This window comes from Dicentrarchus labrax, unplaced genomic scaffold, assembly GCF_905237075.1.
Source record: "Dicentrarchus labrax unplaced genomic scaffold, dlabrax2021, whole genome shotgun sequence".
NCBI classification, from domain to species: domain Eukaryota; kingdom Metazoa; phylum Chordata; class Actinopteri; family Moronidae; genus Dicentrarchus; species Dicentrarchus labrax.
In genome coordinates, this window is record NW_026136707.1 from 16,191,842 (window position 1) to 16,259,287 (window position 67,446).

The 67,446-nt window shown below is 39.6% G+C and overlaps 3 protein-coding genes across 5 annotated transcripts; 1 reads left to right on the forward strand and 2 right to left on the reverse strand.

The window, feature by feature from the left end:
• Positions 1–2,880: 2,880 nt before the first annotated feature.
• sntb1 (syntrophin, basic 1) lies at positions 2,881–41,952 on the reverse strand. Its single transcript, XM_051407857.1, has 8 exons — positions 41,121–41,952; positions 29,870–30,113; positions 20,168–20,285; positions 19,920–20,009; positions 17,223–17,359; positions 15,632–15,828; positions 7,427–7,656; positions 2,881–5,498 (listed from the first exon to the last, which is right to left on the reverse strand). Exons 1-8 carry the CDS (start codon positions 41,665–41,667, stop codon positions 5,406–5,408), a joined length of 1,656 nt encoding a protein of 551 aa, XP_051263817.1. The 5' UTR covers positions 41,668–41,952; the 3' UTR covers positions 2,881–5,405.
• Positions 41,953–45,779: 3,827 nt separating this feature from the next.
• LOC127367754 (E3 ubiquitin-protein ligase TRIM8-like) lies at positions 45,780–52,286 on the forward strand. Of its 3 annotated transcripts, none has more exons than XM_051407859.1 (3): positions 45,780–45,886; positions 46,163–46,971; positions 51,419–52,286. In XM_051407859.1, the coding sequence occupies exons 2-3, from the start codon at positions 46,165–46,167 to the stop codon at positions 51,806–51,808; spliced, it is 1,197 nt and encodes a 398-aa protein (XP_051263819.1). In that variant the 5' UTR covers positions 45,780–45,886; positions 46,163–46,164; the 3' UTR covers positions 51,809–52,286. The 3 variants fall into 3 exon arrangements, with proteins under 3 accessions (XP_051263819.1, XP_051263820.1, XP_051263818.1); XM_051407860.1 differs by having other exon boundaries at positions 46,163–46,938; positions 51,386–52,286; XM_051407858.1 differs by lacking the exon at positions 51,419–52,286 and having other exon boundaries at positions 46,163–48,646.
• A 3,049-nt stretch (positions 52,287–55,335) lies between these two features.
• On the reverse strand, positions 55,336–59,146 carry LOC127367756 (CCN family member 3-like). Its single transcript, XM_051407861.1, has 5 exons — positions 58,929–59,146; positions 58,176–58,404; positions 57,811–58,065; positions 57,198–57,424; positions 55,336–56,996 (listed from the first exon to the last, which is right to left on the reverse strand). Exons 1-5 carry the CDS (start codon positions 58,983–58,985, stop codon positions 56,703–56,705), a joined length of 1,062 nt encoding a protein of 353 aa, XP_051263821.1. The 5' UTR covers positions 58,986–59,146; the 3' UTR covers positions 55,336–56,702.
• Between the last annotated feature and the right edge of the window lie 8,300 nt (positions 59,147–67,446).

The window sequence follows — 67,446 nt, forward strand, 5'->3', positions numbered from 1 at the left end:
CAAACAGCATTTTGAATAAAAATCAGGGAATGTAAAGAATTAGATGGTTGAGTTCAAGCAAACCAAATAGAAATTATCAATGGCCTGAATTAGTCATTTTCTTTTTTAAAGCTTTTTATTTTGCCTTAAAGGTACGTTAATCAATATTTTTATGTTACAGTGCATTAAATGACAAAAGCTAAATGTGAAAAGTGTTGTTTAGAGTAACCTTACACTACCTGTCCAGCACCGAACGCTACACAGACAAAGTTAGCGACTAGCTGGTGAACATAGTGGAGACCAAAACAGAGCGAAAAGAGAGGGAATATTTAACGTGCATTTGTTGGGTGGTCAAAAACACGACTCCAAACTAATGTTGCTCTGTGTCTGCCTGATATGCATTAAAAATAGTTAGTAATAGTTTCAACTTTATATGATGACAATATGTCAGTTTGTGCTAGCTACTTGGTTAAAATGTGAAGCATAGTGACTTCAAGTCAGTGCATGAGAATTATGTATGTACACCTGCAGACAGCTGGATAGAGAGTGACAACTTTTTAGGCATGATTTGCAAGTTGATTCAGGAAATTGACTCACTGTGGTCGTCTGCAGCCCTGTGCCACAATAAAGGGGCACCTCAGACATTCTCGTGTTATTTCAACCACTAAAAACTGCATTATGAGCTTCATGAAGCATATCACATTGAAAGAAAGGTTTAGTGTACCTTGACTGAGAACTTGAGTAAGCCTATACGTATTTGGTTAGAATGAGGAAGATGAAGATATTTCAGACGAGACAGCACAGTTCTGAGGATTTGTGTGTGATGCTTGACTAGTAGAGTGAGGACCACCTGCACTGTGCATCAGGCTGTTGTGCTATCTGGACTATGACAGCATATAATGTTGGTCTGCTGCAGTAGCTGAGAGGTTTTTGTAAAAAGGAAATTATTAATTTCCCCCATGCTATGCGAGAACAATGCAGTAGTGACATGGGTTTGATGACTTGATCCTCATTTCAATCCAGGTCTGGAGTGTGTCCCCTCCTTATCAAACATGCTCTATATTCATGAGAAACCACAGACATCAGTGTTGTCGAGTGTTTTATCTGTATTTCTGTAATTTATAACTACTTTGGATTTAAGTTTTACTTTCTGTTTAGTTTGGTTGCTCTGTTCTTGCTTGTTTTCTAACTGAGAATCAAGACTCCTTTGTTTGTTGGAAGGATAAAGAGAGAGAGAGAGAGAGAGAGAGAGAGAGAGAGAGAGAGAGAGAGAGAGAGAGAGAGAGAGAGAGATTAGGTCTAAATGAAAACATGCATGATTTTTGAACAAGTATTTGAACCCAGAAAACAGAGTTCTTCTTGTAATGGGTGACCCCGCCTCCCTTCCAGTACCAGTACTGTTCTGGCATGAAGAGGACAATTTACAATCATGAAATGGACAATTGTTTCCAACAAATGATTGTGAAATATTAAATGCATTTTCATTTTAAGCCTCCTCCTTTTCATTTTGCCCACCCTGTTTCTCTCCCTCCTCCATTACAGACATAATTTTTATGTAAACTGAGTACAGGCCACACACTCACACTCACACTCACACTCACACGCACACACACACACACACACACACACACACACACACACACACACACACACACACACACAGTCCACAACCTGTGAGGACCTGCCACAGCTGAGGAATGCAACAAGAGACTGAGCCAAGAGAAAAAGCTATTCATTCAGAGCCCCTTTTGGACTCACACACACACAAACAAACAACTTTAACAGAATGTATTTGCATGTCATAGAGTGCCACTGTGTGCACATGAGCACAACTCTGGACATGTATTTGCACACGCACGCACACACGCACACGCGCACACGCACACACGCACACACACACACACACAGTTTATGGCTAATGGAAAGTTGACAATCTCTGTCAATATGGCCCTCTACTGTCTCTCACTCTCTCTTAATGAGAAGGCTGGCTAATAGTGAGCGTGCAGGTTCGTGTGATTGTATGTTTGTTCAAATGTCCACAAAAAAAATGTAATTTGTGTCTGCGTTTGTAGGTCTTAAGATTGGCACAAACAGAGCTTTCAGTCTGTCTCAGTGGGAAAGTTGACCTGGAGAGAGTTCTTTGTGTTTTTCTCTCAGATGATGCAACAATTGCAATATGCAGACGTTTAGTGTTCCACCGAGAGCCCGAATTGATTCAGCAACGACCTGAACAGAATGGAAACGGTGATGAACACAAAGAGGTGGGAAAATCTGCAGGTAAACAATGTCAACTACTAAACAATGTCAAGAGTTATGACTGGGTTTGAAGTCTTAACTCCTTACCCTCAATAACATGAATGTGTCCATCCATGTTTATGTGTGTGAGAGCGGGAGAGAGAAAGGATGCCAGCTCATTACCTAGCAGCCAAGTAAACAATGTCAAAGAGTTACGATTGTGTTAAGCGCTGCCTAAATCTCAATTACTCTCAATCTTTGGCTAAAGACACATGAATCCTTTCTGCTGAGCTGGGCAATAAAACACTTCTCAAAGTGTCCCTAATATGCAGTAAATTAGTGCACCACCTTTCATCCCAGCTGCCCCTGAAATTAAATACTGCCTGTTTTTGTTGCAATGCAGAGAAATGTGTATGTTTATAGCAGGGTTGAGTTAATTTTAATTCTGGAAGAAGGAAATGGCATATTATCCTACTAATAATATTATATCAAAAAATAATTAAGAACCAGCATCATTAGCAAACAAATTGTAGCTGTAATTTAAAAGTGAAATTGAAACTCTCCCAAGCCTAAGTTTCCCAAGCTGCTTCTGCTGATTTGTATTTTCTGGTAATGAGAAATGAATAAATGACAAGTGAAAACAATGAAAAGAACAAACTCATCGTGTCACTTTTGTTAAATACATGATTTATGTGCACCGTTTGAGTTAAAAACTAAGCTTTATCATTCTTAGTGACAGTACAGTAGCTGCCAAAGGCATCAGAGTATTCTACATATCAAAGCAGCCTTTACTCAAAAAGCTTCTCTCCACTTGAGGTTATCAGTAAGTGCTGGATTCTTGTCTGAACAAAAGTGTTACAATACTTCCAACTATCTTCTAGCATTAACAAAACAGATGATATTTCTTCTAGAGAGTGGTAGGATTACAATGTGTAAATCATTGTTCACAGTTTGTGTGTAAATGGTCATTGAAAACATGTGTCTGATTACCAAAAGTAAAGTAGCCATCGTAGAAGTAACATTGTCTCTATGATTAATATCTTTCAAAATTTCTAATGTTTTAGTCATCTGAAGGCACGAGGAAAGGACCTGGCAGCCAGTCACGTCAGTCAGAGACAGTACACAGATTTGATCTGCTGCATGATGTCCAAACAGATAATGACCTGCACTGATTACTGCAAGATTAAAGCAGGGTTGAAGACTCCTATGATGGCTACTTTGCTATAAAAAGAAAGAAAAATACAAGTAATGCTTGATGGGGTGATTGTGGTACTGTCAGGTTGATTTTCAGTTTTTAATATGAAAATTAGAAGTACTCATGGCAGATTTGCTTGATGGGGTAGAATATGACTGTAGTTTGTCATTTAAGCAGGCAAACATGCTCAGTTTGATGAACAGCTCACTGTCCGTTTTTGTAAATACACTTATTTGCTGACTTACCGAGAGTTAGATAAGAAGACCAATACCACTCTCATATTTGTCCATTAAATATAAGGCTATAGCTAGTAGCTGGTTAAATATTGGAAATGGGGAAGCTTACCTCTGTCCAAAGATGAAAAGAAAAATCCCCCTAACATCACCTCTGAAGCTCACTAATTAATACCTTACATCTCATCTGTACAAAAAATGTGTGTAAAACTATAAAAAGATAAAGATGTGGTTTTACGGAAGGTTGTGTTCTTGGACCAAGTCAGTGACAGTTTTTAATGCTAAAACAGTAAAACGAGCTGCTTGAAATCTCCGGAAAAGCTACTAAATGCACCTTGTGGTGAGATTATTTTCTTTAAGAGAAATTCAAAACATTATCGTATGTTCAGCTACAGATTTAAACTAAATCGGCCTATAGCACAATACAGATTTTTAAAAAAAGACATATAAAGTGATTTGTTGTCTTTGGACTAAAGTTTCCCTCTGTTGCCAGTCATTAAGCAATGCTAAGCTATAACCAGCTACTGCCTGTAGCTTCAGACAGTCACCTAACTCTCGGCAAAAAGTGCAAAGCTTATTTCTCTAAAAGAACTATTGCCATAAACTTTAATGTTAAAATGTGTTTTATGAATATTACCTTATTGTTTGGTTATGGTACATGTAGTGATAAATTCAAATCATATAAAATCATTAGCATCCGTATACTCATCATGAACGTCCATGATATGGATTACTGATATTTCTGTGGAAACTGAAGTTGCATTTGTCAGAAACACAACAGTAAATGCCATTTGGATCATCATGGACAAGATTGCAGTAACAAGCTATTGGACTTTTTGATATGTTGGATATGATTTTTCCCCCTGCTTTTGAGTGATAAACAGGAGCCTACGTGGAATTTAAATGCGATTGCAATAAATATGAATGCTTGACTATTTTATAATTCATGTTAGTTGATTGACAAATTATATTTGAAGTCATTAGAACTGTCAAATCGGTCAAACACTTAAATACTTTGACCACCAGATGGTCATTGTATGCAACCGGTTATACAAATACTGTGACATTTTGAATTTGAGTCAGCTGTCACATTGTGGGACACTGTACGGGCGATTGTGCCTCCCAGTTTCAATGATGAATGCTGACACGGCTAACAAGACATTTCAGGGAACGCTAACAAAGACAAATGCATAAAGTTTTTCCACAGCGTGTCAAGTGTTTGGTGAAGAAAAATGACCAAGTGAAATTCTGAATGTCCTTTCAGAGCTAATGGTGAATAAATTATATAATTGGTAAATGGAAGGCCGTTTTGCCATTACATTTTGATTGAATTAAAAGTGAATTCATCTCAACCTTGCTGCACATGTCCAGTCCTTCCAATCCTGGACGTGACAGTAATGCCCAATCTGCTCCTTTAAATGTGTCCCTCTGTAAATATCATCCCTTTGCTTCTAGTCCAGTCCATGTTTCCTTCTGTGGCTCTTCAGTCAACACTTCGGTCCATGCAGCCCTTAAAGGGAGGGTTTATCCCAAAGAAATCTGTCAATTTCGCTCAAAGCAAAACTAATCTGGTTTCTCCAGTGTTTCTTTAACTTGGAATTCGAGACCCAAAAAAGATCGGTTTCCAGATAGAGGCTACATTCACTCAGCTTGGGTCCCCGACTGAAGGTGTGACGTGGTGTACTGCATGCGGGCTGCAGAGAGGCGGCAAAACAAGGTGGATTTCTGTTTTTAAAAGGAGGTGAAATGTCCCTTTACAGAGGTCAGGCCACCAGACCCAGGCGGGAGATCTTAGCAGAGAGGAAGGAGTGGAGGATGAAGACGATTGGCTTCGGACACGAGTGAAGGTCCAGTTGCTGGAGGAGGAAGGGAAAACGACAGAATTAAAAAGTAAAACAAGACAGAATAATACAAAACACGACCAGGGTAAAGAGGAGGGAATAAAAGATTCAGAGAAGCAGATGGGATGACAGAGAGAGGAAGAGGCAGGGGACAGAAGAAAAAGAAAAAATGAGTTTGTAAGCACATAAAACCATAAAAATATATTCAAAACTAACTACACAGTCAACACAGTTCCCCATGAGGCAAGGATTAGACAGTCCTGGAGTGTGCACACACACAAACACCACATCGCTGTGAACAAAGCTCTGTTCATAGCCTGAATCAACAGTGGGTGATTTCACCGGTACTATGACTCACATCCTGTTCCTTAAGCCTATAGGGAAATTTAACCAAGCACACTTAAACTACTGTTTAGTTGGTCAAACTTAACACTGAGGAAGTCCAGCAAACCCAGTGCAATGAAATATGAGTAGACCTACACATCATTACCGGTCCAAAAAGTCCGATTTTCAGGAGTTAAGATAAATGCATTTATTTTTTTAACCATGCTACCCACTTTAGGAGTAGGATATCAGTCGGTCTGTCAGTCTGTCCAAAGCTTGGGTCCAATTCGACAACTGTTTTTTATTAGCATTGTCATTGTGAGCATATTAGCATGTTGACTAAAGCATTTAGTTAGCATTTAGCACATAGCCTTGTTCTTTTCTTTGCCTTGCTGATCACCCAGAGCAGAATTGTGTATTTCATTGATGCTTTCCAAGCCACAATCAACGGTTTGGCTTGGTCCAAGATCCACAATACATTTTCTGTATGGGAGAGATAAACTGTCAATTGCTGTGACAAAATTAGACATAGCCTACATAGTCCCTGCCAAGTAATGACAGTATAGTCACCACTTTGAAAAAAAGCCCAGCTGATTCCACTTTCAAATGTAGAACTAATGAGCCTTCAACCACATCCGCAAGTGCCTTGGGATTTTTATAAAGCCTTGACTATGGCTGTGCTGGGATTCAGAAATGTTACAGATACCCAAATGTGTTCTGCTAAGGTAGCCAACAGAGGGTTTGGAATCAAAGCTCTAAAGTCTTTGCTTATTTGCCTTCAGCATAATCTGAGTAGTCAAACATTAGTGTATCTGACAGAAAGTTTATACGGAGCTCTTTGTGGGCTGTTACACAGTCAGTTCAAGGTGTAGATATAAAACATCTAAGTTTTCAGAGAGTCTCATAAGCCTAGAGAGTAAATATTTTAGTTTTTACTGTCGCTTCATTTTTCAACATACAGTAAATCACTGTGCTATGGCTTCATGAATGATGAAACATCAATGTATACGTGCCAAGTAAAGGTAATAAAACACTGATATTCACATCAGTATTGTCAAATAAGATGAAGAAGAGGCTAAAAACTCAAACTTTTCAAACAGAAGTGATGAACATATTGGATAGTAAGAGTGTACTTGGTTGTTTTCAGGCATACACATCAAATGGTCCTGATTACTCCCTGAAACACGGGCCACCTGGACCTCCATACAGTGAGCCGCTGAGTGGTGAAAACAGATTAAAACTCTTACAGTGAGTGACAGGCTATTTTTTCTCAAACGCTCTTACCAAAACCTACGTATGTGTGAAGTTCGTTTTATTTCAGGACTTATTTTGTGATGAAGTGCTGTAATTTACTTTCCTGCACCACTTTCACTCTGCCTGTCTCTCGTATTCTTGTACTCCAGTTTGTGTTTTGCTTCATTTCCCAGAAGGCCCTCTGAAACCCCCTGAGATTTGGTATGAACTTGTTCTATTTACTGTGAGTTGTACATGACCACAAAAAAGTAAAGGCTCATAGAAGAATATTTTAACTCAGCTTAACTTAAAAATGGGAAAGGTAAGTCATTTTTGGGGGATTGTGTTAAATATTAGAAATATTTTGTTTCATAGCAAACACTCACAATCTCCCCCTCCTTCCCTCCAAAGTCAAGGATGAGCATGCGAACTCCGTCATCTGAGGACATCTTTAATTTTTCGTAGGGGTAAGAGAGCAGCACCCGGGGCCTGGTAGGTGTGTGAGCTCCTCTCTCCTCCCTGTTCTCCCCATCTCCCAGTGTGGGGTCAGCCAGCACAGAGAAGCCCTGTTCATAGTGGATCACCAGCCGACACTCCTGACTTCGGTACAGACAACCTGAAAGAATAATAGATTTGAATGTCAGCTAATAAGATGGTCATAAACAAATCCCCTTGTTTTTCATTTCCCCTGTATTCATAATCTGTCCCTGTACATGCATTATAGAATAAGTAATTACAATGAGGTAAAAGTTAGGCTGTAAATTACAGATGTTTATCTAAGCAGCAGTACACCTTTAAATGCACAATGTGGACTTCAAAATGTATTTCATCCCTCACCTTCTTACTTTTATGAAGGATTTTCTATTGTTCAATGACTTAAGTGCAAAGTGGTAGCTTGTATTGGAAGGACAGAGCCATTCAGTATGATTAATGTGTTACTAGGTTGGCTGTTTGTGCAAAGTACTTTAATTTTCTATGCTATAAATATAAAAAAGATGAATGACATTGGCACAGTCTCTTTTTGAACTAATTCAAGTAACACATAAAACTCAGATAGTTTTAATTCATTTCTGAATATACTGTTTCCACTGATTTTCCACTGAAACTCAATAATATTGACGCTTGAATAATATATTTTTGCCCAACCCTATTTTGAGGATACTGTAATATCTTTGTATTGTAATGACATTATTGGCTTTATTTTCCTGCTCATTTACATTCTCGTTACCAGGTCATTAGTTCCCAATCTGAGGGTCGGGACCCCCACTTGGGGTCGCCAGTGCCTCATGGGGGGGGGTCGCAAGGCCTTCTTGTTTTTAGGAGATGTATTAAAACTTTAAAAACATACACAGTAGACTTATATCTCAGAATTTCATTTGAACTTCAATAAGTTCTTATTTTAAAAGTTTTAATTATTATTTAAGAACTTGAAGACAACCTGAACACAAGCCATAGTTAATCACTGCTAAACAGCATCATCCAGCATTCGAACAAAGGCCAAGTATCAGGGAGAAGAAATCACTGAAAAAAAGAAGCAAGTAAGTAAGTATGATTGTTAAAAATCAATATAATAACCATAATACAGACAGAGGATTATATTAAAAAATCCTTAAAATATCAGAAAAACTCATCTCGGTTGCAGTATTCATAAGATCTAAATAACCTGCTCAAAAACTGCTTGTTTTACACAAAACTTCTGCAGTTATGGTGTTCTCTATTTGGGTTCATTGTACAGTCCATCAGTTGTTCTGCATGTGTATAATACAATATGAAATATCCATAAAATACATCACTTAGTCAGGGGTCATCAGTTTACTCAATGATAGAAAAGGGAAAAGGATGGGAATCGCTACATTAGTACATCAAGCTGAAACTAATGATACGCTAATTTTATATCAATTTATCTTTTTTTCTTGAAGATTATAAGGTTCTGTTTATGGTTTAACAGTTTAGAGAGGTTTGTGGTGCTGTAGAATTGAGGTATATTTTGTCAACCCCATTTATATCAGTGAGGTAGACTAAATATTAGACGCCCCTTATACAGTTTTAGCTATAGGTGAACCTTATAAACTGGCAACTCAGAACAGATTAATGCTCTCCATATTAAAATTTATTGTACAGTTGTTTCATGTTGTCAAATGTTTCTTGGTAATACATCAGTTATGTATCAAAGTGAGCCCGATTCTGCCCTAACACGTGTGTCCCATATCACACATTACAGTTTACCTCATTTCAGTGACAATCGCTTCACGTCGAGACCAACTCGCTCCGTGTAATTTATCTCTTCTACAACATCTCTCATCGCTTTCTTTCCCTCTCTCTTCACAGCATGTGTCTGGCTGAAAGCTGAGTGTACTATCTTTATCTATTCTCCCAATTTACGCATCACTTTCCTCTGCTGTAATGACAAACCTGTCTCGTCTCCACACAGTGTGATCTAGCTGCATTTAGTCTTATTTTTCAGTGCCGTGACAGCAGAGTTCCCCCGCTCTACCATACCCCCCCTCCGGTAGACATGAAGGCTGCGTGCTGAAAACTTCATTTACAGCATGAGCTCCTCTCTCTTGATGACATCTGATCTGCAGAGTGGCGTGTTTGTGTGACACAGTGAGCGAGAGGAGAGTTGTTATCTTTCCATTGTTTGCTGACAGCCTGAGCAGGATGTGTCCATGTGCAGTGTGTGTGTGAATATAGCAGGGAGAGTGTGTGTAATGCCCCTATGTTGATGAGGAAAAGGAGTACATTTGTGTGTATATATATGTGAAAGAGACATGGAGATGCATATATGAGTGTGTGTGTGTCTTCCTTTTGTGGGCTGCAGAATACCTATGCATGTGTGTGTACATATATGTGTGTGTGTGTTGTTGCTCACTGTGGCCTGCTTTCTTTTGTCCGACTGTCAACAGACCAATTCTCTGACTACTTTACCATGTCGTCAGTCAAACCACTAATCACACCAAAACCCATTCCTCGTTCAGCTCTTTATCTAAAGGCGATTATGAAACCAACAGAGGCAAATATGTACACCACACACACACACACACACACACACACACACACACACACACACACACACACACACACACACACACACACACACACACACACACACACACACACACACACACACACACACACACACACACACTCACTATGGTCAAATGCTATTCACAAATAATTCTTGTGAGTTTAATTTACCCTGTACAGAATAGCAGATGGAAGCCTTGTACTGCACAACAATATAATAAGTCACACAACCCCAAGCGAAATAGATTTTTATTTTGTTATTGTTTAGATCGTCTAGATTTTGCATCTCATTGTGTGTGCACATTTTAAACATTTATGAAAACCTTACATCATTATCTCACTTTGGTCTAGCAAAGACAAAATAATGAAACACTTTTACATTCCAAATACTGGTGCAGAGGTGGGTCATATTAGGTTGACCGCTAATTGGCAGAAGTTTTCAGCTGTAAAAGTCATTCGATAATTAGCCGTTTAATATGGGAGTTAACAAAGCAACATGAGTCAGAGCCAAAATTACAGGTGCACTGATAAAGTAAACTGAAAAAAACCCAACAAAAACAGCAGATTTATTCATGTCAAGGGCAATGCAAGTATAAATGGAGCGTAGCTTTAGTTCAGGCAGAGCAGGAAAGTTATCAGCTGCTTGACTATCAGCCATTATAACCTTTTCACCATTAACCTGTTGATACTTCGTGCAAGTTGCCAGATTTCTCTGCCACCTCATCTCACTGCTTATGTGCTTTATTTTTTACATTTAATGTTCATGTATCTGTTTGTTGAGGGCCTTTCCTACGAAATCTCACTGTGTAACTGTTTTCTATAAAAAGGTCAGTTTTTTCTGACTGAACTTTCTTTGTCAAACACAAGTTAGCTGCTTTGAAAGAGAACAGAATCTCTCTCAAGTTGAGCTCTTACAGGAATATCATCGACTGAAAAATATTAATAATTATCTTTCATTTACCCTGCCTAATATAGGCTAATCAGTTTGACCTGTAACAAAAGTACTGCATTGAATCGATCGTCTATTGTAATATACAACATTCTGCATATTTTTAGATAGCGATACCACAGAGGCAACATGGGCTTCAAACACCATTGATAAGGTGAGGTGTTGGTAAGCCACCAATATAGTAGGAAGTGGATTTTAGACTACTGCTTTGTGTCAGGAGCAGAGCAGTATATTACAGTAATTTCTCCTCTCCTTATCAACTGTGCAACACTAAAACAACAGAGGTGTGTTGATTACAACTTCAGGAAGTAATGATGATAAGAAGGACACTGTAAATCAAATAGAAGAATGAGGCGTGCACACACACAGTCAAATATACAGTGTAATATCCCGGGAACCCTGAAGACATCCCATTCATGATGAAAAATGAGTCTCATAATGTGTAATATCATTCTAATGATGTATAAACAATCTGGCTGGACAAACGTCTCCCTAATGGCATAACAGTTGTAAATGGGGCAAAGAGTGCCGGGTCTTTGTTGTGTTCAGAAGCGAAAATTAGACCCGAAACTCTACTCTTCTACCTGAGAGGCTTGATCTGTGGGGCAAGCAGGGTTTCCCACCAGAATACACACACACACACACACACACACACACACACACACACACACACACACACACACAAACACAAACAGGCACACACAGAGAAAGGGGCTTTTCAGGCTGCAACAAAAGCCCTTCTTTCTGCCTGATGGTGAGTGGAAAAGACAGAGGGAGGGAAGGAGGGGCAGAGAGTGATAACACTGAGAGACAGAGAGAGGAGCTGAATGAATGAGGGTCAGAGAGTTAGTGAGAGAGGAGGGAGACACTAACTCTGTTACCATCACAACAAGTGGAAACGCTAAAAGGTTATTACAGGACAGCAATTTGTCATTTGCTGTAAACTTGAAAATGACATTAGCAGCAGGTAAAGTACTTCATAGTTTGAAAATGTATCCCACTGTGCTAAACTTCCCAAGTGTCACAGCAGGTTACTAGGTTAATTTTGCACAACCACTGTGGTAGAATTGCTTTTTTAAAGTCATTAAGCTGTTTACCTGTTCATTAAGAAGACCCAGTCGACCTCTAAGACAATTTAACACGTTTTTACGGCTGTCACCTTTGACAATAACATTAACGAGGAGGCTGTGGGTGGGCAGGGAGAAGTGGGATTACTGACTTTAAACAGATAATCCTGAAGCTTGTCATAAAATACTGTTTTTTTTCTGTGGTTTATTCTTTATTTCTTTAAGTTTATTCTTGACCTCAGCCACAGCAGTTGAGAAAACAACACAAGGTTCATTTAGTAGCTGTTCTGGGGGTTTTGAGCAGTGGTTAATGTAGCTAATCATAAAGACTGTGGGCATACAAGACCCGTAAAACCATGACCGACTTGAGGTTTTTACACTTTGGTTTTTGTGCAGACTGAACAAGACAGAAATAAAATGTCAGTCACAGGTGCTGGAGGGCAGATTTTGTTCCCTTTGGACAGCAGTGACAGCAGCTAGCTGTTTCCCTGCCGTTTCCACTCTTTGTGGAAAGTTAAGGTAAGGTAACTCAGCTAAGGCAACCAGCTGTCTGTAGCTTCATATTTAGCACACAGACCATCCATCTTTTCATCTCACTCTGGGTAGGAAAGTGTATTTACCAAAGTGCTAAAAAGAAGAGAAACATTAATATCTGCAATACAATGATCAATAGGCAAAAGCTCACGGGCAAAGCTGGGCAGACCTTGTGGTGAGATTGTTTTCCCAACCAATGTTTTAAAAGAGAACAGATATGCCGTACGTATAAACAGGGATTAGCCCTTGGTGCTGTGACTACATATTATGCAGTGCCTTATTCTGCTAACAGCTCAAAATATCAATATAACCTCTGAAAGAAAAGTTTAAGTCACCTTGGACATCATAATAACAGAAATGACAGCAGGCCAAGTGCCTGTGAAATTTAATTTCAGAGCTGAACAAATTACGTTCCCCTTTAAAATCCCTCTAAGAATGGCCTGCTGCCCAGTGAGTGATTGCGAGTTGATCTATCTTCAAAGCAAATCTTTATCACGAGCCTTGACAGTGAATAAACCATCACAATGATTTATCAGAATGTTACACAGATGAAAAGCTGACAAGGTCAGCACAGCGACTCCTCAGGTGGCAACTGCTGAAAAATGAGTGAATGCACTTTGTATGCATTATCACACTCCTTCTCTGGGAAGTGTAAATTACTTTTCTACTTGCATAACGAGAAACTGAGGGCTTGGTGCTAACATCAATCTGTTTCAGAAAAGTTATGGGATCCATTTCAGGCAGAATATTGAGCAATAAATATTCAAAACCATTCTCATTTTTTCTCATTCTTTTGGCCTGTGTCACTGACCTGTATCTCAAATCAGTATCACAGTACAAAATTAAAGCTGCTGTAACAAATATTTTTATGTAGAGGCATGCCTCTACGGATGGTGATGTTGTTCTGTCTGTCCACCAATTTGCTCCAAACAGAAATCTCTCAAAAACGATTGGATTGATTGGCATGAAATTCTGTACCGTCATTCATGAACCCCGGAGGATGAATGATTTTGGTGATTCCTCACATCTAGCACATTAGGTGGATGTATTGCTGTTCAATTTGCTGTGGACAGCAATGTCTTCATCAGGATGAATTGTAATCACTTTGGTGAACCCCTGGTTTACTGTAGCTCCATCATCAGGTCAAAATTTCTATTTGTATGCTATAATACTTTGTTTTATGACTGATACATGAAAAACTAATGACATTATGAATATCAGTATTTTTGGGGAAAATGGTAAAAATGTGGTCTATACCTCCTAAACATTAGCATGTTAGCGCTGTCACATGAGAATGTTGCTCAAAGCACCGCTGTGCCTAAGTACAGCTTCACAGAGCAGCTAGCATGGCTATGGACTAGTACACTAGTTAATATTGTTATATCTGCAATGGATCAAATGACTATGTGTATATGAACAGTGTCACACTTGTAGTGACTTCACAAATCCTCGGAGCTCTGTGGATCATTTTAGTGTCTTTTAGCTTATTGTTTCGGTTTTAGGGCTGTTGGCCAGAAGCAAATAACAGACTGCAAAAGCTAGTGCAAGTTAGCGTAGCTCTTTAAGCAGGAGATATCACACAGATGTTGTATAGAGAAAAACAGAACTAAAAGTAGAATTAATATTGATTAATACTGGACTTATATTACATTCACTGTGTCCAGAAACACAACTCCACATGAATGCTAATGTTGCACCATATGTGCTGGATGTATAAATAAGAAACAGTTTGCTACCAAGTTCACAATATCAACCTTAAATGATTACTCCAATTAAATGTATTACTTATCCTTCCTCCCCTCAGTGGCCAAAGGAAAAAAAAGAACATTTAATGCAGGTTTCAAAGGGCCTGCACAGGTGTTTTCACTCATCCTGGCTGATGGGCTTCTGCTCAGGGAGAATGTGGGTAGGGCTGGTGCACCAATAAAGCAGCTGATTTCACTGCCACATTTAAACTGCAGCATGTCGATACTTTGCAGCTAGCTTCAGTCTAGACAGTGTTTTGTCATGGGATTAAGTAAGACGTCATTTTAACAGTCACATTTCCTTGCTAACTACCATGACATACAAAATCTGATTTTTATCAAACAACCTTGGAGTGTTAAATTTAAAATGAGTGCCGCAGACGTGAATGAAGGCTTGCTATGCTAATCACAGCGTATCATTTACACCTGGATCAATGAGTATAAACACCATTTAGGAGAGTTGTAACAAGAGTCTTAAGGCAATCAATGATGCAGAAACAGCCCCGACAACGAGGATGTAGTGTAGGGCTCATGTATCATTTGCTGCTGGACACACGCTGTTTTGTATGAGTGGAGTCTGAAGTGAAACTTAATTTGGCACAGTGTTCTCATAGAGGGAGAGAGGAGGGGGACCCAGGGGAGAAGTGCAGTTCCCAGGACATTTTAGGCCTGGAGAAAGAGGGAGGCAAAGAGGGAGCGAGAGAGAAGGAAAGGTGGTGGTGGTGCTGGGGGGTATTCTGTTGGAATTCCCTGGATGGCCAATCCCAATGTCAAACAGCGTGCGCACACACACACACACACACACACACACACACACACACACACACACACACACACACACACACACACACACACACACACACACACACACACACACACACACAGAATAGCATTCCTTTCTATAAATAGCAAGTGCTTTGTCCACATCTTCCATATGGTTGTCAAATTATATCACAAATCCTCCTCTATCTCAGTGTATGAGTGGACATGGGGGTTTGTATGCGTGTATGTATACATTTGGCTTCATGTGTTGGATTTAGACTTTATTTTAGGCTTGCAAGACCTCGGGCAGTACTTACCGTTGCAGTCTCTTAAATCTCGATGGATATGTTTTGCTGAAGCATGCCTGAACACATCTGAGGAAGCAACTCCAGCACACTGACCTGGGCTGCTAACTCCATACATGTTTTTGTGTGTATGTTCCTGTCTCTGTTCATGCAAGTGTTTGTGTATAGTTTCATGGTTAATGTTTTATGTATCAGTACTCACTCGTAGTGACTTCTTTGATCATCTCAGCTGAGGCGTGACATCCGTTCACTATATGTCTGGTCCACAGGGACAGATCCTTGGTGGTCTCAGCCCGGAACAGGTGAGTCTCGATGCCGAGTCTCGTGCCAGTCCGAGTGGCAAAGAACAGCTCCGTGCCGGAGTGAGGTGACCCCCGGTCGGGGCCAGAATGGACCAGACTGGATAAACACATACACACATAAACTGTCATATAGCATGGGGAAGGGAAAATACATTTTTGTCATTGTAACAAAGAAAGTATCATTGTCATGACAATTGCTACTGTATAAGAAAGGAAACTTCTTGTTAATGAAAAACCTTGTTAATTAATAACACATTCTTCTCATGACGATATACAATGAGAATTGTTTACCCCCTCTCACAGTGGAGTTTTCATACTAGATATCAAAAGTGACTTAAAAAGCAATAAGACTACCATTTTTTGAGAATTGTAAAATGTATGCACTGTGTAGTGCCCTAAGTAACTGCCCCAATGGAACGATTAAAATGCAATAACTTGATGCCTTAACTTTAACCTTTTAATCCCCCATGTGCCTCTACGGCCCTGAGGCCCTTAAATGCAGCTTTCCTTGGTTCCCAAAACGATATTAAGAAAAACAAAGGTGACAGAGCATTTGCCATCAGAGCCCCCAAACTGTGGAACAGCCTTCCAGAGGAGATCAGGATGGCAAATTCTATCACTGCATTTAAGCCTCTTCTTAAAGTGCACTTTTATAGTCTTGTCTTTCTGTAATCCTTTGTTCTAAACTTTTATTCACCTTTTATTGTTTTATCTTTTTACTTATCGCTATGTTTTACACTGTTGTTGTTTCATTCTATATATTGTTACTGCTGCTATGGTTCCTAGTGTTCTGTTGTTTGTGTTGTTTTTACCCCGTAAAAGCAAAACATTTTTAAAGATGTTATATTAATAAAGTTTACTATTATTATTATTATTAGTAGTAGTAGTAACTTATCATCTAGTGCCACCAATAGAGTTTCTTGCAATACTATGCATGTTAGCATGCTGACGTACAGCCTCAAAGAGCTGATAGTGTGACTGTAGACAATACGTCACATTCAAAATGTGCAAAAATCTAATTTCTGCCATGCTACAGCTGTCAGTGATGATGCAAAATGAAGCAAAAACCTCAATTTACTGCTTACTATAGAGTAAACTACAGCTGTAAAGCTTATTATATAGAGAACCATATTGGAAGATAGATAAAAGTTCATAGTTTCCTTTGGACCTTGTTGTGCTAAAGAAAATACAAAAATGGTAGGTTGTCATGCTAATGTGCTCACAATGATACAAAAATGCTGGTGTTCAGCAGGTAATGTTTACCATATTCAGCATTGTTGTTTAACATGTTAAGATGCTTTGCAACATTCAAATTAGCACTCAAAACAAATTAGCTAAAAGTGGCTAAAATGTGAGTGATATTTTAGCACAAGTTTAGGCTACTGTTTGCCACAGTATCTAAATCAAATTCCTGTGGTAACACATAAAATAAATATTTTGTGGTGCAAATATATAGCGTGTGTTTGTCTTTACATGTGGGGGTGGACCTACCGTGTTGCTAAAAGTGGATAAGTGTGTGCAGGGCTCTGCCATGCCTCCTTGCCTCGTGGTAAACTGTCAAAAAGCAGCAGGTCTTTCTCGGTCACAACGACCAGCACCGGCTTCCAGGACTGCTTCTCGCTCTCTGTCTGCAGGACACACATATAAACAGTGAGACAGGGAACGTTGCATCCGCCTATCCATTTTCTACACCCACTCATCCTGTGCAGGGCCATGGTTAGGGCTGCTGTTTGTAAACACTTGACAACTGATTGTCTGTGTCTGACCAGCAGCAGCCCCAAAAAGGTTCATAATAATATCAACAAATCTCTTTGTAGATGTAAAGGTTTGACTTGATAAACTAAACATTAAGATTCTAACCTATTTCAGTGAAACAAATGAATGAATCAGTTCTACAGGTTGCTCATGTTGAATTGGAATCAAGCACAACCTTGATTAATTTAATGCTGCAGGATTTGATGTACCTTTGCCCTCTTACATTTGTCACAAATACTGAAATCGTCCTCAGGTTTTTAGATGAAAGCAGGTATTTCATCAGTAAGATCAATGGTTGCGTGCCAGGGAGCTGCTTTATGGGACTAATGTTGTGTCAGAGAGAGGAATCGTGTGTGTGTGTGTTTAATATGTAAAAGACTCAGTGTGTACTCAGCAGTGGGTGTAGACCGGTCTTCACCTCTAGACTTAATCCAAGACTGGGTATGCAAATATTATTTTTCTCTCTCACTTCTGTATACCTAAACCCCATTCCACCTGTCTCTCTGTCATATTTCACCCCAAAAAGCTCCAAAAATGATCTAATTTGGGTTCTTACGAAGCTGTCCTGGTCCTTAACTGTAAACGTGTACGTTCACTATACTGTCTGCACAGTGGAGAATTAGCTAAAAATAAAGGTGGCCGGTGTGTAGGTACACTTTCCAAGCATTTGCTTTGTTGTGCCCCTCACCCACCCGTCTCCTCCTAACGAGCGAACGTCTCACTTTCCCTTCAGAACACACACTGTAAATCTCTTAACTTGGAGCACACGCAGCCTGGTATTTTATTTTACAATGCTCCATAACTATTCTCATTATTAGAGCTTATCTTCAGCCCAGCCGTGGAATCCTAAGCTGCTCTTTGAAGTTATGCCTCAGCCAATCATATCGTGGGATTTAGAGGGTCAAGGGTCAGCCTTTTAACATAATGAGAATATGTTGCTAAGTAACAGTATTGTACTGCATTCTAAGGATCAAATATTGGCAAATTCATGAGGACTAAATTAGACAGGTATGAATGTGTGTGTGCATGTGGATATATTTGCACAGGTGTGTGTCTGTGTGTGAAAGGGAGAGTGAAGCTTTATCTGTGTGTCTGTGTGTGCTTGTATGAATATGTGTGTGTACAGAAGATAAGAATAATACAAAAATATGTGCGCAAACACAAGTACCTTTCCACACACACACAAATTTGCAATTCTATACCCTGTGTGTCGTAACGCATCCCTGAGCTCACAGCATTAACCTTGACAATCACAACTAAATGCCAAACCCCAATTCTGTCCTGAACGTAAACTAAATCTAATTCTAACCATATGCTGATTATTATTATTAGATAACTGTGATTCACAGGGCGGAAACTAAGTTTAGTTGATTGATACGTTTTGTTCACGGCAGACAATATATGAAAGACATACTGCCACAGCAACAGTAAGACTAAAGGCGTCAGTATGCTCCCAACGCGCGCGCACACACACACACACACACACACACACACACACACACACACACACACACAATGTCGGAATTGGGGGGCTGGTCCGACCATTTATGTAACTTTCTGAAAGTAACAGTCCGATATTCACACTACGTAGTAAGTAAAGAGGGTTTGAATTGCTCTCTCAAGCTCTCTTTTTTCATTTGCTACACGATTACTTTGTAGTTTTTAAATTGACGGAAAGTGTGCACTGTTATTACCATAATTAAACAATATTACATCTCCCCCCTTTATTTCACCCCGCTTCCAAGTGTGGTTGTTATGATGATATGGATATTATGATTAGATGACACGTTGTATGAAGTAGCTCGTGTCAAGCACGCCATGGGCTTTACACGCAAACGAAAAAACACTTTAAGAGGAAATTAAGAGGAACCTACTTAGCCACTAAACAATGTACGATGTAAATACAGCTGATCAATTAATACGTAAAATGCTAATCATAAGCACCAGCAGCAAAAAATTTGATAATTCTAACAACAAGTATGAGACAAAGCCTTATAAATTATGTAAAAAACACAATTTATATCTCAGAAACTAGCAAATGCCATCCCATATCTTTCATATGTTTCACAGCTGTGGACATAAAAATAACCTAAAGCCAAGTTTTAACCCTTTGAAGACGAGAGAACCAACTAAAATGTCTTAACTTTCAAAAAAATGTCCACACTTTTAAGGTGTAAAACTCAAATTTGTCCTGACAAAGGTAAAACAAAAGCACACACATGCTTATACACACCTACACACCATAGCCACAAAATGGTAATTAGTAGAGAAGGTACCAGATCTAGAAGCATGGGTGTCACACATAAAAACACACACACACACACACACACACACACACACACATATAACTGTACAGTTGGATATTATAAAGCATTTTACACTTCCTGTCTCTGTCACATGCACACACAAACACACACACACAGCGACTCCTACCTTCCCTGCCAGCCATCCCAGGTGTCGTATCTCTTTGCTGCCAGCAACCCCCGTCCTGGCTGTGTGCTGGATGACCTCTGCCAGCGAACGCTGTGGGGGATGACAGTTTTTCGGGTATGATGATCATTTAGGATGCATTACGCTCAAAGCAGCTTTGAGGAGCTGAATCATCGCCACAGTAAAATGTCTTTTTCGAATGGTCACATTGATGAGAATTCTCTGTAAAATCAATGAAATCAAAGACAGACCTGTGCCAGTGTGGATGTAACAGAGTGCATGACAGAGAACCAGGACAGGGCAGATGGTTGGTCTGGGCACCGCAGCACCACGGTGTGCCGGGTGTCAGGGGAGTGCAGCTCCAGTTGTCTGGAGGAGGAGATAAGAAAAGTTAAAACAGCTTTAACCTCTCTGTTATCATTGGATGGGTTCTAAAACTTTTATAGTTCACATCCCTTGATGAGTAAATTCACTTTCAAATATTGAACATATATTGCTAGCCTTATCAGGCAGGCCCAATTTGACTCAATTTAATCCCAGCTCATGGTTTTAGAAACCAAATGTTATCCATTTAGGTTTCAGCTTCAACAGATGCTCGTTTGTCTCATCCACTTGAAAATGGGCACTCGGTCAGAACAATGTAATGAAGTGCATTGAAATTTCAGTTTATTCAAGTCAATTCAAAACACAAAACAGCATTGCTCATGCATCCTCTGTGGGCCATATGACACAATGCTGTCTCCCACTAAATTTCCATAACTAATCTCCTTATATCATATGGGAGTATATTAGACCTCGAGAGAAATGCATCTGTAAGATGCTTCTCCATCTCACTGAACGGCTCTTTGATTGTGTGCTGAGTGAATATGAATTTTAAAAAAGGTACACGTTGCAGCCTTTACAGTGCATAAAGCAGTGCAGTGTTGCTTCATATTGTAGCATCAATGCAGTTAGTGTTCATCTCTGTGGAGTAAACCAGCAGAAGAAATACTCTGGAAAGGTATGGGGTAAACCGTCTAGAATAAAGATGCAAAGTAATAGTGATCTTTACTTTGACACACAAACAATGGCTGACTCAGAGGTTTAGAGGACAAAACCTCCGTGAATGGTTCTTTATTGTGTGCTCATGCTGAGATTTGGCCATCTTTGAAGAATATGAACCTGTCCCTGGAGGTTTGAGCAGTGAGAAGGCACAAACTGAAGCTAAAGTGGAATCATTTCACAATTTATTTATGTTAAATCTGTTGTCTATGCTGCTCCAATCAGTATTTGTAGTAATAAAAACACTTTAAGGCAAAGCAGAAAGTAGAGATGTAAGATTTTAAACTGCATGTCAACACGGAACTGTTGTATAGTGAATGAAATGAGGAGAAACAGTACAGTCAGTAAAATTTGCTACAGGATGTACCCAGGGCAATTTTCTGGAAGTACATGTTCAGTTTCATCTCACAACATAAATTTAAATCCATTCTGGATCTTTTGAGTTTATACCAACTCTGAAACAATCTAGTGCCTCTGTTAACAGCACTCCACTGTCCAGGTGCTCCCAGTGGTTTAAAATAGAAACTACTCCAAAACCAGGGTGGTTTCAACTCTGCAAACATGCTTTCTTTGCAGCTTTCTTTATTCATACAGCACACACTGGGGACCTGGAAAAGCCCCGGTGAATGTGATGAATCTGCTCTTCCATCAAACCCTCGGAGGAGGGCGAGACCATCTGGATCTGCTCCAGGTGTTTCTCTGGGTTAAAAATACAACTGCTGCCTGTAAAAGGCAAGTTGATTAAGGACAGGCCAGGGGAGAGCAGAGGGGGAGGAAGCGTTGAAGACTCCAGGCCCGATGTGAGTTTGGTAGAGGAGATTCTTTAAGGATGGTGTGTGTTTTAGCAACTTGACTCCCATGAGTTATTGTAGACTTAAAGGAAGCGTTGTCTGCCTTTTTCTGTCGTAGATGTGCAGTGGCTTTGGGACTAAATTTCCCATCTCTTGCATGTGTGTGACAGTGGATTAACATGGGGACTCAGTGGGAGAACAGCACATGGACTGGATGACCCTTACATAGACTTGAGAGTATGGAATTATTTTAGTCTGGTCCTGCTTTAATGAAAATCAATCTCACACTTGATCAAAAGGTAGTTGTTCTCACAGGATCATCACTATATATATCAAACATGTATATATATAGTGTATAGTATGTTCCAGCATACAAATGTGATTCATGCAAGAATTTTGTTCTAATTATTAAACGGTGAACTTTGTATGGACACAACAGTTCCATAAAAAGAAATGTTTCAATAGCAAAATATCTATTTTAAAGCAAGGACACCCTTGGCAATGCTGTTTAAATACTGATATTCTTGACATAACAAAACAAAATATATGCCTTTTGGAATTAAGCTATTAAATGTGTTACCTCAGAGAACAAGAAAACAAATTCAATTGTTTGTTTTGGCCCATGCTGCTTCTGCCTAGATCCAAACAATGACTCAACATGGAATTGTTGCTGAACACATACGCTTCAGTCAGAGCTGTTTTCAAGTTTTTTGGGACAAGTCCAAGATCCAAGTCTTGAGCCTTGGCAAAGAATATCTCAAGTCATGTTTCAAGTCCTTAGGGCTAATCCTTCATATGCAAATTACAAATGAATTGCAGGTCTGACATCATTTAAACATTTTCCTTATAAAGCTTTGTAACAGCATGTTTTCACAGCTGTGTACTCCAATGCATGAGCCTAATCATTTTAATATTTACTGTAATGTGTGTGTTGCCATGCAAGGCTTGTCTGTTGCTGTATTATTTATTAATTTATTTATCTTTATCTGAACTACAGTTAAAGGTTTCCCCATGGTTTTAGAATTATTATTTTCTGGTAATTTGTTACTCATTTCCTGGGATGCGTATGACTATCTTTGAGGTTCATGTAACACAACAGCACCAATCATTCAGAAACCACTGATCCTCTCATTAGCAGCAACCTCTCACCAGTTTTGGCTCTGGTTTTTGAGTTTTTACAGGTCGTTACATGGAAATATTTGACCACTTTTACAGTTCTTTCCCAAGGTTATTAGGGTGGGAAGAATATCTATCACATGGTAGTCTTATTTTAGTGGTTTGAGGAATGGCAGCATTGTTCTTGAATATGTAATGGTATGTTTGATTCAGCCACTTGTTGTATATTCTGTTGCCCAGTCTGCATAGTTAGCTTTACAGATTTTGCATGTTCCTTCTTTCACTTAGTCTAAGAAATATTTTGCCACACAGCTATACTGTAAACTGCCATTTCAGCATGAAAAGTAATCAGAAGGTGTGGAGAAGGTGTCTGTGTTTCAATACATACACAGTATTCAGTACAGACATACACGCAAGCACATGCTATAAATCTGTGGGTGCCGCAGGTATTTTTCATAAGAAACAGGGCCAGATTTTGGAGGAAATTCCCAGGAAATACTGGCACATACTCAAGACCTGGTCTCATGCCCTAAATCATAATTTATAGACTTCAGTGTGTGTATATATGAGATCACTGTCACAGGGAATACAAACAGCGCTTGAAAATGAAATGGGTCAAGAGACATGCCTTTGTGTAAGTGCAGTACATGTACAAGTACAGTAAAAGATAAAAGTAAGAAATTATATCATTCCAGTTGTAAGGCCAATTTTGCAGCACTTGGATGTGTGTTTTTATATGATAGTACGCTGGCATACAACTGACCTAGGTGAGAGAAAGTTGGAGAGAGAGTGTGAGTGTAAGTCTTTACATGCTTTCAAAAACTTGTCAAGGTTAAACTGAGGTACTGTAGAAAACTGTCAAACTGTGAGGAACCATGCTGGTTCTGCCAGGAGTCATATCCTCCTTTTACACTGCCATACATGTTTTCTGAGGCTATCTAAGTCTCACACATTCACACTGCAGGTTTTTCAAGTTTGTTGCCTCCATAATGACAAAGATTAACAGTGAAAGAATTTTTTGAGCTAATTCATTTTCTTCTCCTTGCATCTACTCCTTTTTTCTTGTTGATAATCTCTGCCTTTCCCACACCCTTTCATAACATTTTCAAGCCACACTGTAAATGATAAGAATTTAATCCTCATTCTTTAATTTAATATGTCACCAATGTCACAGAAAGTTAGACTTGTGTGTATGTTAAAGTAAGGTGAGGCAAAAATGGCTTCAGAGTGTTACATAAAGTAAAGATAAATCAAGACCTCTCTTCTCCCTAACTTCTCTTTTCTTGTCTTTTATCATCTCTTCTGTACGTGCCACGCCTTTCCTCATATCCCCCTCTCCTGTGTCTCCTCTAAGGCTTCCACACAGTTTAAACAACATCTGCTGAAATGAAGAGAGAAGCCCTTAGAGGGATGCAACATTGCACTGAGTCTAGTAAAAAAAAGATAAGCCAGATTTCCCTGTCACTTAACATAAAGCCTCTTATACCATTTCAGCTCTGGACCCAAAATAAGAAAAACAGAGAGTAGGTTTAGTCTTTCCCTGCAATCTTTAACAGATGTATATTACTTAGGAACATCAGAAGTATTGAACTTTCCAGTATAAACGTTTCATGGTTTACGTCTAACAGACGTCCGTGTCCTCCCATTTAAACATTTACTAAATATTTACTGGTGAGTCATAGAGGAATTTGTCCTTGCTGTGAGGATAAGGAAAGAACTTCATAAAAAACACATACTCGTCAAGGTAAATTTGGCCATGGACTTTATCTGTGCTTGTGAATCTGCCCTCCAGCTCTATCAAACCACAAACCACTGTCTTATCTGTGTACAGCAAAAACTCAGCTTGTCACTAGATGAGATATTGACTCCAATTCCTTGTATAACTGGTTGACCAATAAAGTCAAAGTTATGGCCAATAAAGTGAATGTTCAACCATATTGCGCTCTTAAAAGCTTTAATACTAACCAAGATTTGTGAAAGTGCACTGAAACTTTCACCAAACTGTCTTTGGGCGTTTTGAAATGTATGATTAAATTCCATTTCATGTTTTTAAGGGAATATTTGTTTAGCACATTTTCCCATTTTCAGGAAAAACTCTTTAAGCTGTATGTTAAATTGATTCATATCTAAGAACCACTGGCCAACCACAGCATTACATCCAGCTATGTCCCTTTTTTTCTGTCCAAACTGACTCTTTAAGATCAGTTCCTACAAGCTGTTGCCACCGAGAAGCTTCCTGTTATTTTTCAAGTCAAGACAGTTTTTCCTAAGACGCCACACTAAAGAGAGAATAATGTTTTCAAGTTGAAGTTTGACAATGGGGGAAGAAGCTAGTTAACAGGGACGTCACACATATATATATATGTATTTGCCACTCAGGCCACCCGGGACTCACACACTGACATTGATACATATGCCTCCTCTGTTCTGGACTAAATAAACTTGACTCTAAAATCGACAGTGTCATAAACAGATCACAACGCTCGCTAATCAGAAGCCGTGGATGAACCGGGAGGTCTGCCTCCTGCTGAAAGCACGCGACACCGCTTTTAGATCAAGCGATGCGCAAGCTTACAGTACATCCAGGGCTAACCTGAAGAAGGGCATCAGGAAGGCCAAGCACAGCCACAAGCTAAGGATAGAGGAGCATTTCAACAATAACTCCAACCCCCGACGCATGTGGCAAGGCATTCAGGCCATTATAGACTACAAACCGACCAACATAACCACACCAACCGGTGACGCCTCCTTGTCAGATGAGCTCAATAACTTCGATGCTCGCTTTGACAGGGAGAACCAGGAGGTAGCGATCAAGGCTGTGCTCCCTGCAGACCATCAACCCCTCACATTTTCCACCACCGTGTGTGCTGCTCTGAGCAGGACTAATGCATGTAAGGCTGCTGGTCCTGATGGCATCCCTGGACGTGTGCTCAGGGCCTGTGCTGGACAGCTGACTGAGGTCCTGAAAGACATCTTCAACCTATCACTGGCCCAAACAGTTGTTCCTACGTGCTTCAAAACCACATCCATCGTGCCGGTGCCCAACACTCAATTGCATCAAGCCTCAATGACTTCCGCCCTGTTGCACTCACCCCTACCATCATGAAGTGCTTCGAGAGGCTGGTCCTGGCTTATCTCAAAACCAGCCTACAACCCACACTGGACCCCCTCCAATTCTCCTACTGCCAGAACAGGAGTACAGAAGACGCCATCTCTATAGCGCCCCTCCGGTCTGATCACCAAACTTAGCAACCTTAGCATCAACACCTCCCTCTGCAACTGGATACTGGACTTTCTAACCAACAGACCCCAATCTGTTCGGTTAGACAACCACACCTTCTCAACCCTAACCCTGAACACTGGCGTCCCACAGGGCTGTGTGCTGAGCCCCTTTCTATACTCCCTCTTCACCCACAACTGCACACATGTACATGGTTCCAACACCATCATCAAGTTTGTGGACGACACAACAGTGATTGGCCTCATCACTGACAACAATGAGTCAGATGACAGGGAGGAGGTCCAGCACCTGGCACCAACAACAACCTGGCCATCAACTCTAAGAAGACCAAAGAGATCATTGTGGACTTCAGAAAAACCAATGGCGACACATACTCCCCCATCCGTATCAACAGAACCGAGGTTGGGCGTGTCTCCAACTTCAAGTTTCTGGGTGTCCACATCTCCGAGGACCTCTCTTGGACCCTGAACACCTCAACCCTGATCAAGAAGGCTCACCAGCATCTCTTGTTCTTGATGAGACTCAAGAAGGCCCATCTGTCTCCTCAGATTCTGGTGAACTTCTACCACTGCACCATCGAGAGCATTCTTATCAACTGCATCACAGTCTGGTATAAAAACTGCTCTGCCTCGGACTGCCCAGCGAACCACCGGCTCACCTCTCCCCGCCACTGAGGCTCTCCAGAGCAAGCGATGTCTGCGGAAGGTGCGTGGCATTGCTAGGGACACCTCCCACCCAGGTCACAAACTGTTTGCCCCCCTCCCCTCTGGGAGGCGCTACAGGTCTCTCCATTCCCGAACTAGCAGGCTCAGGAACAGCTTTTCCCCCCCATCAGCTGTCAGCCTGCTAAACTCTGCATCGAGGAGACCCCCCTTCCCCCTGAACTCCTGTATTCATAACTACCTATGGTGTAATCATATCTAGCTGTCTATATATAATGTCTATCTCATACTGTAAATATCTTAACTTAATTGCCGTATATATCTTAGTGTATTCACCTAACTCCGCTCATAATGTTAAAACTGTTCATAATGTAAATATCCTGCCAGTATATTCATATATATATCTATAATATTATTATTACTTTTTTACACATTTTTGTACATATGCACATTACTCTGCACTTTACTGCTTTGCACTTCTGGTTAGAGGCTAACTGCATTTCGTTGCCTTATACCTGTACTTGTACAATGACAATAAAGTTGAATCTAATCTAGTCTAATCTAATCTGATGAGGGCCTTAAGGTGGGTCTTGCTTAATTACCTTATCTTGATATCCTGTCTTTAAGTTAGTAAAAATTTAACATAAAAAAAAGTGTTTGACATTTTGTGACTCACGCTTTATTTCTAGTAAACACATTTCCTTGATTGCTTGATTTTCAAACCTTCTGCTGCAAATTGTGGAGTTGGACCACATTGGAGTCCACAGCAGTGTAACTCAGTAGCTGGGGCAAAAAGATGTTTTCTTATGATCCGATGACAGTATGCAGTGTGAACATGACCTCAGATTTTCAATGATGGTGGTGTTCATACTGCCACAGGCAAAGTCCAGAGAATGACTCATAGACACAATCTCTGTCAATAACTGGACAGATTCCCAGCAAGGAAATGTGACAACTACATTTCCCTCTGTCAAGAATAATGTGCTTGTTATTTTTTTTTATTATTTTGTGGGCTATAACAGTTTCATCATACAGGAGAGCCAGCCAACAGAGAACCATCTGTTCTGTCCATGGATGATGTTCTTATTTTTTATTTTCAGTTGGTTGTACTCATTGTTTGTGTGCGTTAGCATTTACATTTTAAAGTTCCAGCGTTGAGGCGCTTAACAACATCTATTCAGACAGATGAACTTTGAAGTCACTGATCAGTATTACTACTTGTCTTTGATGGGGCCTCCATCGTCTGAAGCATTGAAGTTTAGTAAGGTTCAATTATCACACACTTCTGAAAGTATATATATACAGAGGGGACACACATGGATGTAGGGGCAGAATGATAGAATAACACTGAAACTGTAGTGAGAGAAAAAACATAAATCAAGAGAACGACAATAATGGGAGGTAGGGAGGATGGAGATAGAAGGAGATAATTGATTCAGACATAAAGAAGCAGACAACAGAGAAAGCTGGGAACACAGAGAGATCATGAAAGAAAAGAAAGGGAGAGGACAGCGAGAAGATAAAAGGGGAAGAAAAACACAAACAAGTGAGAACAAGTGAAAAATACAAGACAGGAGAGCGACAACGAAAAAAAAGCAATGTGAAACAATATGGTGAGAGAGAAACAGAGAGAGAGACAACTGGAGCACACATTAACAGACTGTGACACCAAAAAAAAGTAAATCGCTTTTTGCCCCCATGCTGTTTGATTGGGCCATTGTCATATTACCAACCAATTAACTTGACAACACCTCTTAACAGATCACCCCCCGCTGACTGAGTGTCATCTGTGTGCTACTTCAAACGTCTGTCTCAAAGAAAAACTGAAAACGACCTTAAAAAAAAAAAAGTCTGAAAACACTACTGGGTAATCCCTTCATGGTAGCAGAAAAGGGCTGAAGAAGTCTCTATGTTGAGTTGAGGATCAGAGTAGAATTGGATAACCTTTGGTTAATTAAGGTAACCATCTTTTGGTTGTTTCAAAGTTGAACTTTGGACAATTTGTCAGTGACAATACTGAGCAAAAGCCTGCGCGCTAGTTCGAGCTGTCGGCTAGAGTCCGCCACTACACTCTGTGACACACTTTTTTCACTGCCACATACAGTACATCCAGTGGACTCTTTTCATAATGACAGGGTACTTAACTTACATTGTTTTACTTTTGTGTGTAAGGCTATATGAACTGATAATGCTGATGTTGTGCATAATTTTTCATTTAAGAAGAAGACATTTTTTGGACATATTGGTACAAAATTGTCCACCATGTTTCAACAGTAGCCCAGAACGGACAAATCAAACACTGGCTCTAGATAGGGCCTTTGTGGCTCCCATAGTTTCTTTTACATGCTTGGAAGGCAAATTGGTTGCAATCTGCAACTTCACTGCAAGATGCCACTAAATCCTACACACTGGTCTTTTAAGGATAGACAATATTCTATATTTTTTCCTGTTGACAATTTTTTAGTCCGTCTCTCAATACTTCCCAACTCTGTCTGTGGCACTCAGCCCCATGCCTCTTTGTTCCTTAATCTTTAAAAACTAAGCCAAAGCTTCATAGGGCGTTGCAAGGCCTTCTTGATTTTCAGACGTACTAGAAAACGTAAAAAAACAGTAGGCCTATATTGAAGCATCTGATTCACCCCTGTGAAGAAAAGTAAATGTAAATTGTCTAATAGAACAATAGAACAAGCCTAGTAAGTAAACATGTTTGTTAAAGACAGAGAATTGTATAAAAAGTTCCCCAAACAAGAAACAATCTGGCCAAAATTCATCCAATTCACTCATTAAACTCAAACTTCTTGTATTTACTGACTTCATTATTTGGGTTAATTGTTCAGTTTTGAATATAATATGAAATATCCATAAAATATGTGATGCAGGGGTCGTCATTTTAGTAAAGGACAGAAAAAGAGGTCTAATATGAAAAAAGGTTGGGAACCGCTGAACTAGTCATTAGTCTGTGAATGAAAAGCAACAAGCACCAGAGGAGCAGGTAATGTTTAAGAGAGACTGAAGTAGACGGCAGCTTGTACAGAGAACTGCCTTCTGCTCAAGAATGAGGAAACATTTTTTATGGTGTGTGTATGTGTATGTGAGACCTACCTGTTCTCAGGGTCTGGTGTGGTCATGGCTCGGGTTACATAGCACATCTTTAGTGGTATGCACCTCCTGTCACCCTGCAGGGACAGGGAGGGCTGGGCAGCAGGGCTCGGAGGGTCAGATTGGGAGGAGAAGGTGATGGGAGTGCTGCTGAGACGGGGAGACTCCGGAGGGGGGGTTTCCCAGCTGATCTCTGACACAGGAGAGCCCTTTTTGACGTACGGTGTGGCCTCGCGCATGTACTTCACTGGGCAGAAAAGGAAGAGAGAGATTTCCAGTATACAGTAAGATACGATGAAGAAGGTTAACCTGGGACATTTGTGAGATTTAAATGTTCTAGAGATACTTCTGATTGAACACATCACTTAGCAAAAGTATAAAGCCTTTCTTAATTATAGCTATATAACATCTTTCACTCAGTAAATTCCTGCTGCAGTTTCTGGTCTAATATTTGTGTGAGCAACACACACACAGATTACTGAATCATTTCATAATGTTAATAACTGCAAATCAATGCGTTATATTTACACCAAACAGTATGCAGTAAGCCTTGTTTTATTAAATGCTTAATGAATGGATTACCATTTCGTGAAAACAAGGAAAAATATATGCTTAATTATGTATTCATAGTTACACAAAAAAAAAAAATCACATTTACAGAATTTAAACTGCATCAGGGCCAGCTGCAATAAACACTGACGTCTCTTGGCAATAGCATTGTTTTAACAACATTTAACACAGAGGCCAATCATAATCTGAGTAGAATCTACTGTATGTTTGACCTTGTAGCCATCACTTGATATTGAACCCCTATTTCAGGCTTGCATTCCAGGAGCAATTAGCACCTTACTGTCTAAAAACGTTTGCTCTTTTGAAGGTAGTTCATATTCACAACGCAGGAAGGATGTGGGGATACCACAGATCTCTATATACACAGCAGAAATAAAAACAATGTAATTATGGTACCACTGAGACATTTGGTAAGTACTACAGATTGTCATGGGGCAGCAGATAGGAAATTCTCAGCAATATCTCTGGGCATTAATGATGCTTCAACTCTGGCACCAAGGCCCTCAAAGACGTGTGGGTAGTCTGGAAGCTTGTCAGTATGATATTTTTGTTTTAAGAGTCAGTCTGTTCAATAACTATCATCCAATGCTCCACTGGTTCAGGTTTGCATGAGATAAGAATGATAAAAACCTTTATTGTCCAGAAATATAGAAATTTGCCATTGGTTTCACAGGTTGGTTAAAACTCATTGTTGTAAATCACAATCCAACAATAATAAATAACACAACATGCATGGTACAGACAACAATAATGGATACAGCTCCAGTGTGAGACGTGTTTATGAATTGAGCAAAGTTATTGCATTTGGTATGAAAGACTTTTTGTAAATGTTCTTGGTTGCTGCAGCGGCTATATGGCGTCTTCCAGAGGGCAATTTTATGAATTTGTTAAAAAGGGGACGAACGGGATCAGACACAACTTGTCTGGCTTTCTGTTTCACCTGCATTTCGTATTTATATCCCAGTTGTTTCTGCTGTTTGCCAATAATCTTACTGGCCGTGTTTGTGATTTTGCAGTCTGTTTATGTCCTTAGCCTCCAGGTGCCCATACCATATACATATATTAAAAGTTAAAACACTTTCAACAAGACTTCTGTAAAAAGTTGTTAAAATATTATTGCTTATATTGTAGGAATCCAATTTTCTGATTAGATACAGCCGCTGCATTGCTTTTTTATGTACTCTGTGTTGGCTGTAATGGATGGCATGGATTTCCTTTAAAGTAGACCTACATATTAAAATAATGTGCATTGTTGCACAAACAGCAGGGCGCTCGGTTGATCAAATGATTACCTTCTGTCTTCCTATCACAATGAGCTGGCACAGTTGGCCCTCTCTGCTGTCAATTTGAAATGATAACACCAAATGTCAAAATGCCAATAGCCAAAACAGACTCAGGTATTCACCTTTCTTCGAATGTAAGCATTCGTGCTGGAAACTGCGCTGATGATTCACACCTTGTCTCTGCTGCTAGGTACGCAGTAGGAAGAGAGTTATGGTCCCGAAAAACAGTGAACTTTTCCCCCTAAAGCTTCAAAAATGTTCCAATAGGACAGGAAACAGAAAGCTTTACCTGTAAATGTCAAACTCTGAATCACTTGAGGCTTGATAACTATTTTAAATTCCTCATGTTTTTTAGGTTTGAGAAGAAGAAAACTGAAGACAGGACATGTGTTTCAGTGAAAGACAGAAATAGAGAGGCAGAGATAAAGTGGGTGCTCAGTACTCTCTCTATGTCCTGAATGTTCTGAATCCTTGGTATACACTGAATGTTTAATTGGCATATCCCACTGTACGAGCCGCATATAATTGGCATATGGCTGGTGGCATTTGTAATCCAGCATATGAACTATTCTTGGGAGAAGTACCATAGACCCCGATGAGACTGTGTAACAAGCCTAACCGCCAACCTGTAGAGGAGAGATGACAGGCTGACACTTAACACAGAGGAGGAGACGGGGGTGATGTGAGGGTGTCCTCAATGGACCTACGGTGACGACGTGAACTGCACAGCAGAATAACCCACACAGTCGGATCAGATTAAGGGACTGAAAAATGGCTGATCTATTTCTTAAAATGCATCATAACAAGCTACAGCACAAATGATTTTCATGGACTGAAAAGATTCTGCTGCACATGGATGATGACAACCTTGTCTGCTTTGGTTTGCTAGGAGTCCTATATTTATCAGACTAAAGTGACACAAAGGCACACTTGGATTTAAATATAGAGAGTGGAGATAGACTTATGCAAGTACAAAGATACACACACTAACACACACTGTCCGCCTCATCTGCTGCAAACATGATGAAGATGTAAAGGAACAGAAGGAAATACCTTAGGTCCACAAAATGAGTGTTTGTGTATGTGCCAATGTTAATCCAGCATTGCTGCCATTCTTTGGATCTGACTGACACACAAAGACATGCACTAGTAAGCATTTTCTGCCATTTTATTAGATTCCTGTGATCAAATTTCATGATAGTTGTAAACAGCAGCAACTTCACAACATTATTAGTGAACCATATTATTCTGCTTGAATTATTATATAGAACTTTGAAGATTTGTTAAGCTTCATTTATAGTTATGTGTTAAGGGGTTACCACGTAGTGACGGAGCAAAGCCACCTCCACTGCAAACCTTCTGAAACAATATGATTGCATCGACTGCATGGAATAGTTCAAACAAGATGGACTATCCCACTGTCATTCAGTAGCACAAAGTTAATGATCTGTCCGTCTAGTGTTGCAGGGGTGATATCAACCGGAGAAACCTGAAGCTGAATTATAAATCAAAACCTACGACTCCCCAAGACTCCCATAAACATCTTGCATCAAACATAAATCTGGCTTTAGACTTTACAAGGCTTCACTAAAAAAAATGGAAAAAACTGAATGGAAAGTAGGACAGATACAATGAATGTATTGATAACAATTTAACTGATAACTATTTCTGTAACTGATCAGGTGTTTAAGTCATTTATCAAGCAAAAAACACCCCAAACTCTCTGGCTTCAAGGTCTAAAATGTGAGTTTCTCTACTGTAAATTGAATGTCTTTGGTAATATTTTCACCAGTTGCCATCCTAATCAGGACAAACATGTGGGAATTTTACTTTGAACACAATGAATTTCAAATGACACTTCAATTACGTGGCCGAACAGCTCATTTTAGGTGTCTACCTTCTCAAGTCTTGGGTTATAAATTTACAGTGACATTCTGAATAAGCTAAATTGAATACTAATCAAATACAGCTACAAACATAATATTTAGTGGGTGATTTGTCTTCAGTTAACATTTACAAAGACATTTTGGAGGGAGGAAATGTAAACTCATTGACCAGCGTTACTGTGCCCAGAAATAGGGCTGTAAGTGTTTCCAGTGAAGGGGAAAATAAATGGGGTGGAGTCCATGTGATCATTACACTGGAAGTGTGTAAATGTGTGTGCATTCCCTTGGGTCATGTTTCTATTCCATTACAGGGCCAACTCTACACAACAACCTCAATAGCACGATAAGAACTTGGAGAGGATAGTGCTTGTGCTACTTCAGCCTTCATTCAAGTTGGTTTGCTGTTACATAAATCAAACCAAAAGATCCAAATGAGGGGCTGCCCTCCCCCATCCGTCTGATTTTAGTTTCCATTTTCCCGCCTCATGCTTGAGACAAAGTGAGATTCACATACAGACACAACTAAATCTTTTTCATCGTGACTCCCACTCTCCACTTGATTTAGAAACAGTAGCTTGCTGTTGTAATAGTCATGATGCAGATGTCTGAATGGCAATGTACCAAAGACCAGCTGTCCAACTCACCACTGAAAGTGACATTCACTTCCACTGATGATATTTTAAACTGTACTCAACCCCATTCACTCACTTATACATTTTGCAAACGAGGCAATTCAATTGAGGTAAGTGTCAGAGCAGTCCACGTATTTTAGTTGTGTCTACCACACACATTCACAATGAATACACACACACACACACACACACACACACACACACACTTGTTCAGTCGCATTCCTCAGCATGTGTGTTTGCGCAGCACCAACCCCTTTTTTACACATACACATACACACACTCTCCACTCTATAACATCAGGTGTAATTACTATATCTGTCTCATTGTGTCTTTTTTACTTAATTGTCCTTATCAGTATTTAATGAGGTCTGAAGTCACTGCACTTTCTACCATATGCCTTAAATAGGGATTTTTATTTGGTGAAAAAAAATGTACCAAAGGAAAAAAGAAACCTCCTTTCATTAAGCCTGTGGGAGAGAAAGTAGAAGGTGTAACATTGGTAGAAGCTGGAAAGAGAACCTCTGGTTGCAGAATTAAGGCATTTCCTTGTAGGCACAGAGCAGGTAGCTGAATTCTACCGCAGCACGAAAGGCCTCTACAAATCAACCTTGGACCAATAGCCCAAAAAGTTCAAATATTGCCTTAACTGAACAATGAACAGAAACTAAGACGGAGGTCCTTTTCATAGAAGAAGAGTAGGTAAAATTACTCATTGACACTGAACTTCAACCTTGATGTCAAACAGTTACTAACTCTCTGCAAGCTCATAACTTCCACTTCCAAAACATAGAGAATGAGAGGTGTGAAATATGTTTCCATGTGTTGTTTCCATACGAAAGAAGAGCTCAAAGACACTTTCTTTTTTAAAAGGTTCTATATGTACCTTTCAATCCGTGGGTGCATGCAAGCATCATCCTGGGAATCATCCAAAAGTGACAAACCGGATAAGAGGAAGAAAATGAATGGTTGGAATGAACAAAAATATGCAGAGCCAACTATTGTAAAAAGGATGTTAGCATACAGTAACTTACTCTGCTTAAAGTGAAAGAAGAGAAAGACCAGAAAAAAAAAACCAGAGGAGGGTCACATGTTCCATTATTTCCATAAATGGCAATATAAACTTCTATACCTACTCAAAACCATAACCACAGAAAGTCTGAACAGTCGACAGTTGACTCATATACAGTCTCATACTGCGTCACAGATTCAGCAGAAGTCAGTGAAGTGAAGTGAAGAGAAGTAACTGTCTAACATACTTATTATGGGTCATATTTGGTCACCCTGTTAAATGTTTTTTTTAATTCCCAACTTAAGCATTTAAGTGAAGTACTGTATTATAACCATGGAAGAAGAGCTCACATTATTTGATGACTATCCCAGAAGAAAATAGGAAAAAAACAAACAAAATGTGCAAAAACACAATGATTACACCTGGAAGGGAGGAGTTTTTTGTCTTTTTCAAACAAACTCAACAAGAAACAGACGAGCTTTAGCTCTCGCTTTCTGCTTTTGTTTTGGCTGTGTAACCATTCACAGAGGAGAGGAATGAATGATTCAATCTATTGTCTCCGACACAACAATCACTACTGCAACGCCACAATTGTTGTTATTATCATCATCACCATCATCCGCTCTGAGTCAGACTCCACAAGCGGAGGAGATGATAGTTTCTCTAATGACATAAACAGTCAGCTGGTAGACACATCGACTCTCTCTCTGCCTCTCTCTCTCTCTCACACACACACACACACACACACACACACACACACACACACACACACACACACACACACACACACTCACACTCACACTCACATAGCATCAGTCTAGACTACAGTAGACGGCTCATGACTAAATTTGATGACACACATGCAACCATAAGTAGACACACACACATGCAACCATAAGTAGACACACACACACACACACACACACACACACACAAACAATGCACTATATTACTAACATAAGCCCATCCAGATGTCAGGTGGTGACAGGTACAGCTTGTTAAGGGATCAACAGGAGAGCTTATAGGACACTGACTCATTTCCTGCCTGCTGAAGTGTGGCAGATGTTCTTTATTGTGTTCTGACTTTTAGTTCTTAATTTCTCCCGCTTTCATGTATAGGCTTATTTGAACTTGGCTTGACACTTACAAATACTGATTGAAGCTGTGTGCCTGCACTGAAACACACCTGGTGTATTTCTCTTAAGAGTATAACTACTGCTAGTTTCATCCTGGAGTGTTTTTCCCCGACCATTTCCCATCATATCAATCCATTACGACCAAAAATATCTCCATTACTTAAATATAGGGTCCTGAAGCTGACGTCAAATCACTGTTAGCTAAACACCTCATGCGAACAGTGACTGTCTAATCGTATCGTAGCTTAGCAACCGTAGCTTTGGATTTCTCCGTATGAGATGGGCTTGTAGAAAAAGCACTGCTCAGCATTTAAAAGTTTAAAGGGTTGTGCCTCTTTCAGCTAGCTTTTTTTAAAGCCAAAAACACAAAAGCAAAAGTGTAAGGAATTGATGTGTTTGTCTGCTCCAATGTAAACTACAAAATATTAGCATGTTCAGCTAACTAGGTTAGTGCCTACAGTAGTATTAACCTTATCCAGCGTAGGCCAAGGAGCTTTCATTAGCGAACTACATTTACAGTAGATCCTTAGCTGATGAAGATGCTAACATTTTGCTTGGAACATGTAGCTTTAGCCTCTGTCTTTTAGCACGATGCCACAAATGTATCCATCATGTGCAAAAGATCCCTTTTACAGGGTTCTCGTTTTACAACAAGACAGCTGGTAACAAAAAGTCAGCCGGAGACGGCGGTTTCAACCTACGCATAGAGTTAACATTAACATAATAAGCTAGCTAGCCACAGCTAGTAAAACTGTAATTTCAGCCAGTAATATCAACAGTTGCTAGCTAGAAACGAGGAGCCTGCTTTTGTCTACATCCGCCTGAAACCTAGGACGAACAAAAAAAAATGCTGATAAATTGTCAATTTCATCAAATCTAGGGTTGGGTTTGACTTGTGCCAATACATGGTAATGGTAAACGGACCTGTACTTGTATAGCGCCTTCCGACTCAAAGCGCTTTTACACTACGTGACACATTCGTCTTTTCACACACATTCACACAGCGATGACAAAGCCCATCGAACGGAAACTAACACATTCACACACATTCACACACTGTCACACACATGTGACAGGAAGAGCCGGGGATTAAACCACAAACCTTCCGATTAGGGTACGACCCGCTCTGCCTCTAAGCCACAGCCATACATGTATCTACAACATTACAGGCTACTGTAAAAATAAATAAGAAAATGTTCAAAAATATTATGTATTCTCAACAGCACTGGTTACTAAGACAACTTGTGGTACTCTGAAGTCAGTAGAAATCAATTTATCCCCTTAGCAACAAGACAACCTTGGGAACGCTTTGTTCAGATTACATTCCACTAAATGAATGATGACACAGGTACAGTAAGCATAATACACAAATTATGGTCTAAATAAATAATGTGACCTTTCCTTGTGTGAGGTCAACATCTATATCTCTATCTGGCAATTACATGTTAGACTATTACATTTTTTAAATTAACACACGCGAACTGAACTACACAATCTCCGAAGGAATGGTTCTGATCTCTTTTAATCTTAACCAAATTGCTCGTTATGCTGAGGGAAAAATAAACTTAAAATCCCCATGGTTGGATTGAGTTTGCAATCTCCATTGCATAAAACAACAACAAAATGAAAACAGTAGGAGGAAAACAAAACATACTGAACTTTAAAAGCAGTTATCCTTGTGTGATTGAAAAGTCCTCTCATTGCTGCACCACGGAAGTTACCACTGGCAGATAAAGGGTTTCACATCTTGTGGACAGTCTGTCTCGCTCGGTTTTACACACAAAAAAAATAAATAAAATATTTGTGTGAAGAACGAAACAAGAAAACTCAAGTTCAAATCTTTGCGTGCTTTCTCTCCTCCACACACCTGAACATCAGGCCCTTTTCAGCCAGCACATTTTGACACATCACAGTTTTAAAAAGGTGTAAATAATAAAAGGAATATTCTCCGAATAAATTAAATCCAGCGATCATAATTGCATTAATTTCACCGGTGCTTATCTTCCAAACACAACAAACAAACAAACAAAAAAGTGTGGCCTTTTTATTGCTGTGACTTACTGTAAGTGGATAATTAAACTTGTGACCTGATTAGGCAATGCTCCAAATACAAACTTCTAACTATAGTATTTATTTTTTCCAGCAGTAAGTTATTGAAGGCATTATTGTCCATAATAAATTCTTCACTAGACCTGCACAATGTGGTTGCTAGGAGCTTTGTGACACAGTTGAAGAACCCCAATTGATGTGGGGAAATTCACTTTTAGCTTGTATAAGACTGCATGCTGAGCCACAGAGAGCCTGTGACAGTTTAACAAAGCGGATGCTCTCTGACATGGTGTGTGCTTGAACTGTGGTCTTCATGGTTGCAGTTTTTAACCACTGGGTCAATCTGCTGCCCTCTTCCAGCCTGCATCTGGCAGGAGTGAGTGGTCGCTTCCTATTTTAGCTGAATTTCTTTTCCATCTTCCTAATGAGCTTCCAAGATGGCTTGTCAATGAAGTACACAAATTACAAACATGCATGTACAAGCTCTCTTGCATACACACACTCACACAAAATGCACAAAAATGCAGTGCGCTGAACACAGGCACACACTCCACACACTCCTCTCCCATCAGACATCTCTCCTATCAGTTGAATCAGATGTTTCCTCCTGATCTCTTTCCTCATGTAACGCTGTCTTCTTCTCTCTCATCTTAGACGGTGGCTTCACACTCAAAGAAGGGAAAGTATCGCTCGTTTTAATGCTTTAAGTATCACTGCTCATTATTTTAAATTAAAGTTTACATGCTTGGTTATGTGTTAGGCACCTTTCACGCCCTCAAAGATCCATGAAACCCAATGAAAATGCTCTTTGTCACTTTGTACTCTTTCACTGCTTTACCAAATGCAAATGATCTCTGCTAAATTGCAGTTGTGGCAAACTTCTGTCTCCGTTACCCTTAAGTTAACCCTCGCTGTCATCTTTATATCAGCCTCTTAGCCTCCCTCGTTAGCTCTCCTTCTGGTCGGTCTCTCTCTATCTCTCTCCCTCTCAGCACTTTCCCCATTAAATTCACATTTCAGCTCCACCCCCTCCCCACTTCTCTCTCTCCCTCCCTCCCCCCTTTCTCCATCTCCTCTACATTCCCCCCTCTCCTTCTTTCTTATCTCGTAAGTTTTCAGCTGGGACATGCTTTTCCCTCTGCAGTATAGCCCCAGTGCCCCCCTGGGATGGATCATCACTGTGTTTGCATGTGTGTGTGTGCGTGTGTGCAGGAGTGATGGAGTGCGAGAGACACTTTGTTCTTACTATCTTGGGTCCAAGAGTCCTCACAGGAACGGGAATTAAAAAAAACAGAAGTGGGCACTCGTGTGCAACATTTTCCGGTGTGTGAGTGAGTGTTTATATGTGCCCGCCTGCGTACGTGTGTGTGTGTGTGTGTGCGTGTGTGTGTGTGTGTGTTTGCACGTCTGCAGGATAAGGGGGTAAAATAATGGCCATCCTTCAGAGTGGTATCTGCCTGCCATCAGCCTAATTTTCATCTTCACTTTTGGCTACTGCAAAACACCAACTTGGCTGTACTGCTTGTGTGAGCCAGTTGAAAGTAAGTGTGTGGGAAAAAACATATGTGTGTGTGTGTGTGTGTGTGTGTGTGTGTGTGTGTGTGTGTGTGTGTGTTTGACGCTTGAGGAAATTGAGCTGGATTTGTTTGAGTGGCCTTGCTTGTAATATAAGTTTAACCTTGCATGAGTCTCTCATGACACCTCTGGTTACATAATAACTGTTTCCTTAAAAATCTGAAGTGTCCTTATGAGCAGCCAGTCAGTCACCTAGTTTCCCAACTACAGAATAAACCAAGTTTGTCATGACGGCAAAGTTGCACTAGGTAAATACAATTAAGTAGTAGTGTCTTCCCCACTCCTGCTGTAAATTGAATAAATTTGCAGGGTAAAATAAGTTAAACTTCTCCTCAGTTTTGTACCCTGGGTGAGACGCCAGGGCTCTCTTTGTAAATGAGACACAAAACAGATTTGATGAAGTGAGACATGAATAATATAGTGCAATAAAAATACCATCACCTTTTCTTTCTTAGCTCTCATTATTAACCAGAACCTCCTTTCTGTAATGGAAAATAAATCACATCCTACAGCAGAGGCGTTCATCCCAAGACGTCAACACTCAGAGCCCTGCTGCTTTTCATTCTGTTCCTCTAATCAGGGAGTGATTTATGCCTGGGACGCTGAATGAATGCAATCAACTGGCAGGTAGAATAGAAACCGTGTGGTACTCTGTGTCCTGAGGACCACTGACCTACTGGATGATATGCATATAACGGCTCATTAGCAGTTTAGGAAATAGGGAGCCATGTGGGATGAGAAACTCTCAGCCCTACTGCAAAATGTTTCCCTCCCTGAAGGATGAGGTTCCCATGCATGTTAAGGTCCAGAGTTCCCTTAGGGGTCTCTGAGTGAGGCTATATTAGGCTGGAATTCACCAGCATTTCACAAACCTCTTGGAAACACAGAATGACCTTGGCTGACTTGAGATCTCACACAGGTATACTGTACAGTCCCTCACTGAAAGACAAGCACAAACACTCATTGTGTGGGCTTCCTACAATAAGATCTTATTTTGTGTGATGTTGCAAGCGGCATGAAAAAAGTTAGGGATTCTCTGACCTATCCTCTCCTTCTCCTTTGGGTCCCCTTGTTCCTGTCATCCTCTCACACACAGAGAGTCCAGTCTGCCTACCTTCCAGTGCAACCTCTTTGCCGGCCCGCTTCAGCGCCTGCACAGCCTCGTCGTGGGTCGCGTCCCGCAGGTTCATGGCGTTCACAGACAGGATGGCGTCCCCGACGTACAGAGCCTGGGTCTGGTCCGCTGCGAGTCCCTTGAATATCTTACTGATGAGGATGGGCATTTTATTCTCCTTCCCTCCCTTGATGCTGATCCCAAGCCCCCCGATCTCCTGCTTGGTCACCTTGACGCACCGCTTTCTGTTGGCGATCGCCTCGGGCACTCGCTCCGGGAGGTCCGTGAACGCGGTGCGCACAGTTTGGGGTGCGTTGTTGGAGTTGGTGTTATTGTTATCAAGGTAAGATCCGTTGGTAACGCCGTTAGAGTTGACACTGTCGCTCACGTTGTCGTTAGCGCTGCTCTCCTCGCAGCTTAACGTGAGCGCTTCCTCGTTTAAGTTGACCAAAACTTTGTGCCACCGCTCCCGCACCAAAACCTCCACAAATCCACTTTTTTGCACTCCGGAGGCACCTGAAACTCCCGTCGCTATTACCACCGCCATCTTTGGAGCATTTCTTTTAAAATGACATGTGATTTTGTGTACAGCTCTCTCTCTCTCTCTCTCTCTCTCTCTCTCTCTCTCTCTCTCTCTCTCTCTCTCTCTCTCTCACACACACACACACACACACACACACACACACACACACACACACACACACTCTAACTTCCACTCTGCCTCCCTCACACTCCGGCTGGACTTTGCTCCTCTGAAGTTGTTCTGCGGGACTTGTCAGGCGTCCCGACCAACCAGCCCGAGCCCTTTCGGCACAAGCTGCCCTCCGCTCCGCCTGCCCGAGATCCTATCTGCTGGGTGGAGTTTGCTCCCCCCGCCGTCAGCCGATCCCATCCCCAGATCCTGCATGCACAAAATTTGTTCCATCATTTCCCCCCAGAAGGTTTGAGACGTGACAGAGCGATGCAGTTAAATACGCATATGCGCAAAAACAAATCCATTTATCCATTTCACTAGTGTCACGTTGATAATATTACAATCACACACACTGTAACTTACAGTGTGTGTGATTGTAATAGTCTGTAAGGTCTGTACAGTCTGTAAGGTATTGGTTCATATACCGGCCTTCGAATATACCGAAATTCATTATTTCGTGAATAAAACCATAAATGGGGTCTGTGAGCCATCATGGAGCTGAAGAAGTGACTGGGCATCTATTTTAATTATGTTTAAATAAATAGCCTCATCTCAAATATGACAAGAACTGAGTTTCCAGTCTTCAAATGTCCAGTGAGGAGTCCAACTCTGTTGTACTTAAGCGCGTTCACGTTGCAGACGTGAGAGCGGTTACGCGCGTACAGGAATGTGCCTGTGCCTGTTTTGATGGTTCAAAGACAGAAAAAGAAAGAGAGGGGTTTGTTATGGGGCTGTGACATGGAAAGACCCCCCTCTGAGGCGCTGCTCTCCATCTCCATTATTATTATTCCAAAGGATGTCCCCATGCCCTGTCAATCACTACAGGCTCCTGATGGTTCACATAAGTGAGGGTGCAACCGCTGATAATGACTGGAGCCGCTGGGTGTCTTGACCTTTACAGGGGTGACGCGGGTTGAAGCCCAGCGAGTGACTGACAGTGATGCCGGGAGAGGATGGAGACAAATGAGGCAGCTTCAATCAGCCACCAGGACATGATGATATTAGGGGGAAAAAATACCTCAACAGCTGCTGTGGATTTCAATGAGGACTTGAAGTGCATAGAAGTTTCAGTTTCTTTGGATGTAGCAACACTTAGATCTATAAATACGCATTTTCTTTTAACAGCTGTCACTCTGGAGCAAGGCATCCTATACAGTAACAAATGGCTGAGGGAAACCTACTCAACTATTAGCGATGTAGCCACGACACCTACTGGCAACACTTTAAAATAGATTTTAGCCGGTCTGTGAGGATTCAGATTTCATGGCTTAACAGTAAAACCACAGGAAGTGAGTCCAAAATAATGAACAAACTACACTCAAATACCTTCAACCTGGGAAATGTTGCACTTATATTGATGATGATTTGTGATGTGTGTTGTTTTTATTGTGTTATTTTATTCATTTTGTGTTGGTATTTTTTTATTGGTGATTTAGAGACACGTTTCCTGCACTAGCACAATAAAGATTATTCTATTCTATATTTAACACAACAGAAACACACTTAATGTCTTCAAATTTGAAAACACTGACACAAACTGTAATTTATTTAAATGCACAATAATGTTTTCATTTACTGATTTTTTTATAAAGATGCACAGGTTAATGTATTTTATGGAACATTCGTGAATTTAAATAAATTGCATGAGTTAAAACTAAATAGTACACAGCCGAGTTAGAAGCTTTGCAGGCTAATTTAAAGCAAAAAGTACCCATGTTTTTTCTCTTACACTGACCAATAGCTTATGTGCGCTATTGTTTAGTGATTGTATAGTCAGTTTATGATTATGAGTTTATTAGAATTCATTTAAATTAAAGGATTGAGAGTGTTTCTATATTTTAACTTATATTAAAGGATATGTGTGAATATTATGAGAATTAAGGGCATTATCTGACGTCATTATTTAATATATTTCAGTCTATGTGTCATAATTAATCAAATTATGTAATCACAGATATATATAGTTCAGGCTGTACAATCTAGGAGCCAAGCTTCCACATTTGCCCGCCCTCTAAACTACATTGGCTCATTACTACTGAACTGCACCAAAGAGGGGATTCATTTATTTATTTTGAGAAAGAGACGGAAACAGAAATACTAATAATATTTTGGCTTAATGAGGCATAGGAGCTACAATTGATTTTTACTTTTATATGGAAATGAGCTATCAGATGGAATGTGCATTCTTTGTTGTGGTAATGACCTTGAAAACAAACAAACAAACAGAGAACGCAGTCTTATTAAAGGTGATTGTATTTAAAGGTTGTTAATTCATCTTTTTTTTAATCCTCAGTCAGCTCTACGCACTTTATTTTTCCATTGCAACAGGGAGCAGCTGCAGACACACAGTCACACAGAGGGTTTGTTGGTGTATAAACTGGCTTTCTGGAGTAATTAGGAGCGGTAAGTGCCATGCCCAAGAGCACTGCAGTGCACTTGTGTTACAAGGAGATTCAAGCTTAAAATATGGCAAAGGTTAACTAAAATGTTGGGACCCAATTTTGTTATGCTTTAAGAAAAACATAATGCAGATCTTTAATCCCTCCTCCTTTATTACTTTCCCCTCACATAATGTTCTTTCCTCTCCTGATTTTCTCCCCTCTTTCCACCATATTATTTGTTCTTTCAAGATTTAAAGGTGATTTTAGACAGCAGGCATTTACAGGAAAAGGGAATAAGGCAAACATAAGATATTGCTCAGTAAAACATATAGGTTTAGCAAGTATAAAAATGGAATAAAGACAAACAGCACATCAGAAGGGGCAGGTGTATTTATAGATATAGGTGTGGAAGTCAGGTGGTGTTGAATGGTTGGAAACACTGGAGACTACTGCAGGAGAGAGAGGGAATGACAGACAAATGACAGGCTGACTGACAACAGTGCCATACTTTCCCACTTAATGCAATAATGCCTCAGCAGCTTTAAATGCCATAAACCTAATGTGTGCAAAGTAAGGCTCATTTTGTATCCAAAAGTATAAAATAAATTATTTAATGAAAATGTATTAGTGGAAGTATTTACAACTACAATCTTTCACCCCTCATAATCATAGGAATAATTAACAATACTTACACAATGTTTTAGACATTTTTGACTCTAGTCTCACAGTAAGAAGCCAAAGTCCTGAATTTGGTATTTAGGACTTTGAGCTCCACATCAGAGCAAATATCACACTCATCCTCCATTGGTTTGGCAGCTTGGTTACAGCTACTGCTGGCATCATTAGACTTCTTGAAATACTTTCCATTTCTGTTGTGTATTATTGGTTAAATGGTATTTGACATTAAAATTAAAAGGACAAAATCTCTAAGATCTGAAATCATGGGCATGCAGGCAGCAGTAAAATAAGAAGCGGCTGAAATACAATACGTAGCTTCAGCTTTATAATCCATTATTAGGTAATGCATGACCCAAAGTAATCAAACATTGTTGATTCATCAAGTGAAAATGTTCAGGGTTTTTTTAGCTGAATAAGTATGTAAGCTCTCATGTTCAACAATAAAAATGAAGTGATCATATTAACAATGTTAAACAGTGCAGGTTAGAAACATTCATACTTCTATCTTGAAGGTAAACATAGAAGCTAAACTGTTTTGCAGAAGATAAAATATTTGTTGAGTGATTCATTTCAGTGGCAGACACACTCAAATACCCCTTTCAAGTTAACCCTTTAAGAGTGAAGACTTTACAAATCTTTTCACACAAGCTGACTTGGTTCAGAGATGGATTTCCTTTTAGTGTTTGAGTTTAATTCACTTAATTAATTTAAGCAGTTAACTGCACTTTGACACACAAAACTAACTAAGCTGATACTAGGAAGTAGTAATTAAGGGTTCTTTATGATCAGAATCTGTGCTCAAACTCATTTAATTTCATGACATAGTTAGTTTGACAACTGTTAATTAAAGGGTTAATGTGTTGTAAGAGTGGATGGGTGGAGTATGAATCAGGGGAGTAGGCGTCACTGCATGATTTACATAGAAATGAAAGTTACCACAGTGGCTGTGCAGGAAGTTCAGTTTGTTTGCATACAAAGAGAGACAGCAGAGCTCAGCATCCACATTCAATAAGGTGAAGTTTAACTATATTTATATGATAAATATTCTGGTATTGTAGAATACATGTAATGTATTACATATAATGAACAGCTTTTATGCATTCATCCAGATCCAGGTATGCCTTATGTTATTATGGTTATTTGGTAAATAGTTATTACCTATTTATTAGGCATTTTTATGAAACTTCAATTCACAGCATCAAGAGAGTCATGCCGGTCACTTTTTGAACTTTTTTACCACCAGAAATCTAAAATGAACTCTGCTATGTTCTTTGTTGTTGTCGTTGTAGATATGGCCACAGCCAGCCCTTTCCTGTCTGAGGATCAGTTTTTGTGCTCCATCTGTCTCGATGTTTTCACCGAGCCTGTTTCTATACCATGTGGACACAACTTCTGCAAGGCCTGTATCACCAGGCACTGGGAAGGCAAAGAGCAATGTCAGTGTCCACTGTGCAATGAGAAGTTCAACAAAGGGCTCAAACTTCGTGTCAACACCGGATTCAGGGAGGTTGTAGAGAATTTTAAGAAACATCATGTGATAGCTGACAATAATCAGCCAATCAAACCAGGACAAGTGCCATGTGACTGCTGCCTTGGCAAAAAGTTCAAAGCCTCAAAAACATGTTTGGTGTGTTTGACTTCCTACTGTGAGACACACCTAGAGCCTCATCAGAGAGTTGCTGCATTAAAGAGACACAAACTGACTAATCCTGTGCATAACCTGGAGGACAAAATATGCAAGAAACACAACAGGATTTTAGAGCTCTTCTGCAGGAATGACCTGACACGAGTTTGTGTGCTGTGTACAGAGCATAGCACTCATGATACAGTCCCTTTAGAGGAGCCGTACGTTGACAAGAGGGCTCAGATGAAGAAGAAAAAAGCAGAAGTACAGGAAATCAAATCCAAGCGTGGTAAGAAGGGCAAGAAGCCAAAAGTTTCAGTGCAGACTGAGAGGGAAGGTGTAGATGAAGAGGTAGAATACAGTGTGGAGTTTCCTCACTTATGGTGTTTTCACACTGAAGGGCTACACCCATTCCATAGATATTTCTTTCTTCCTGGGTACCTGGGCTTTTCTGAAGGGAGATTCTACTATATGGTTGAGGTCAAAGGGAGGACCGGCTGGGATTTAGGAGTAGTTAGAGAGTCGGTTCTTCGGAAGAGGACATTCACACCCAACACCAGGAATGGGAGCTGGATCATGAGGTTGGAGAATAACACCAACTGCAAGGCTCTACATAATGTCCCTTTTAACTTCTTCTTGTCAAAGAAACTTGAGAGAGTCATGGTGTTTGTAGACTATGACAGTGGATTGGTGTCCATCTGTGATGCAGACACTGCGACCATGATCTACACTTTTACTGGCTGCAAATTCCAAGAGAGAATTTTCCTTTACTACAGACCCACAGAGGAAGTCAGCTCTGAACAAAAGCTAAATTTATTAATATTCTTATTTTTAATTTTTCTGATTTGGATATATTCAAATTAAACATCACATCATCTTTTAAGTTAGAAACCATTCTGATCAAATCTGTAAAATGTTATCATGATAAGCCAACGTACTGGATATTTTAGAAAACAGAGCCAATACATCTGTAGACTGTAGACTTAAGCTCAGTTTAACTGGAAATGATTACTTTCTTCCTCTGTAAAGGGTTTTTGATATTTGTCTGAGATACAGTTGTATGTTTATTTTGTTTTTACCTGTGTTTTAGTATTATTATTGGTTATTACATTGATCATATAAATTCAACAATAGCCCTGAATAAGTTGGGGATGCACTTGCAGAAGCAGTCTTCCAGTCCCAAACTCATCTAGATAAGGCCACAGCCAGCTCTTTCCTGCCTGAGGATCAGTTTCTGTTTGTGATGAGCCTTTGCTATCACTCTATGAATGTAAGTGAATGGGTGAATGTGGCATGTGGTATAAAGTGCTTTGAGTGGTCGGAAGACAAGAAAGGTGCTATAGAAGTGCAGTCTATTTACCATTTATTTGTCTCTCAATTATGTGTAACAAAAAGTTGTAATTATGACTTTGTATGCTTGTTTTGTTTTTTCAGTCTTTGATATAAAAGATGAATCTACATAAAGTTTTTACTTTTCTATGTATCACTGTGTATGTACCTTTCTAGCTGGTATCAGAATGTTTACTCTACCTACAGTGTTGGAGTTAGATGAGTTTATGTTACATACATTTAAGATAATTGTAGTAAAGATGGTGACAGAAGCTTTATTCAAAAACACCACTAGAGGGAGTAATCTACTCACCCGTCATACAAACAGTGACCCACACTCAAGAGATAAAACATGTCAGTTTGGCAGTGGTGGAAAGTAACTAAATTTACTCAAATACTGTAGGTATAATTTTGAAGTTTTTGAGGTTTTGCTGCTATTTTATACTGCTTCTAAATATTGTATATTATTTGACAATTTTAATAACTTTTCAGCTTTAGTTTAATAATACAAAATATTACCAAATAAATTATGATGTCATATTATAAATTAAGATAAAACTTTATTGATCTTTGGGGGGACATTCACAAGCTACCCAGCAGACTATATAAAGTTCAGAGTAAACTACCGTTACCAGCTTCAACATTAAAGCAATGCTCGCCTGAATGCATCAATAATTATAATTCAATAATATGGTATACAGTACATTGTCGTTAAATGGGTCATTCTGCATAATAAGTACGTTTACATTTTGTACTTTAAGTATATTTTGATATACTTTTGCACTTGTGTAAATAATAAACTTATATTTGTTTATTTGTACACTGTGGTATGGTCACTTTTACATAATATAAGTACAAGATCTGAGTATTTTAGTTTAAAGTTTAGACAGAAGAAATATTTACTTTTAGCCACTGAACTACTGCATTTTAGGTTTTTATGTAGTCTGACTATATACTTAAAATGTGATATGGCCTGGAGACTGTATAATTACATATATCAGGTTACAAACTGTCCTAAGTATAAGAGAAGAGCTTTATCTTGGATGCACTGCCATGAACCTTGTTACAAACACTCATGACCCCCTTCAGCTCATTCATGATAGGATCAAGTCCATGGGTATATAGTTAAGTAAAAAAATAAAATCTTTAAAATATCTGACAGAACTAACAGGCTTACCATATAATACCTTATAATACCATAACCTTGGTGTCTTTATTTGGGGTATTGGGGGGAAATTAAAGGTCCAGTGTGTAACATTTAGGAGGATTTATTGGGTATTGCTTACTTGCTCTTTTTGTTTACCCTGTTACTGAATAACATTTCTCACATATTACCTTTCACTGGCCTGCGCATTAAGTACACAAAGAAAAATCTTTTGCTTCACTGTTCTGCACCACCATATTATTTGTTCTTTCAAGATTTAAAGGTGATTTTAGACAGCAGGCATTTACAGGAAAAGGGAATAAGGCAAACATAAGATATTGCTCAGTAAAACATATAGGTTTAGCAAGTATAAAAATGGAATAAAGACAAACAGCACATCAGAAGGGGCAGGTGTATTTATAGATATAGGTGTGGAAGTCAGGTGGTGTTGAATGGTTGGAAACACTGGAGACTACTGCAGGAGAGAGAGGGAATGACAGACAAATGACAGGTTGACTGACAACAGTGCCATACTTTCCCACTTAATGCAATAATGCCTCAGCAGCTTTAAATGCCATAAACCTAATGTGTGCAAAGTAAGGCTAATTTTATATCCAAAAGTATAAAATAAATTTTTTAATGAAAATGTATTAGTGGAAGTATTTACAACTACAATCTTTCACCCCTCATAATCATAGGAATAATTAACAATACTCACACAATGTTTTAGACATTTTTGACTCTAGTCTCACAGTAAGAAGCCAAAGTCCTGAATTTGGTATTCAGGACTTTGAGCTCCACATCAGAGCAAATATCACACTCATCCTCCATTGGTTTGGCAGCTTGGTTACAGCTACTGCTGGCATCATTAGACTTCTTGAAATACTTTCCATTTCTGTTGTGTATTAGTGGTTAAATGGTATTTGACGTTGAAATTAAAAATCACCAAGATCTGAAATCATGGGCATGCAGGCAGCAGTAAAATAAGAAGCGGCTGAAATACAATAGGTAGCTTCAGCTTTATAATCCATTATTAGGTAATGCATGACCCAAAGTAATCAAACATTGTTGATTCATCAAGTGAAAATGTTCATGTTTTTTTTAGCTGAATAAGTATGTAAGCTCTCATGTTCAACAATAAAAATGAAGTGATCATATTAACAATGTTAAACAGTGCAGGTTAGAAACATTCATACTTCTATCTTGAAGGTAAACATAGAAGCTAAACTGTTTTGCAGAAGATAAAATATTTGTTGAGTGATTCATTTCAGTGGCAGACGCACTCAAATACCCCTTTCAAGTTAACCCTTTAAGAGTTAAGACTTTACAAATCTTTTCACACAAGCTGACTTGGTTCAGAGATGGATTTCCTTTTAGTTTTTTAGTTTAATTCACTTAATTAATTTAAGCAGTTAACTGCACTGTGACACACAAAACTAACTAAGGTGATACCAAGAAGTAGTAATTAAGGGTTCTTTATGATCAGAATCTGTGCTCAAACTCAATTAATTTCATGACATAGTTAGTTTGACAACTGTTAATTAAAGGGTTGATTTTTTGTGAGAGCAGATGGGTGGTATATGAATCAGGGGAGGAGGCATCATTGCATCATTTACAGAGAAATGAAAGTCACCACAGTGGCTGTGCAGGAAGTTCAGTTTGTTTGTGTAGAGGTGACAGCAGAGCTCAGCATCCGCATTCAAGAAGGTGAAGTTCAACTTTATTTATATGATAAACATAAAATGTTATCCTGATAAGCCAATGTCCTGATATTGTAGAATATCCATAACTACGTAATGTATTACATATAATGAACACCTTTTATGCATTAATCCAGATCCAGGTATGCCTTCTGTTAATTATGTTTATTTGGTAAATAGTTATTACCTATTTTTTAGAAACTTCAGTTCACAGCATCAAGAGTCATGCCGGTCACTTTCTGATCTTTTTACTAAAATGAACTCTGCTATGTTCTTTGTTGTTGTCGTTGTAGATATGGCCACAGCCAGCCCTTTCCTGTCTGAGGATCCGTTTTTGTGCTCCATCTGTCTCGATGTTTTCACTGAGCCTGTTTCTATACCATGTGGACACAACTTCTGCCAGGCCTGTATCACCAGGCACTGGGAAGGCAAAGAGCAATGTCAGTGTCCACTGTGCAACGAGAAGTTCAACAAAGGGCTCAAACTCCATGTCAACACCGGATTCAGGGAGGTTGTAGAGAATTTCAAGAAACATCGTGCGATAGCTGACAATAATCAGCCAATCAAACCAGGACACGTGCCATGTGACTGCTGCCTTGGCAACAACTTCAACATCTGCGGTGTGGAGTCTATTCTAATGCAGGCTCCCCACTTATGGTGTTTTCACAATGAAAGGCTACACCCATTCCATAGATATTTCTTTCTTCCTGGGGACCTGGGCTTTTCTGAAGGGAGATTCTACTATAAGGTTGAGGTCAAAGGGAGGACCGGCTGGGATTTAGGAGTAGTTAGAGAGTCGGTTCTTCGAAAGAGGACATTCAAACCCAACACCAGGAATGGGAGCTGGATCATAAGATTGGAGAATAACACCAACTGCAAAGCTCTACATAATGTCCCTGATAACGTCTTCTTATCAAGGAAACCTGAGAGAGTCATGGTGTTTGTAGACTATGACAGTGGATTGGTGTCCATCTGTGATGCAGACACTGCGACCATGATCTACACTTTTACTGGCTGCAAATTCCAAGAGAGAATTTTCCTTTACTACAGACCTACAGAGGAAGTCAGCTCTGAACAAAAGCTACATATATTATTATTATTATTTTTAATTTTTCTGATTTGGATATGTTCAAATTAAACATCACATCATCACACAGTTGGAAACCATTCTGATCAAATCTGTAAAATGTTATCATGATAAGCCAACGTCCTGGATATTTTAGAAAACAGAGCCAATACATCTGTAGACTGTAGACTTAAGCCCAGTTTAACTGTAAATGATTACTTTCTTCCTCTGTAAAGGGTTTTTGATATTTGTCTGAGATAAAGTTGTATGTTTATTTTGTTTTTACCTGTGTTTTAGTATTATTATTGGTTATTACATTGATCATATAAATTCAACAATAGCCTTGAATAAGTTGGGGCTGCACTTGCAGAAGCAGTCTTCCAGTCCCAAACTCATCTAGATAAGGCCACAGCCAGCTCTTTCCTGCCTGAGGATCAGTTTCTGTGAAATATCTGACTGGAGGTTCTTGTCAAGCCTGTTTCTATTCCATGTGTATTTTGATATACTTTTGTACTTGTGTAAATAATAAACTTATATTTGTTTATTTGTACTCTGTGGTATTGTCACTTTTACATAATATAAGTACAAGATCTGAGTATTTTAGTTTAAAGTTTAGACAGAAGAAATATTTACTTTTAGCCACTGAACTACTGCATTTTAGGTTTTTATGTAGTCTGACTATATACTGAACATGTGATATGGCCTGGAGACTGTATAATTACATGTATCAGGTTACAAACTGTCCTAAGTATAAGAGAAGAGCTTTATCTTGGATGCACTGCCATAAACAACCACTCATGACCCCCTTCAGCTCATTCATGACAGGATCCATTGGTATATAGTTGAGTAAAAAATGGGGGCTTTAAATTATCTGACAGAACTAACAGGCTTACCATATAATACCTTATAATACCATAACCTTGGTGTCTGTATTTAGGGTACTTGGGGGAAATTAAAGGTCCAGTGTGTAACATTTAGGAGGATCTATTAGCAGAAATGGAATATAATATCCATAGGTATGTTTTTATCAGTGTATCACCAAAATAAGAATTGTTTGTTACCTTAGAATGACCCATTTTGATCTACAGAGGGAGTGGGTCCTCCTCTACCATGATGCACCATCATGTTTCTACAGTAGCCAGACAAACGAAACGCTCTAGATAACTCCTGTCACGCGTTTTGCAGCCACTGTAGGTTCTCCTTCACACTTGGTTGAGTAAAGGGGTTTCCTTTGGTTGCAATCTGCAATTTCACAACTAGATGCCACTAAATCCTACACACAAACACACAAACACACAGACACACACACACACACACACACACACACACACACACACACACACACACACACACACACACACACACACACACACTGGTCCTTTAAGATGCAAATACTGGACACCTCAAGACCTGCTGCTATGAATGGAGATGTCTCTACATTGATTGTGTTTTTACATTACACTTATTTCTTAAATTAAGGAATTTACACAATTATAATTACAATATGTTTTACACTTTTATCAGTCAGATATCTATATATCAGTAAACACAAGCAGGCTATGAGCAGCATTGAATCAAGACTTTATTCATAGTAGTTCCACCACTAACCGCAATGATATGATTTCACAATTCCACTTATACCTAAAAAACAGGTTTAATATTCTTTCACAGTAGTTCAATAGATAAAGTAAGTGTTATAATATGTCTGAAGAAACCTGCCAGGTCTGGTCTGCACAGGATTCTGTCTCATACGCAACATCCCATAACTCAAACAGGGAGGCATCAAAAATAAAAAAAAAATACTGAAAACACTTCAGTCGGGAACTTTGAACTGCTGCTTGCTCAGCTGTTCTAATATTTTATAGCTCCATCAGTCAACCACTCATCCAGGCAGTCCAGCACTCAGTTTGTCATTCAGTTAAGTAATCAACTATTCAGCCTCTCACTAAGAGATACTGTCAGCTAACCAGTTGAGTAAACAGTTCTCAACACGCACACTCGCACTGTGTGAATCTCATCATAAGGCCTGTTTTCCTCTCAAAGAGAATAATGAGAATAATGCAAAGAGGAACAATGCATTAGACAAACCAAAATGTATCTTGATTCAGTATCAGGTTTACTTTGCCACTTGGATGCATTAGTATTTAAGGATTTATTGAGATCCTCATATTTAGACTGAAATACAAACACAGAGGGAAACAATAATAAATCTACACAGTATGTAGCATTGGAACACACTGTGAGTCTGCACTGCACAGCTGTGCTTTCTACTAAATGCTAACATCAGCATGCTAACCCACAATGAGAATACTAACATGTTTAGCAGACTGAAGCATTTAACTTTATTACACCTCAACCTGAAGGGAGACATGAAAGTCTGTATACACTCTATGGTCTGTACCAGTTTTAATGACAATCTATCCTATAGTTGAGACATTTCACTCAAACCCACAAAAGGTCAACCTCATGGTGGCAGTACATGACAAGTCACAGGATCACCAAAGTTGGTAGGATTAATCTTCTGAAGACCATTACTGTCTGTACATAGTTTTACTTATTTTAATTACATTGAATACTTACACTAATATACTAATATTTCAGTCTGGACTAAAGGACGACAAACATACAGACAAACATTGCTATTTAATGGGGTATGCCACTAATGAAAACTCTTAAATCTTAACATACTGCATGTAAAGAGAATTCAAAAGTAGAATGAGCTCCAGATCCTAGATCCACAAACATAACCGACATGTAACATTACCACACACCTCTGCTCAACAGACACCAAAACATAGCTGCAACCAGATGTGTCGACCACAGTGTTGGACCCCCACTGATCCAAAACTTCTGATGTGCTAAAGTTTCCACTGTGAAGCTATTTTAGGGAGCAATAGCAATCCTACAGGGGATAACAAGGTTTTCCACTGTGACCTTCCTGGTAGGATCAGGGAGAGAGGTCAAAGGGTCACCACCCACTGTCAGTGGGATCTGGACAGTTTGGTAACTCCTGGGTCCCATATGATAACATGAACATCCTGGACTGTTAAAAGGGAATCCAGAGGGAGAGGTCTACCCCAAATACAGATGTGTGAAAACGTTCATGACGTGTGTGTTCATTTCTAGGGAAAGGGATTAGAAGGGAAATCTGTATTTTATTTTTATTCTGATAAATATATCTGGTGCTGTGATCTTATTATTTCGATTTTATATTTGGTGTTAAGTGTCCATGTGTGATAAATGTAAAGAAGCCATATTGTTAACATCAGGTAACACTTGACATACAGACTGACCTACATCTACATAACACATACATGAATACAGCATTTATAACATAACAGTGTGATATAGGGCAATGCTTTGCCACACACAAATGACAGAGAAGCCGGTTGAACGAGAAACCACATGCTTTTTGCAAAGTTTATTGAACATCATCAACAGTCATGAAGACTACTTCCTCATTTATTCTTTAGTTTCTCTTCTATAGACAATTCATTGTACCTGGACTGTAACATGACTTCCTAAGGCTCTTTTCCCACCACCAGCATCAAGAAAACAAGCATTTAGTATTGGATATAATAAAGAGATTTAAACCTTGGTACAAAAAATACAAATTTATTTTCAAATGTTGAGTTTTGCAGTTATATTCAGACAGATACAGGAACAAGCAGAGTGAAGTATAATTCAAGTAGTTAGCAAAACGATACCACATACCAATATATACAATCCACGTTTACATTGTTACCGATTAAAGCTGTGTATTTCATACACACTCAGTGAAACAAGCTATACAGCAAGTATTTACAAAACTTTTGTCATTATAAAAATAGCTGTTGTTTATGTGCACTACCATAAACAAAAAAACGAAACAAAACAAAAATAATATCCCTCTTAAACCTGAAAAACCCCATACATTTGCATGTATTGATGGGAACGTAGACATTATCCATTTTACAACAGGGGTAAGATTTCAGGCAGATGTTAGAAATTACACTAAGTCACCACAGTGAGCTCTCTTTCATACGTTGAGCCTTTGGTTCGGACCAGGTCAAAGTACACAGTCCAGTTATTTCAAATATGTGTCCCATAGTTGAAAAATTGCCATGGCAGTGCCAGAAAAAGGTAACAGCTCAACCTATAATCCTTTATTTCCTATTGTCACTCTTTCTATTTTTAATTGATGAGATTTAAATACTCTTCTCATAGTTTTTTCTCAGATTAAGGTGTGAAAATGTCATAGTACAGTAGGTGTTTTTATTTATTCTGAAAGACGACGTACATCATTTAGGCTGAACACAACACGCTGTGGTTTCATGTTCTTCTAAAATACTCTTAATCATGCCTGATTAGCCTAACATCCCTAACTGTCACTCAAACCGTCTGGTTGGAAGGCTTCAAGCAACAATGATACTCCTGTATGTCTGCACAACCCTGTGACTGCACACCTTCATACTAATTGACCTCTTGAATAGAGGCTGTTTTAAGTTACCATACAATCTCCTCCAAGTATGTACGAGCACCCACAAACAACTGTCCAACGTCTGTTGTGAATGGTTGGCAGCATGCTCTACCTGATCGTCACAAGTGGGGAGAATCAAGGTTTAAGTGCTTTGATTCTACTTAAATATAGTGAAGATGACACTTATTTGTCCACAGGATGTAACCCAATTAAATCCCTCGCCAGGAGAGAGACAATCTCAACCTCAGTAGACTCTCATTTTATGAATACAAGGATTCTGACCATAATAAGCAGATATAATCTTATTTGTACTGTGGATATGTTGCAAGTTATACGCCTATAGATTGTACAGTTTTATGACTATTTTACTGTATACTGTGGACAGTCTTGTTTTATTCAAAATTTTGGAGTTAATGCAACGCCGAATTCCTGGTTTTACAGACACAGTCATGAGATACAATCTTCACTTACTGTTCATTATAAGCTCATTATGATCTCAGAGTGACTCTATAACCTCATGCCGCTGTATCCCAGCTCTGACGGCTGCCACACAGCGTTGTCTCGGGGGCAGTGGTTGTGGCAGGCACAGGTCAAGATTACCATGACTGGCCTCTTGGTGATTTTGCCTTTGGCACACTGGAACTCCACCACGGCAGTCTTGGTTCTGTGAGGGGTACAGCAGCGGCTGTCTGTGCAGGAGCCGCAGTAGCGAGGCTTATAGGCCTGGACGCTGGTGCAGTTCTTGTAGGAGAGGTGGACGGCTGTGTCACTCCTCACCATCCTCTGGCACTTACTGCCTCTCTGTGGGGAGAGAAAGAGCCATTCATTAAATGAATGTGTACTATATCTCTGCCATTCTATGTGATTTTTATGAAGAAAATCCTGCTGGCTCTATACCGTATACAGAGTAGCTGATGTATTCCCATGCTATTGGTATCTAAGCAAATGCAGAAACGTATACATAATATAGCATCCATATTGTTTAAAGAAAACAAAAACCACCTTTGGTGAAAGCGGTATCAGCGTCTGGTCCTGCTGGTCGTCACAGGGTCTGATCATACACAGTCGGCTCTGCTTCACCATCTCACACCGACGGTTCTTATTGGTGACCCTGCTGGACAACCCCATGCCGCAGGTTTGAGAGCAGGCGCCCCACTCTGTGGTCTGCTCAATGCAATTCAGGCTGGGGTCCCAACTGTCAAAGCTCACTGTTTCCTCCTGGCGATAGGCTGAATGAACAGATGGACAGAGGAGTTAGCATGAAGGAAGAAATCTCCACATCCTCTAGTAAAAATAAGTAGATAAATAAAAGTTTAAATTGAAACTGAGAAATATATAGGCTACATAATCCTTGATTCTGACAGCAAACTGATGTATCACATTTCTGTTTCACATTCCAGACTGGAGTGACAACACTGTCTCTTTCCTTTGTGCTTCCTCCTCCTTTCTTTACTCTATCCTCTCCTATCCACCCTTCCTTGGTTCCTGCTCCCTTTCCCTGATCAGGTCAGAGAAATGTACATAACCTTTCAACTTTGCGTCTGACACTGTAGTGATACTAACGTCAAAGAGGAATGTATTTCATCCCATCTCACACTACTTCCAGTCAACTTACCCGCCATGGCAAAGCCGCCCAGCGCACTGGCCTCAGCCTGGGGCTCACACACCCACTTCTCGCAGCACTCTCCAGGCACCTGGACCCTGCGTGGCATGGGGCAGTCCGGCCCAGGCAGCATCACGTCCACGTTGCAGCGCGGCACACAGGCTATTTGCCCATCACGGCACATACACTGGAACTTACAGCTAGGGAAGAAGGTCTGGCCATTCTGATAGACGGAACCGTCCAAAACACACACATCTCCCTCGTGAGCTGGAGGAAAGAGATAAAGTACAGACAAGTTTTTACACCTTAGAACTAACAGAGAATTTACCATATGTTGCACATCCAGCATACAGTGTTGTGTGTCGTGGCGCACTCACCGGCACAGATGCCAGTCCTCCTGTGGACGTCGGCCGCATATTCACACTGCAGCCCTTTACGTGTGTCACAGGGGTTCATTTCAGAGCACGCTTGCCCTTTCTGACCGGCACACACCAAGCAGCAGGCGCAGTCATCCAGGATTAGGGGAACCCCGGGGAGACACATGGGGGGCTCCTTGGGGCATTGGCATCTCCGAGGACACACCTGGAACAAGGCTAGCGTAAACACCTGAGTAGGAGAGAAAATGTGTGTTTTACATGTCTTACAAGTCTATTTCCCTTTAAACCAATCAACACGACTAGTTCTTGACAACTGGGAAAAATCATTTTTAGTGACAAAAATAAAATGGTCATAGAACACAAACATTGTAATTGCTGGCAAACATTGTTTGAATTAATTAAAAAATATATTTTTCCATATCTTGTAAAAAAAAAAGCTGGCATTAGCAGAATAGCAAACAAAGACAAACTTATGGGGGTTAAAAAGTTGTTTTCTTTTAATCAATTAAAGCAAATTAGGGTATAATATAGTGAGGTGTGATTAAAATTGGTTTCATCTGTGAAAATTACAAAGTAACACTGTCTTTATGTCTTCTAATCTTAAAATGATTGGCTGAAAAATAATCTAAGAACTTCCACACTGAGAACTTTTTTTTAAATATTGTCATTATCTTGAAACTCTTTATATCAAGAGTACCTAGACTACCCGGTGTTACAATATAAAACACAACATAAGCCAGTTGTAATGCCTACCTGTGTTGTCAAGAAGAAGACAAAAAGAGCTCTTTCTGACAGATTCGTCATCTTCATGTTAAGTAGAGCAGAATCAAAAATATCTGCAGTCTAAAAAGTGTTAAGTTGTCTGTATTGGAGTTGATTTGAGTCCTTTGGTTCAGGGTTGAATCTTCCCTCCTGTCTGGCTGTGGTGTAGCAGAAAGTTGTGATCTCTTTGTCGTTCTGGCTCAGGACTCTGGAGAGGAGGGCCTTATATAGCAGAGCTGTCCTGCTGGCACCATGACGACAAACAGGAAGGAATGTTGGAGCGATCGCCCAGAGTGTTGGAGGAAGATGAGAGTCACATTTTATTGTGAGATCCTGTCAAAGATGGTACCATAAACATACAGAGAGAGGTTTTAGCCACATTCTGCAAAAAAATATACATGGTGTCCAATTTATAATCAATTACTGTAAATGATATACTTTTTAACTACATTCGTTAATCAGTTAATCATTAACTTCACTTTTTTCCTATTGAAGTATCCATATTGGGGATTCCCTTTGCAGTCCAAGATGTTTATGTTATTACATGGAGTCTGGGGGTTCCCTCACTTTGGTCCCACTGACAGTGGGTGGCAACCCTTTGACCTTTCTCCCCCCGAACCCCACCTGGGAGGTCACAGTGGAAAACCCTGTTATCCCCTGTAGGATTGTTTCTGGTTCCTAAAATAGCCACACAGTGGAAACTTTGGTTCATCAGTAGCTTGGATCAGTGGGAGGCTGACACTGTGGTCAACACATCTGGTCAGAAATGTGTTATGGTTTGTCCTGAGCAGAGGTATGTGGATGTATTTGGGGGTGGAAAAAAAGAAAAAAAAAAGATAAAATTGCATTATTTGAATTACAAAAAAAAAAAAAAAAAAAAAGACATGATACAAATGAATTCTTAAGAGGTGTGTTCAGAGCCTTTTTTAAAACAATATTTTCCTCATAATAATGCTTTTATTTTCGCAGCCACTCTTAGCATCAACTAGCCAGCTAACCTTGCGGTTGTAATACAGACTTCAGAGGACCAGGAATGCACAAACAAAATCCAAGTTGGGTGGAAATGGGCGACATAACGGACACATTTGTTGTAAAAGAAAAAAAAATAAATAAAGAAACATAAAGAAACAACAATAAGACAGAAGACAATCCGCACATCTACTGAGGCACTTCATTTAAAAGCGGACAAATGCTAACTGCTAGCTTAAAGTTAGCCTGGAAGTCCCAAACAGTTGGACTCAACTGACCTTTTTCACCTTTAAGAGCCTCGTTTTTCATTAAAAGTGTGAACTATGATAATGATAATATGAGCCGAGTCGTTATCATGACCAGTTTGGTCCATAGCCCTGGAGTTTAATGGTGGACGCTTCAATATGACGGACAGCGGCACACACCCGGTCCAAGGTAAGAGGCTAGCTTTGCTTCTGTGCTAATATTTAATGTTCCTTTAATTAATGAGGAGCAGCAAATGTTTGTTTGGCTCAGATGCTTTGCTTGTGGTTTGTATTAAATTCTCAGGTGCCAAATACATAACGTTACTTCAATCCAGGTTTGAAAGAGTGTCAGACAGATGGATTTGAATGGAAAATACATAATTTTAGTATCTGTAAGTCAGTTGTGTCATTGTTCCCCTGCAGCTAAATCCTCCTGTATCACGTACTGCCTATAGTAGGTTATATACAGTGCAGGGTTGTGATATTAATGTGTAGGATACCAGTATTGAGGATGAGGTTTGGCAGCCTCATCTTTTATGTTTAACTGAGAGACATTGCAGAGATGAATTGGCCATTAGAGAAGCTGGAGTTGTGTGTTCCCCTAATGTATTGTTATGTGTAATATCAGACTGTAAGATTGTATAATTCTTTCTACTACATGGTTAAACACTTAGTTGTTTATGTTTCAGTGTATTTAAAGTATGTCAGGTTTTGTTGTATTTTTGGAGGTAAAATTTTCAAGAGATTAAATAGGTTAATCTTGTTGAGGTCCCTGCACACCCCCTCTGGTGTTTTCACTCATTCAGACTGATCAGACCAGCTGCTCAGGTAGAAAAGAGGCTGCCATACATGCCAAAGAAAGTCCCAAGAAAATGTCCAGTTCACCTGAGGGGATTTAGAAAGGATGTGCAGGGTTTAGAGTTAATCCAGAGCACAAATTTAAATTTGCACTGATACCTAAACTAAGGACTTCACTGTTAAACATCTCTTGATACTTGACACGTACCATTTGGTTACACCCACTACTACAATTTTATTTATTACAGTATTTGCTGTCTGTTGCTATAGTAATATCTTGTTCTTAGAAAAGTCAACTATCTAAAATATGCAACCTAGAAACATCAAGCCAGCTGTTTTGGATAACATTTATATTCAGGTTCCAATTTACAGTGTATTCCTACCAACTCTCTAACTCTGTCAAATACTTCTAGTCTGGACTGGTCCATCCAGAGAATCTATAGGCTCCCTCACATAGTTAGAGAAAAAGAAAATTAATTGACTGCTTTATAAATGTCTTTTGATTCCAGTGAGAGGTGGATAAATCTGCCACAATCTTGATTCAGTGCTGTTCACTTTGCCAGTGGAAGCTGAAGAATGTCAAACGTCACAGGATGGTTGTGTTTGCAGACTCTGTGTGGATTTCTGCTCCGTTTCCGTTTCAACTATGTGTCGTTTTAAAAAAAGATGCTGCCTCTGTTCTTCTGCTCTACCACTGGCATTTTTCACAGTTGCTGTGTCCACAATAAGCTACGTATCACATGTGGAATGGGTTTTATAGCTGACACGGATTCAAGTGATATGAAAAAGTTGTGATTGTCCCAAATACCAATCCTGGTATCAGCCCCGACTACCTCTACTGAGATGCTGTTATCAAAATTGCAAGTGGGCTTTAATTTTTTAGAAAGGATTACACAGAATCGTTCCTTAAGTCCTGTCTTCTTCTCCTTTTTCCTTTTTTCCACATTGTGTTGTTCCCCTCACCACTTTGACCTTTTCACAATTAGATAACCTTAATAAATTTCCCACGCTCCACTGCATCTCTGTCAGGTCAGCTGGCTTCAACTCCTCGTGCTAGACAACTGCCTGAAACAGGTCTGTTGATTGGCTGAAAGAAACATAAAACATTTGAATTGTTTATCTCCTCAGTCAGTTTCAGTCTTTCCCTTGTGTGTGTGTGTGTGTGTGTGTGTGTGTGTGTGTGTGTTTTATTTTGTTCTAAATACATTTCATTGTAATCCCTCAAAACAATGCTTTTCTACTTGTCTTTCTTCAGCCTTCTTCTGCTTGAGGCCTGGCATGAACATGAATGCTCTTTTAATTTTTTCCCTTTTTCCCCCTCTATATTTCCCACAAAATACCCGATCTGAAGGTTAGCGATTAAATTGTGAACATTAGCGAAAGGCCTAAAATGCAAATATACGTATTGGAAAACTCTTAGCTTATTTACTGTGTGACAGCTTGGCACAGTATGGCAAAAAGTGCGATATCTCCAAGGAATGAGGTGGGAAGTCTGCATACGCACATTCATGGTATCTGTGAAATATTTCCTCTCTACACTAGAGAGGAGAGAGGAACATATGGGAGAAGACAGACAGGGGGACAGAGATGGAGGCATGAGAGGAAATCAGGCTCCTGGCCTCGAACAGAGAAAGATGGAGAAGGCAGTAGACACAGGATGTGCAGTGGGTGTTTCTTGGCTAGCCTGTGCTGTATTTTTTCTCCCTGCTCGATTGTCTCAATGCTTTTCTGTCTGTTACCTTTTGTCCAGAGGGGGTCTGTGGTCGAATCAGTGGCTGCTGAGATTTTAACCCTTGTGTTTTTATCACACTCATCTTTTGTTTACCCACTAAATGCACTTCATCCTCCAGTGGTAGGAAATGTTTCAGTACCACTTTAAATTGAGGTTTGACACAGTCTTCTCTAAACAAAGACAGATCACACAATAAACTAAGTGTCTGTCTGCTAGCTGTTGGTGTTGGACTCTGCTGTAGGGCATCGAGCTTTTTGCCAAGTGGTCAGGCCACACAGTCAATGCCACCACTGAGAGCTCACCGTGATTCGTTTACACGGACAGTCCAATGTCATTCATGCTTTTGCAAATCATACAGCGACATATGTGGTCAACAGTCTGTGTGGCACAGTAGGATTCAGCATCCTCTTTGTCCCTTTCCTCATGCCATCTTGTTCTGTTCACAGCTAGAAAACACAACATTATATTCTGTTGATGTGCATTATGAGCAAATATTAAGGTTGTCTTTGTATTTTTAGTTTATGTTTTTTTGGGCTTTTTTGGCTACATTTTATAATGTAGCTGAAGATAGACAGGAAATGGGGAGAGAGAGGGGATGACAAACGGCTACATACGAAACTGGGCTGCTGCAGCAAGGACTAGGGATTTCATAGGATTTTATTGATACTGATGACATTATCAATTCTCAGATTCTTCATTAGTTCCCTTATTGATTCCTGATCAATTTTCTGTCATCATCTGACATGGATGAAATATAAAAATATTTGTACAGCGTTCATTTTCATTTAGGGTTTCTTAGTCAAAGAAAAAAATAGCCTGCGCTAAGGTTGTTATAACATAGGACATTTACCCATCGGTAACAGACGTGTTGCTCAGCTGGGAGGCAGTGGCACTCGAGAGTGTCAAATACATGACATTCCTGAAATGTTAAGCCCATTGTGTAGACAAATGTTTCAGCATATTGCTGATGTCTTCACCCTTACTTGAAATTATAATTTTACAGAGATCACAACTAGCATTGTTGTCATCTTTCTTTGGGAAATGAAGCCACGCTCTGTTTCTTTCTCTCGACTCGTTTACAGCAGCGTAGATGCATGAGTTTGATATCATCGATTTGCAATGCGCAACTGTCAGAAAAACATGCCAGCATCACTAAAAGGAATTGATAAGCTCGGAGGCATATGATTCTGATGTATCGCACAATTTGGAACCGGTTCTTGATTCCTATTCCTAGCGAGGACTCAGCCTTGGTACGTGGGTCGCATGCTCGGAAAGGGTCAGTCAGTCAGTTGCTCTCTGCAGCCAAACAGCACCACTCTGAGATCACATGGTCGCTGTAATAACTGACTAAACTGACTTTGATGACAATACCATTAAAAAAAAAAAATTAAATTAAAAGTTGCATGTCAGGGAACAGACATACTTATGTTTTAGCAGGTGTAATGGGAAATGTATTATTAACATCACATCAGTTTGATACAGGCCATTTTTTTGGTAGTATTCAGTGTATAAGATTTGTAAGTCATTTAATCATCTTCCTCAAACTCTTTGGTTTGATAACTGTGGCATAACTATATGAAGTATAGTGCAAAATGACTGGATTCCCTGATGTAATTTTAGGTACAGACTGTAATTACCGATATATATCATCTCAGAAGCCCTGTTTAAACACAAAATGATTAAACTGAACATACAGAGTTGAGTTTGGGTAAACAGTCTCTGTGGTATGTGTTTTTATGCATACCACAGATTATTTAATTAACATGTTTCCATGATGGGTTTTTAAGTGCTCCTCTATCCTCTGCAGTGTGTGGGCTGCAGAGTCACATGAGAAGTAAATCAAGGAGTTTGAGCACCAGGGATTTGAGTGTATTTGATCAGTGCTCTTCCAAAGGAAACCTAGACAAGTCACTTGAATAATTCCACATGGCTAAAACAGCATTTCTTTTAGTCCAAAGATTGTTTTGTTTTTCAGATCATTAAACATTGGCTTCCAGTCTTCAGGCACCAAACTCCATAGCGCACTATTACCGGCTTACACTACATGTGACATTTACTGAAAGGAATTTTAATCACTGTTGATCCGTCCGTGCTGTTGGACACAAAATGGAAATGTCAGCTTAATGGGCTATACAACCAGTGAGTTAAAGCATTGCAGATGTTGCTGCTAGGATTGCTTGGAGACAGGTTGTGTTTGACTGGGCGTTCATCTCAGGTTCTGGTTGGGTTCAGGGAGAGTTGAAAGTTCCTACAAAACGTGGCTGCTTGTCAACATAGGATTATTTAGTCAGGACCACAACACTGTAGGTACAGGGAAGAGGTCGTGTGGTATGCCATTGTCAAAATCTCACTGCCTTTCACTTCCAGGTCTATTTCTCCTTAACCTGTCTTTATACTCTATTACCCTTACCACTTTATCCTATGCACATGTCACCAGTTTACATTACTTCCACTACCGATTCACAGATGAAATTGAGTGCTCTTCGTAATTGTAATTTGCAGGCCAAGTGGCAGTCAGGCCATGGGTTTAACAGCTTGGGAGGCCACCGCAAATCTCTCACTCGGGGTTTATTTGCTGTATGCCACTATACATGAGCTGAGACACCGGGACCGAGGCAGATGTGTCTTATGGTGGGTGGCGGTGGGTGGACACAATATGGAGCTTCCACTAATAAAACACTTTACTATGGAAAAATCTCAGGATGCATTTCAAGAGGATGTCAAAGCTTTTATGTTCTGTTAGAGCAGACAGAGAGTCCTGATGGCATCCTGGGTAGAAGAGGAGGCAGTGAATGGGAATTATTAGAGAATCATGAACATCATTGAACATTTTCAGTGTTTGCCTATAATATAATGTAGTTAAAAGAATGAAGGAAATGTCATATAAGAGCTAGACTGATTCATCAGCTGATTTTATATCTGGTGATAACTTATTGCAGATCTATGGTTATCTGTGTATATGCTAGCAGAGAAATTAACATGAAAAAGAGCTGTGAGGTTGTTTAGAAACAGTGTCTCTATAACATAGCCCGGCCAATTTTAGATTTTTGACACTAATTCTGATATTTATATGTGTAAGAAATCTGACTTGACCTCTCCAATTGTCCAGATTGAGTGTCCAGAAGAGGCTGTAAGCACTCTGAAACTAAATTACTGGTCAGAAGTTTGGATGATGCTCTGACTGTTCAGATTTATGAACGCACCCATATTTTTTCATATTCTTTCAATTCTTAACCGATGTATAATTTACCTAATTCCATGCTATAGCATACATAACATACCTGAGGTGGATGGGGGAACGAGAGATGAGCTACGAGCTATAGGCAGTCGGAAACTGGATTTCTCCGTCTGTATATGACGGACTCGAGCTAGATCACTCATGTTTCTGCGCTACATGCAAAAGACTTTGTCTCATCGACTCTGGTGAAGTAACTAGACTTTTTGAGCGTTTCTTTCTTTTTAGCCATTGTCACAAAGAGAGAGAGAGAGTGTGTGTGTGTGTGTGTGTGTGTGTGTGGTATGTACATTCTGTGTGAATGTGAATGTGCGTGCGTGAGAGATAGTGAAATATTCTATAGAAACATCTAACAGAATTAAATATAGGAATGCAATCTTTCACACAGTTATCAGTGACTAGCGCAAGTGGCCACAGGCTAACAAATACATTACAATCTCCCATTTATCACCACTCGGGCTCCTTTTAGCTTCTCTGACAGGACGCCGTGTTGAGTGTGCACAGTTTGTCACAGTTTGCAGCCATGGACAAACTGCATCTGTTCCACAGTGATGTTTGTTTTTACTTCTTCTTGGTTGAAGAACTGAACACATGGCTGCCACTCGGGGGAGATATAATACGAAAATAAACGCAGATATTCAAATTTATGGCCACCTTTTTTACAGATATTATTTTTAGCAGTGCACATAGAGCACCAAAAACAGAACAAACCCAGGGAGGTCTGACAGGCAAGATGAAACACAAATATTTCATCCTGGAAGGAGGATCAGATCACAGCTTGAACTTTGGAGTCTGGTGTTTATGTTAAGATTATCACAAAATTTTACTTTGCCTGTTAACTTTCATAGAATAACCTTCTTTAAAGGGTTGTTGCTAATTGCTTGTTTCAAATAAACTTGATGCTTCTTTCAAATACTTAGTTGTCACAGCTAATTTCAGAATCTTTACATAAAAACATGGTATTTCATCTTGCAGGTGGATTAAGTCATTTGCTGTGTCACATTTGAACAAATTCCACTGCTGCTATCTGGTTTGTTTTGGGCAATGAAGCTGCATTGTTTGTCAACCACATGAAGCAGTCCAATTTGTATAGAAAGTGACGCAAGTTAAGAGACTTGCGTCACACTTAATAAACCACACAATGACCACACGTTTCACTTTATTTACCCAAGACCGTTATAAATACAGGTGTTTGTACGTTGTAAGTGACGTACTTGTAATTTATGATTGTAGGTGTTAAAAATTCATTGTTTGCAAACTTGGCCCTTTAATTATTGTCCCTTTCTTGGAGTAAAGTGTAAAAGTTTTCTTTAGGCATGATTTGCCTTCTCATTTATCCCAAAAAATTAAATTAAAATCTGAATATTGATTTCAGAATTACAAAAGTAATATTGTACATTTATTGTTTGAAGCTATAAAACATTTACTTAAGTTAGGGTAAAAGGTATTTGAAATTGCAGGCACAAATTCTTCGAGTTCTTCTGTGAAAATGTATATTTTTCCTCCGACTGACCTTCTGTTGTAAAGGTT

Bases quoted from the DNA above. Each gene is read 5' to 3' on its own strand.
- sntb1 (XM_051407857.1), bottom strand. From the start codon at position 41,667: ATGGCGGTGGTAATAGCGACGGGAGTTTCAGGTGCCTCCGGAGTGCAA. The intron at 20,010-20,167 runs GTCTGTCTTTGA...CATCCCCCACAG, and splicing joins TTACATCCACACTGGCACAG to CGTTCGCTGGCAGAGGTCAT. The intron at 17,360-19,919 runs GTAGGAGTCGCT...TGTGTCCTGCAG, and splicing joins TGGGATGGCTGGCAGGGAAG to ACAGAGAGCGAGAAGCAGTC.
- LOC127367754 (XM_051407859.1), top strand. From the start codon at position 46,165: ATGGCCACAGCCAGCCCTTTCCTGTCTGAGGATCAGTTTTTGTGCTCC. The intron at 46,972-51,418 runs GTTGAGGTCAAA...TTCTACTATAAG, and splicing joins AAGGGAGATTCTACTATATG to GTTGAGGTCAAAGGGAGGAC.
- LOC127367756 (XM_051407861.1), bottom strand. From the start codon at position 58,985: ATGAAGATGACGAATCTGTCAGAAAGAGCTCTTTTTGTCTTCTTCTTG. The intron at 58,066-58,175 runs GTGAGTGCGCCA...TCTTTCCTCCAG, and splicing joins GAGGACTGGCATCTGTGCCG to CTCACGAGGGAGATGTGTGT. The intron at 57,425-57,810 runs GTAAGTTGACTG...CTGTTCATTCAG, and splicing joins GGGCGGCTTTGCCATGGCGG to CCTATCGCCAGGAGGAAACA.